The sequence below is a fragment of the Nuphar pumila genome, chromosome 12 (assembly GCF_984573655.1).
Source record: "Nuphar pumila chromosome 12, dmNupPumi1.hap1.1, whole genome shotgun sequence".
NCBI lineage: Eukaryota > Viridiplantae > Streptophyta > Magnoliopsida > Nymphaeales > Nymphaeaceae > Nuphar > Nuphar pumila.
In genome coordinates this window covers 7,535,146-7,590,191 of record NC_143260.1, presented here as the reverse complement: position 1 = coordinate 7,590,191, position 55,046 = coordinate 7,535,146, and the positions used below count along the sequence as shown (strand labels likewise).

Sequence of the window (55,046 nt, the reverse complement as noted above, 5' to 3'; positions counted from 1 at the left end):
TTATAACAAATGCAACATCAAGCATTGTATGTGTACTTGAAGACTCTCAAATGTGTTCTGACTTTATGTTTCTCCTGTTAATTGCCTTGTGAGTACGCACAGACATTCGACATCGTAGCAGACCGATACCACACGAGGGTCTATTATGCTTTTTCAATTAATACCCCATGTGACTAGCCGTACGAAGGCCCAAAGAAGATGGTTCATGACCGATATAGTACTTCCCAATTGCTAGAACTGAAAATAGGATGCACTCTGGTGACTTCTGCAAAAGACTTGGATCTACCACCTATGACACATTGGTAGTTCTAGCCCCCTAACTCCGAGGACTGAGGACCGGGTAAAACATCTCGCTCTCATGAAAATATAACTGTCCCACGAAGCTTATACCATTTGCCCTCTCTAAGGTAGACCATGGGTCTGATAACATACACCATCTTTCAGGTGTACTCAAAATCTTGGGAAACCGGTAACATATACCGTTTTTAAGTATACTCAGAATCTCAAAAAACTGATAACATATACCATCTTTCAGGTATACCCAGAATCCCACAAGTTAGGTTATATGTGCATATATTAAATCTTGTTTATTTCTTTTGTGCAAGTCATTGCACAAGGGATTTCTAAAATCTCAAACCCATATTCGGGGTGATCAAGTGTATGCACATTACCAACCTAGTGCACATTAGGCACCAACAACAATTCTCAGAATCATAGGCTCATATTTGAGCCGAGCACCTGTGCATGAAATATTCAATTTTATAAGTCTGGGTGTACGTATCGTACCCTATTGGCCTTTTTTGACCGCATGCCTAGTCATGGGTAAAACACATAGGTACAGGTATCACATCATTGCATCATAACACATGTATAGCTTGCCATACATAGAAATCTCATAAGTGCTCGGGTGACACTACAAAGGTTCTGTGGAACCACATGCTTAGTTTTGAGCTTTAGTATACTCATGACCCTGAAATTTTCACACCATGCAAATATCAAATACATGCATTTAACAATAGACAGTTTATGCCCTGAACATGGTCATGACATTCATACGCGAATCACATACCAAATTTACACGTAAAACAAATAGCATTATTGATATCTCATTCTTTTGCAAAGCTCAGTAATAGCATAACATTTTGTTCACGTGCATGCGATAAAAAAATTGTATTTGCGATAACATACACCGACACAACCATTCCAAAACTAAATGGACAAACAATAAAATAACGTTTTTGTGTCATTTTACCGGGTTTCCAAATGGAACAACCACCATGTTGAGCACGCAAGACCCTCTTTTAAGGATTCTAATCCTATAAGCCATTTTTATATTTAATGAACGTTTTATAATTAGAACCATGGTCATGCCCTTCACATGTGGAAGATACATAATCTCATGTGTTCGATGGATTAGAGTCCGTGAGACTCGATCATGCTTGATAAATATCTAAAGTAAATACAATGGAACTAACCTTATAGTTCTTATGTTACGGGTTCCGAAAAACAAACATTCAATAAAATAATGCATTCTCTTGAAAATAGTAAATTGAACTAACTTTGTGAACATATTCTCACATTTATTATTTTGCATGAAATGATACTCAATACTATCATAATTTTCACCTTTATCTATGTCATGGTCAAGATCATGCATTCTTGATATGTATTTAGTTGAATTTATGCATATTCAATCATATGCGACAAATTTACAATCATTATTTATGTTAATTTGGAACTCGCCGTTTGAGACCTATATAATTCATTTTGAATATATGTACCCTTTTATATTCTGTATTTTACTTTCATCTCTGAGCTAGGGTATACACTTTCGTACCCCACTTTTCATACACCCTCATGGCATATGACTCTTCATAAGTGCTTCCATGGCACTATAACAGTTATGTGAAGCTGTAGCGACAATTTTTTTATCTCTTAAAATATTTTACCATGAAAAATTTATCTTTCGATCATACTCAGGCTACAATGAGCCATTGACGGGCCAATATTTCGTGGTTGCCACCACTGGCAGGTGAACAGGGTAGCATACCCTACCAGTCATCGACACTTGGTGAGGAGCTGGGATAGTTTTACCCCAGTTTGTTGTGCCTACAAGGGTGCAACAACAATTGCCTTTCGACTCAATGCAGCAGACCCAGTTTGTCGTATTCACAGGGACTTAGCCACCTGAACAGAGGTGACCAACCAGGCATAGTCAGTCCCAACGGTCTTCCTTTTTTAAACTCACATTATATATATAATGCTTATATGGCTATCCATATTTCTCTTCACACCGAAAATGATAGGCGTGAAGGCTAAAAAAGGTCATAAAAATAACAATATTTGTGATTTTAGACAACAGGCAAATTTCTTAAATTTCAAGGTCTTTCAGGAACCGTGTCATTTTTTTCCTACAATACAATCAATTTTCGTATAAAAGAAACATTGTCTTAGAATTAGAAGTAATAAGATTTTATTATTTGAACCCATTGCTTTTTTATATTTACTTGGAAAAAGCACCCCCATGATCAATGACATAATTGTGTTGGCTCTGCTTGTCGTACTTTTGAGCATTGTCTTGGCAGCATAAAACTCGGTGGGCTTACCCCTTTCCCCCATGGAGTCACCATGCTTTGGCTTGCACAAGGGGCGATGCTCATGGGATTTGAACCTAGATTGCCTGCCTAGTGACCTAGACCATTCCACTATGCTAAACGGCTAAACCCTTTGGGGCTATTTAAACCTTTCATTACAAACCAAATACTTTGATCATATACTCCACATTATGTTATGTAAAGTAAATTATATCCAAAATATATTTATTATTGTTTAATGAGTATACTAGTCAAGCCAAACTGAACACTTATTGCTTATGTTCTAGTCGTTGAGCCTGTTTTACAAGCTTGAACGAGCTTTTTATGAGCCAAATGCATTACAAGTCTTGGTTTGTTTCCCAGCCCTACTCTTAAGGATGGCAGTAGACCAGGGGAAAATGGGGCCCCGCCCCGCCCCGCCCCGTTTGTGCCAGGGATGGAGGACATGAAATGGAGATGGGGCCGGGAATTAAGGTTAAAATCAAAACCCGTGCGGGGATGGCCTTACGCTTTCCCCCGCCCTGCCCCGTCCCCCTTATTAAAATAACTAAAATACATTTATAAGGGATGACAGTGAACCGGAGAGAAACAAGGCCCTGCCCTTTCTCGCCCGGTTTGGACAGGGGACGGACGGAGGACATGAAACGGGAATTGAGGTGAGGATGGAGGTTAAAATCAAAACACGTCCGAGGATGAAGGCGGAGATGGAGGGCAGAATTTTGAGATGGGGCGGGGGTAGAGTCCTTGTCTCCTGCCTCTTCCCCCGGTCCACTGTCATCCCTACCTACTCTGGAACAGGATTGTGATTAAGATCTCATCTTTGCACGGATTTCTTTTGTTTCATGTGTGCCTTTTCCTGGCAAAAGCATGAATGGCTCATCTCATCATCACCATCATCGTCATCTAGCCTTATCCCACCTACGTGAACGCCTTGTATCTAAACTTCAAATTAGCATTGTATGCATTCATGGCTCTTATTTGTCCTGTAAGGCGCTGCCTGCAAGGTTCCGTGGCCATAGAACTCCTGCATCAAAGTCGCAATGGTTCAAGTAAGAACTAAGAACAAGTGTTCTTGGAACAGGGTTTGTGTGCAATCAAATTCATATCTCCCTTGTGAGTGCTAGCATTTCCTTTACATGAGTAGGCAATCATGTTGTTTTTTATCAAAATCTTGCCAATCGGTGATGGAAAGATTAAGTCAGCGTCTTCAGTTGGCAGAGCAGGGTGGGTCTATCTCTCCTGTTTAGGTGAGAGGATTCACATGACATCATTCCTTCTTTGCCGATGATGCGTTATTCTTTCTTCAAGATAAAAAGCTCTCAATCAGAAATTTCTTCAATATTATTCAGGAATTCGAGCAAAAGTCAGGCCTTGTAGTGAGTCTTGGTAAGTTGTTAATATTCCCTACAGTTTGATCATTCCTGTGGATGGCAGAGAGCTTCCCTTCCAATTAAATACTTGGGGCTTCCTGTTTTTTAAGGACAACTCAAAAAGTCCCTTTGTGATCCATTGGTTGTCAAATTTGGGAGTTGCCTCGAGACATGGAGTAGCCGGGTCCTATCTTTACAGGCAGACTAGTCATGATCAAGTCTTTGTTGGCCTCTTTCCGCATCTACTGGATGTTGTACTTCCTACTTCCTGATTCTACTCTGCAAGAGATGGACAGAATCATGTGTCAGTTCCTCTAGTATGATTCTCCCACCAATCATCATTTCCACTTATTGAAATGGGACAAGGTATGTCGGTCTACGATGGAGGGAGACCTAGGCATTAAGCCCTTGAGATAACACAATTTAGCTTGCTTAGGTAAACAATCTTGGGCAATATTGCAGAGTAAACCAACCCCTTTGGCACGACTGGTTCACTGCAAATATCTATATAATACATCCATTTGGCTCACTTAATTCGTTTCAAGGGGCTCTCATGGGTGGAAAGTCTTTTAAAGAGCCTGCAATGAATTCAGGAGAGCGTTCAATGGCACCTGGGTAATGGCCATCACTTTCTCCTTCTGGTTAGACCCATGGACCTCTCCTAAGCCGCTCATCGAGCAACTGGGTATGCCCATCTCTAAGTCCTTGATTCAGCTCTTACAGCCTCTCAAAGTGGTTGATGTCCTTGCAGCATAACCGAGTTTGGAATGCCATATTCCTCCAATCGTTCTGCAATATATTGTTAATAATGTTTTCCCCTGTATGCATGGCGATATAGCTGGACAACGGCTACCCAGGGGAGGTGAAGAAACCCAGCAACTGCCCTCTCTATAAGAGGGCATTCACATCGAGAACTTAGGTATCTGAGTTTTCATTAGAATGTGAAAAAAAAAAAACCTCTCTGCTCTCTCTCCCTCAACTACTGCGCACCTCAGTGCAATCCTAGTGGAACTTACACAGGTGTTGAGGCAAGTTCAACAAATGCTGCCTTCCCACAAGGTCTGTACCGCATTCACTCAAACGTTGAAATAGCATTCGGTTTTCTTCCAAACCTCTTTTTCAGGCCTGGCTAGTTAGTTTTCAGATTGTAGTTTGGGTGATCCAGTCACTAGAAGCCCAGATTATGTTTGATAACCAACGTTTGGATCTCCCCAAACTCAGAAAATCTGTTGCAGAGCAGTCAGAACAGGTTGTCCAAATATGCAAGAACTCGAACCATCATATTGTCGATATGATAACCGATGGAGACCGCCTCCTATCCATTGGATCAAACTCAATGTCTCAAGTAGCTACAGATCTTGATGGCAAATAGGGTTTACAATTTGTAACCACGAAGGGTTTTTCTTATTAGCAGGATGTTTTATAGATCGTTCTTGCACCAGAGAAAGAGACTACTAAAGCTGGGTTAGATTGCTTAATGATATTCCTTTTGAATCAAATATCATCATTGAATCTACTTGGAAGGACCATGTCAGGGAAATCAATGAAGGTATTGAAGGGAGATTGGTTATTGAAATTTCACAGAGTCGAGTTTATATTTGTTACGAAAAACTCTAATACCATAGCTCGTTTGCTAGCTATCCTGGGTAGAGGTGTCAACGGGTCGGGTTTACCCGGACTGACCCGTACCAAATCCTATAGGGTCTGGGTATGGTGATAAATAAGAAGATTCTATTAAGACCCGGGTCTGAATCCGAAGGTCCGAGTAATACATAGATCCGGGTATAGTTTGTAAAATTTTATACCAGACTTGGGCCCGACCCGAGTTTCAATTAAGACCCCCAATTTTTCAATGTAAAAATGATAAAAAATATTATTTTAGCAGGTATGACTGGTTCATGTAGTTCTTATTGAGTACGGGTATGGTTTCTTTTATGATGGGTTCAATTAGACTCGGGTCCGGATTTTTACTGCTTTCAATAAAACAGGTAGGGTCCGCCTAACCAAGCTTTCTCAGAAAAAAAATGAGAGGTGGTTTTCATAGAGAGATAGCTGTCATAGATCTATTGGTCATAGTGACGTGCAAAAAAATGTCATTTTTATACACAAATAACATGTTCATTAAAACTTTACTCCCATATGAAAGGTTTTGCTAAATATTTAATTTGGGCTGAGTGGCTTCAACGACAGCCAAAATCTCATGATTTTCCCACTTTCTACCACGTTTGAAAGCAAGAAAAAAAATCTCATAATAAAAAAAATGAATTGTTTGATAAGATTTCACAGAAGAACTTTTATTTATGAAAAATTTTCTCTTGTTTGTGTTGGGTGTGTGGCTTTGACAAGCCTCATGGGACCCACTTGAAGTCCGTTTCCTTTATCTCCAAGAAAACCCCAATGTATTGGGGGTTTCCCTCTGTGATTTGGATTGCTTAAGGATGCAAACATCATGCAAACGGTTTGGATCCGGATCGGGTTGAAACAGCCAAAATTCATAAAAGTCTCATACAAGATCCGGTCTGTTTGCGTCCCTACATGCAGCTCTTAAGTGGGTGCATGGTGGGTATAGTTGTATTTATGTCAATCAGATTCAGTGTGGTCCATACCAAATATGGATCCAAATAAGGTATATACCCTTGTTTGACATCCATTCTAATGTAAGCGGGTCATATTTTTGACAAAATTTTAAATCGGACTCAGAATCAGATATGAAAATTACTAAACCGAACCCGACCACTTGACCCGATTTTTTCTACCGAATCCGAATAAATAAGATCGGATTCGGACCAATATCCGATCCAAACCCGGACCGCTGCACACCTCCCCGTTCAAGATAAAGCTAAGCCTCCTCTTTCACATTTTTTCGGTTCTGCTTCTCTCTCTCTCTCTCTCGAAAAAGGAGGGAAAAAAATGCTCGCCATTTTTCTGCCTCTGGCTTCCCTTCCCCTCTGCGAATCGCCTCTCCATAATCGCACTCCTCATCTTCCTTCACTCCCATCGCGCCCCTCGTTTTCTAAGGAATCGCGCTTCTCCCGCACCAATTTCCCGGGGAAACCCAGGAGCCGGAGGACAAGCGAAACCCTAGTCTCAGCAGCATCGTCGTCGTCGCCGGAGGTCGAAGAGTGGATCGAGAGGCTTCCGGAGAAGAAGAAGCCGATCTACTCACACAGCCTGCCGTGCATCGAGGCGTGGCTGACGCAGCTAGGGTTCCAGCAGGCGAAGGAGGACCTCGCTCTCTGGTTCGTCCGCAATCCCGACTGGCACGCCCAGCTCTCGCTCGACGTCACCGATCTCTGCATAAGGTTCGTTTTCCCCTCGCTCATTCTTCGCGAAACTTCTCCTCAGTCCTGGCGTTTGATTCTGCTTCTTAGGTTTCTTTTGGAGAGTTCTCGATCGGCGAGGTGTTCCTTGTTGAGGGATTCGTTTGATTTCCTGACGGTCGGTAGATTTTGCTAATTGACGCTTGAAGTGTCGTGAATTGAATCGGATTCTTTACGAATTCTGGAGATGTACTGCCAGATGATGTGTTATCGCGTGAAATTTCGTTGTCATTGTTAATAATGATAATGTTTTTCGTGTGAATTTTTTGATGAATTATCGCTGAGGTTTTCCTTGTGCGATTCATTTTTTTTTTCAAACCGATCAGTAGGATCTTGTTAGTTGTGATTAGTGTGGTGAAACGGAGTGGTTAGCCGTATCAAAAGAAAAAAGGGGAATGATGGAAATAAGCTGATAGATTTGATGGTTTTGGAATGACATGGAATCATAATGTTGACATTGGTAAACTTCTTCAAATTAGTGATAATGAAAGGCAACAAAGTTCATGGGGACTACAATGAGGATGAAACTAAAGGGTGTATGGATAGGCAAACTTAAGAAGTGATGGATAGCAATTAACACCACCGATCACATATCATGAGCGACACGATTTGTGGGAAGCTGTTATTGATGTTCTTATGACACTTATTGCTTTTGGCAAACATGTATCTATCTGTAGGAACCATCAGTGCTAAATATGTATGGAGTTTCTTGCTCCTCCCCCTCCTCTTCCCAATATAAGTGCAGTTATATTGTGGTGTTGTGACTCCATGTTTCTTCTCACCCTCCCCTTTTCCTTTTTATTGCTCTTATGCTTCCAAGAGTCTCCACAATAAATAATGAAGATCTTTTTGTTCACAGGTGCTGTTATTCTCCTTGTGGGTCTGACTAGATAAGCTTGGTATCTTGGTCTTTACTTATGTTGGAACTTTCAGTTAATTTGTTTCCATTATGGGTAAGACTGTTCTTAAGACTGCAGCTGGTGAGATTATTCCCTGTGCTACATGTTCCTCCAATGATTCCCTTCACCACAACCTGCTCATTGGCCCTTCTATCATGGTTCCCCTTTTTGAAAATCCTTTCATGCCATGTGCATTTTATAAAGTCTCCATACTGATCAACTTTATTAAGATCCCATTGGATTCTGGAAGCTTGTGGAATTGGTCCTGACAAACTCCAATTTATTGCTTCTATTGAAGACTACCCTTCAACTCATTCTAAACTTAAAATTGTCATGCTTGATGTTTTTCAGAGCTTATTCCTAGGAAAACATCACTTTTACGTGTTTTTTAGTTCTTATTAGTATTTGTTGATCCTGTTAATATCTCCCAAGATGTTAGTGCAGTTCCTTGCCTTTGTCCTTTTATGCAAAATTATGTTTATCACTCTGCATGCTTCATGAATATATCCTGCCAATGAAGGTAACTAAACGTATCCTTCAGACTGCAACTTGACTTGTTGCAGATGTTTACCACAATCCATCTTGAATGTGCGTTTTTCTATGACAAATTTGCTGATATTTACTACAAAACACCTTGAACATGCCTTTGCTATGTCTTATATCAACACTTTTCTTGCTGTGCTATTGTTGTGGGAGCGTAAGTTGTGATGGATGCTATTTTCTCTTTAAAGTTGATGGTGAAATAGTGTGACCTGATCTTGTGCGTCTTTCAACATAATGTGATATTAATGATGCAGATACCTTAAAAGTGGGCCTGGTGATCTTGAAAAGGATGTGGAGAGACGGTTCAGTTATGCATTAAGTAGAGAAGACATTGAGAATGCAATACTTGGAGGACCTTAAGCTCGTATCTATGTGATCAAGCCTGCCCATGTATGTAAACCAACATAATGCTGATAAGTTGAAGAACTGAAAATGAATATGTGCTTAATTTATATTTTTTATTGATTTTTTCTGCCTCAAATTAGAATTAACGGGTAAAACAATTGCAAACGTCTCTAGAGGGCTTCTGCTTTTGTTTGACAAAGCAGTTGGTTGGTGTGAGAATCCTTAGTGCGCATGTGGTCTAGTATATTTGGTATATTGGATTGCTTTCTCCCATGTGCACCTGATACAGACACATACACATACACGTAATATTGATATTCTGGCTTACTTTGGAAATCAATAAGTTCACCAACTGTTATATTATGATGCCAACAAATCCCCTGGTAGTAAATTGTCTTGTAATTTTTTATAGGAAGAAATAAGTTTACTTCAAAACTTTAAATGTTTTTTCTTTTAATAAATGTAAGTGCATGTAACGTAGCATGCGATGTGTGTAGGGATGACAGTGGACTGGGCGGGGGCGGGGGACAAGATCTCCACTCCCTCCCCGTCTCAAAATCTTGCCCTCCATCCCCGCCTTCATCCCCACACGGGTTTTGATTTTAATCTCCATCCCCATTTCATGTCCTCCATCCCCAGTACAAACGGGGCAATGCGGGGCGGGCCCCCATTTCCCCTCGGTCCATTGCCATTCCTAAAGAAAGATTGGGGACGGGTCGGGGAAAAGCGTAAGTCCACCCCTGCCTCCTTCCCTCCACGGGTTTTGATTTTAACCTCCATCCCCGTTTTATGTCCTCCATCCCCGGTCCAAATGGGCCGAGGTAGGGCGGGGCCCCGTTCCCCCCCCCCCCCCCCCCTCCCCCCCCACTGCCATCCTTAGATGTGTGTTTTCATATGGCTTATCTTTGGTACTCTTGGTAGTACCACACTGCCCCACTGATTTTCCTTTTAATACTTATGTTGAATATTTTGTGGATATGACCATATAAATGCGATCTCTCTGGTCTTTTAATGGAAGACATGCAATAAGTTAAGTGATTTTTTTGTGTAGTTACGGCCATTTTTATTAAGTTTTAGTGTAACTAGCATACAAGGGGATACGAAATGGGAGTCAAAATGGAGTCTGTGTGACATAGGCACCAAAGATTCACAATAAAACAAAAAAGTCAATTTTTAATTAAAACAATTAAATTCAAATCATGTTTTTTGCTAAACACATCCACTCGATCTAAGCAACCAGTGAATGCAACTTGGACTTTCTACTAGATGGTATGGTGCTGATGAGAGTACAAAGGATAAGGCACCCACACAGGCTCTCCAAGCTACTACAGTCCTGAACTGAACCTAGCCTAGGGCCAATTAGTGTGGTCCACCCAAATAGAAATGATACCTCTTCTTTACTTTTGTGGGAGGATTATGTTGATGAAGATTGGTGCACTTGGGTTATGGGTAAATGCAGCACACTTCTCTATTGATTGATGTTGTGCTTTTGTGATATGTCCTCAATTAGGATTTGGCTAATGCTGTAGCGTCTTTGCAAGTATCCAACCTAGTGTAATTTTTAAGTTAAAGCTAACAAGCAAAGGACCGAAACAACCATAATCAATGTTATGGACAGAAAACTTATCTAGTACATGTATAGGTCTTTATTGATAATGAAACTTTGATCAAGAAAATTTTCAATCCATGTTTATGGCTTTATTCGTTATACAGTTTCAAAAAATCTCATGAGTTGATAACCTCTCGTGACATTTATGACGAAGTCTGGTGCAGCTTGGCCTAGGTTTAAGTTGCTTTAAACATTTAGATATGGTCCGTTTTGAGCTTCATTATTGTTTAGACTTGTCCCTAAATAATTGATCTGTCCTACCCAATTTGAGCGTGTACTGTTATGGACCACTTCAAAAAGTCCTAGCTGCAGGTGGTGTTTGCTTAATCTGATTTCAAGTTCTGGACCCAGATGCAGAGCGCATTTAAAGACATTCAAATATATGTGGTAGCAGCTCCGGGGCTGTGTTTTATATTTGACAGCTTGACTAGGAGGGGCTCTACTTGGTTACATTGTGAGGCAAATTTTGCTACTTGCTCGTCCCAGGAGATTCCATCAGTTGGTAAAAGCAATGCCATTTTTTGCATGCATGTGAGATATCAAAGGCTTCCTAGATTGCCAAAATGTGAAGATGGATGTAAAGAGTCTAAGACACTGTCAGCCAAACAGGCCCTTTCATTTTTACTAAAGGTTGACTGGATCTTAAGAACATTTGGAACTGGCATAGAGTATTTCCTAGTTCTATTGATGATTTTCTAGGAAATACTAGATTTTTTAGGAACTAAGCATAATAGGTTGTTTGGTTGCACCTACTTACTAGGAAATCAGGGGTGTCTTTTATTGACATTGTGCTCCACAATATCTCACTTCATCCTGTTTATCTGGAAGCAAATCCATTCAGGCACAGCATAGATTCAAGTAGCTCTCTGTATGGATAAGTTCTATTTTCTTTTCTTCTGGCTAAAGGTAAGAGAATTGAGAGTTCTGGTGGGGATTGCTTCTTTGGGTGAAAACGTAGAAATATGTGGGATGGTGTTAGAATTCCATTAAATTCTGAAAATGAGGACATAATTACTCTTGTTCCTGTGTTTAGAGTTACCACCTATACATGTGATAATGTGATTTCTTGGTTTCTGTTCAGATGTGACCAGTACTAGATCCGATTTATCAGATAATAGCTAATTGGAGTTGGAGTTGGATTCAGATTCCAATGGAGAAAAGGTAGTATAAAATCTGATTAAATGCATATTTTTGGATTCAGATATCCATTGGATTGAGTTAAGAAATCCTAAACTGAATCTGGAGCGGATTATCAATTGCACTTTTTTTAATAGAATCCAACTGATTGGAGTCGGATTTGGGTGGGGAAAAGGTAAAATGGAATTCGAATCAATTCATGTAATTGCATTCAGATATCCATTGGATCTAGTATTGCAAATAAACAAAAGAAGACCCACTGCTTCATCATCACTCACTCATGATCATGCCCTTAACCTGATAACAGGGACAACAACGTCGGTGCATTTAAAAAACTGGGGTGGGAGTTTTTGCATGTCAAATTGACATAACTTATGTTTAACTTTCTGATGAGCTTATCCTGTAAACAACTGGTGAGTACCATTTCAAGAATGCAGTAAAGAAGGGACTCATTTCTGGGATAAAACTCCATGATGGTGGTCCTCTCATGCTGATCCAGTTTGCCGATGATATCTTACTGTTTGGCTCGGGTTCCCACGATCAGATTGCTAAGACTTGGTTTGTGCTTCAAGCGTTCACTGCAATGTTGGTTATGAAAATCAACTAGCACAAGTGCAATCTCATTATGCTAAATTCTGATGAATTCACATCTCAGCTGTTTAAATGTATCTTCGGTTGCTCGAGAGCATCTTTTCTCCTTCCCTATCTAAGCTCATATCTGTTTAATTGTGCTTGGAAATCAATTGAGGACATGATCTCTAGCAAGATCAGCGCTTGGGAACTTACCTCTCCAAAGTGGAATATGCCTTACATTAATTAAATCAACTCTTTCATCAATACACTTATATCGGATAACTGGAATATGTAAACCAGCAAAACATGTAAACTGAGATTTTTACAGGTCTTTTTTTTTCTCTAAAATTTCATCATATAGATATGATCTAGATGCTTAGTTTTATAGAAACAGACTCTTGGATCATCCGATTACTATGGATAAGGATCAATGTTATACATACTAAATATATCATTGCTCATGTTCATTCCAAACTTTTGTAAAAACAAATTAGCCAATTGGGTGTAGATCACATAGCTTTCCAAGGGGGAAAGATGGATAGAAATAAGAGCCATCAAGGATGGCATAAGCTATAGCCTTATTTGCTGCTTCTGAGAAGTGTATCCCGTCCCAACTCACATAGTTTTGGGGATCAGAGCAAGCTGATGCTGTCACCGTGCTACCATTGATGAGCTTTGTGTTTCCACAGAAAACTTTTGGATCGAAATTATATGGGTCGCCTCCATGCCCACAGCATGCCTTTGTTCCATACTTCAATCCTATAAAAACATGGTTAACATGCAAATTTTCTTTGAAATTGCATTTTGGTATAATCTGAATCATTTACTTTTATTCTCTTTTAAACAAATTTCAACCATGATAAACCCCTTCATACATCTATACAGTCCAACCTATGCATGAGTTTGGGTTCCTCTGAGATAGGGATGCAAATGGTATGGATTCTGTTCAGATATGACCAATACCAGATCTAACTAATCAGATTAAGGGTGTCAACGGGTCAGACCCCCTGACAAAAGTTGGTAGGTCCAGACCCGAATCCGACTAGAGGTGTTGATACTGGATCCGGACCCAGGCCTGACAGGACCTGCCATAGGAAAAACCCATACCTGGGTTTGATTCGGATTGGCTAAACCAGACCCAGCCCATACACAGTAAAATAATATTTTTTTAATATTTTTTTACATTGAATTTTTTTTTATCTTAATTGGAACTCGGGTCGGACCTGGATCTGGTACAAAATTTCATAAGCCATGCCCGATCTGTATATTAATCAGACCATATTCCATATAGGTCCGAACTGAATTCTTAATTGGACCTCATTCTTTTGTACCAAACCCAGATCCTATTGAACATAGTGCCGATGTGATTGGGTCATACCTGACCCATATATTGACCTCTAAATTAGATAGTGGCTATTTGGAATTGGACTCCAATTCAGATCTGGATTGGAAAAAGGCAATACAAATTTCAATTAAACACATGAATCAGATTCAGGTATCCATCGTATTCAGTTAAACCAAATCTGGATCTGATTATTAACGGGATTTGGCTTTCTTTGCCGAATCTGACTAATCAGAGTCAAATTTGGTTGGATATCAGATAACATCTGACCCGGTTCAAATCCCTACACACACACACACACACACACACACAGAGAGAGAGAGAGAGAGAGAGAGAGAGAGAGAGAGAGAGAGAGAGAGTCTCACCATGATGGGTTGGGTTCCTGAAGAGCTCAAGTTTGACAGTGTGTGTGTCCACATAGATCAATGTGGCTTGTGGGAGTGTTGGCCTGAGTTCGTCGAGCTTAGTCTTGAGCAAACTGTTGTAGTAGGAAACGGCATTGTTGTAGTAAGTTATGCACCCATAGGCATCAAGGTCAGACTGGTTGTGGGGCAGCTCCACCAAGAATGCTGGGTAGCACCCAATGGGTGCCAGGTTCTTCACAAAGAACGTCCTACCACCCTCATCATAAATTACCTGCACAAGCAACACTTCACTTGCAAACTAATCTTAAGTGGACTCCAGACTTTGACCTGGCAGAGTAGAGTTGACTTGGATGGGTTGCAAAAAAAAAAGCCTAGAAAGCCTATTAAAACTGCAACAGATTTGTGATTATTAGGGGTGAGCAACGGGCCAACAAAAGCCTATTAACTGGATTTTGTAAATCCATCATAAAGTAGGGAGTAATTTGTGAAAAAAAAAACTTTAATTTAAATTTATAAAAAATTCATTTTATGCATTTTTGTCTTTAACAGGTCAAGTCCATCACAGCCCGTCAGCCCAGCTACAAATGGACCAGGTTTTAGCTCGGGGCTTGTAAGTCTAGGGCTAAAAAAAAACCTTTACCCAAGCCCTGCACAAGATGGGTTATGTTTACTTGGCCTGCCAAGCAGCTCAACCTGATGTCCATCCCTAATTGCAGTATATCTATAATAAACATGATATTTTTGAAATTATCAGGAATTTCTTGTTTTACGTATTCCTCATGATAAGATCACAAGATATTTGTGACATAGATGAGCATGTGCTTGCAATGTTGTCAGTATTGGTATCGGCCCTGAATCGATGAGAACCGGGCAATTCTAATTCTGACCTGAATAGATCCGAATCAGCCAGTTTTCAACCAGGGGATGACATGTGTCAGTAAAAATACCAAAATGTTTAAAATAATTTTAATTATTTTTAAGCATTTTTGAAAAATAATCCGAATCAGCCCTGTTTCGTATCGATTTTGGGCCGATACATTACAAACCAGCCGATCCAAGCCAATTAGCAACGATGCTGACGATATTTGTGCCCAGTCAGAGAAAATTCACTAGGCTCATTGCATTGAGCCCACACGCACTGAGTTTGTTAGGTGAAATTCTCAACTCGGTCCATGTCAATTCTCTCATTCATGAATTGACTTGGGATGGAGTTGAGCCCACCTGACCATACATCAAGAATGGTACCACTAGTGAATTTACTACCTTTTGCTTTTTTAAAAAAAATATTTATACAAAGAAACCCTCATAGGATTAGTGACTTAGCCATGTTTGACTCTGCCTGGTACTTACGATCACTGTCCTGGCAGCGCCGTGAGCTTTCTCTTTGACGCCAGGGTTTTGCCACACTTTGGCTTGTGCAAGGTATGATGCTCATGGGATTTGAACCTAGACCACCTGCCCAGCGGCCTAGGCTCAATCCCACTATACCAAACCTTTTTGGGGCACCTTTTATTACACTTAAGCATGCCAAAGTTGTGATTGAAAGGGGTGTAGTTGGGGATTACATACTTTGATAGTCCATGCGATCTGACTAACAACCTGTGGAAGGTACTGCTTTACACCTTCTACTCCAATCACTGCCAAATTTGATGTGAAATCGTTCTGACCAATATCAAAGGTATATAATGATCTGCCAAAAGCATTCAGTGGTGGAAGTCCCTTGGTGTCATTGCCTGAAAAATGAAGATTAATTGGTTACATTGATTAGGGCCATCCTTTGAATTTCATAATACAGAAAAGTAAATGCAGATGATAATTCAAAGGATGAAATATAAAAATTATATGCAGATGATAGTAAGGATGCAAATGGGCCGTATCATGGTAGATCAAGTGAAATTTAAGCAGCAGGTCTGAATCCAAGTGCAGATCTGAAGTAGATACAATGTGGTGAAGTTGAACCGGGGTCTTTTTTCTTTTCTTTTCTTTTCTTTTCTTTTTTTGTCTTTTGATAACATTGGATCTAGTAGAAAAAGGTTGGAAACAAGGATTTTACATGTAAAAAATGCAATTGGATCAGATTGGATCCAAAAAAGGAAATATTGATCTGAATTTTAAAAAAATCATGGCAGAAGTCCTGAATCTGAACCGGATGCACGCCATTTTTTTTAAGATGGTGATACTTATTATGCTGTTTCACATTTCCATTATGCCATTTTTTGCTATATATATATATTTTAAGTAAAAATTCATATTCGGACTTCTTAAATTAACCGGGTCGGGTTGGGATCCTGCATTTTAAGTTCGGCATAACCCAAACCTGACTACATGTTTATTCGGCGGATTTGGATGCACCCAAACTTGGGTCAGATATCGGACCCATAGATAGTCTTGCTATAAGCGACGCCCAGCTATTTTTTTTCACATAAAAAGCAATATAAATGAGGACACAAACTAGCCTATATCTAATGGACCTGGCCGATAGTTGGACCGAGAAGTTTGGAACCAGGCATTCAATTGAAAAAAAAAAATCACACGAGCTGGATCAACTCTGGATCCATGTGCATCGAACCCTTGTATGTGCCACCTACAACTGGACCTGATACTGGGCCCATTAGGATCCAAATCAAATTCTGAAGTCATCCAAAAAGTTAATCTAGTTACCTTGGAAATGAAGCTGCATGACTCGAGCCTTGAATTCCATCATCTGTCTGAGTTGAATTGCAAGAGAGAAGGGGCTGATCCCACTCACAAACACAGAGGTGTTGGGCAAAAGCACTGTTGATGCCAATGTGGCATAGTTGGCTCCATGTGTGAAGTCTGAGCCCAGGGCTCGAAGGTATGGGCTCAAGAATGGGTACCCAAGAGCTTGTGCTGTTAACCAAGTCTCACAGTTAGTATTAGTTATAGTATAGCTTGAAAACTGAAACTCAAATTTTGGACCAGGTGTCGGGGCTAGTCGGGTTTTGGGGTTGACCTGGCCCAGTAATTAACGGGTCGGGTTTGGCCGCACTGGATAGACCTGCCCTGCATACTATCACCTGCCCCATACTCCAAGGTTACCCCCAGGGAGCCTCAAGCTTTGCCTTCCAAGAGGGGCGTACATGCCCTGCTTTAAGATTTGGAGGTTAGGTATGTTCTGCCCTATCACCTTGACTGCTAGGCGCGTGCGAGACCCGTTGGGGTCATTCAGTTCTTGAACCTTTTTTTATAACCCGGAGAAACTACACCCGGGTGTGGAGACATAATCACCATCCTGGCGACGTAAAACTCCGAGGCTAGGACCCTTGCCCCCAGGGCCTATGCTGGGCAACGGCTTAGGCAAGGAGGTGGTGCCCATGGAAAGTAAACCCCGACTGCCTGTATGACAGCCGAAGCCCACTCCAACTACGCTGACCCATTTGGGGTGTTCAGTCCTTGAACTTACTTGGATCTATTTTGACCTGAATCCAAACATTTTAAGAGTGTTTGGATGCACCCACTTATCCCAAAGAAATGGGATAAGTTTCAAACCTCTATTGTGGGACACAATTGAAATTTTCATTTATTCTACTTTTTAGTTTTAGGAAAGCATGCACATTCCAAGTTCATACATCCTAGCCCACAAGGGCTCCGCTCATCTGGTAGGGGCGACTTGTGAATGTCACCAAGTTGCACAAGTTTGAAACCCACGGATGGCGTCTCTTGCCGCAAGGTTGAAACTGGGTGTACTCTCCGGTGGGCAGAGGAGACCTTAAGGGCTTTACCAACCGGAGGCCAGCCAAGGTGCGGTCGGTGATGGGGGGAGGGGTGGTTCCCTTGGATTATCCAAGAAAAAGTTAATACATCCTCTATATGTGTAGATTTGCAATGTTTATCTTCTCCGTTGGGGCATCATGTGAAATGTGAACAAGTTCATGAAAGTCTACAATCTCTGTGCTCGAATTCATGAACTCGACCAAATTTCACATGATCACGTGCCAATCTCAATGCACAATAATGCAAGCCAGGCCAAGTTTTCAGGCTCATTTGGCTAAGCATGCTTACCTAACCGGACCAATTTAAAGAGTCTGTATAGTTGATCCTCCTCAAACAAAGTCTAGCATGCTTACCTAAAAAGTCAATTACCAACCTCCCATCCGAGCCCCGGCCGGTCGGCTTCCCGAAGTACGTCATTCCCCAAGGGCTCGACTGTGCCGGAAAAGCTGCATAAAACCCACCGGTGTCGGAATTCGAGTCACCAAAGTTGAAGATTGCCTCAAATTCGCATTTTGCATGAATGTGGTGTACTGCTGCATGCATGACCAGGACGAGGCCTACCACCATGAACATTTGCCTGAATCCGGCGAGGTTTTCCGGACCCAGATAACCCATTTCAAGTGCTATGGCAGCAAGTGGTTCCTACTGGTTTCCTTTAAAGGCCAGCATCCATGAATGGAGATAGAAGCTTGAAGTGGTACTTGTGCAAGGTGTGTTTGTCCCTTGTGAGGCCCCATCTTGCATTATTTAGTTGCTAGTGGACAAGTAAGTCTGGAAAGTGGGTTCAGTTTTGTTACTGTGTGTCATCTCGTGACCAGTGGTGGTGGCGACCTCTTCTGATCTTTTGTCTATCTTTCCTTTGGGTATGACCAAAGTAAAGTTAAGAAGCAGGACCTAACAGGGAATGTTGGCACATGAAATTTATGAGCTACATCTACAACATAATCATGGTCATTGGAATAGCTTACATAATAATAGTTAACTACTAGAATCATTTATTATCATCCGAATGTTGAAATTAATCTAAGCCTTGTACTAAGTATAATTCAACAGCCTGGGCCCATGAGGGTGCCACTCTTCTGGTATGGGTGAATTGTGAACAGCAGCAAGCTGAAGGGATGCCGCAAGTTCAAAAGCCACGAGGAGCATCTCTTGCAGCAAGGCCCAAGCTGGGTGTACTCTCTGGTGGTCAGGGGCGATCTTAAGGGTTTTACCCACTGAAAGCCTATCAATGTACTTTCAGTGATATGGGTTTGGTGAGGTACGAGGGATTTCTTTGGCCTAGCCTTATATATATATATATATATATATATATGGTTAATCAAACATTAAATTAGTTGTATTTAATATTATATTAAAATACCTTTAAAATAATGATATTTTTTAAAATACCAAGTTACTCATAAAGTTAATGTATGGCCAGTTGAAGCCTTACCAAAATAGAAGACAACGTTGTTTGAGCAGATATAGTGATAAATCCAATTATCCATTCAACCCCTCATGAGACTTCAGCCACTTGATTGGACCTCGGCAGGAGCCTCAGTTAACTCGAGTCTGGTTCGTGAACAGACCAAGTTAGTTCGCTCATAGCTGAGTCAGAGGCCACTAAATCCAGTAGCGTGTCCCCCTCCGTGTCCAAGTCAACTTCTACAAAACCTTGCTTCCAAGCAACTCTATGGTTCTCCAAAAGAAGCTCACCACCAAACTCCAAAATCCTAGTACAAACACATTTATGAGGCTCTCTTATGCTAGTTCAATTATGATACATCCCAGTCTGAGTAAGACCAGTAAACAAGAAATTTTGGTGCTTTGATCCTTTCTTTTTCTAGAGAAGCCCTCTTGTTAATGCACAGGTCATGGCAAGTAGAGCTTGTAATTGTACTTGGTTAATCTAATAAATGCTTTGGAACTAAAGCAACTACTCTGTCATCAAATGCCCCATTTCAAAATAATATTAACATGCATTTGATAAAATTAAAAAATTGACATTACAAACTCGGAAACCCTAAATTCCTCCCTTGCAAGTAGTAGGGATGTCAATGGATCAGATTTTATCATGCAGATATGGCCTTGATTTTTGTTACCAAAATCAATGACTATCTAGATTTGACATATATTCAAACCCCATTATAGGTAAAAAAAAAAAAGGATTTGGTGAGATTTTCAGCATCTAAGTCTGAATTTGAATCTGTTTAGCCAATATTTAATTAGTTGAATCTGGTAAAGATGAGAAGATTAAGGAGAGATAGAAAGATAGAAAGATTATTTTGATAAGCTATTTATAGAAGTCATGCTCAGGATCTTGAAGACTTCTCCATTCCTTTTCATGAGATGAATCGTGACTTAATACGCAAAATTCAAAAGAAAGAAATTGTAGAGGGTTTGAAGAAAATGAAATCAAGAAGGACAGTTGGTCTAGATGGTATACCTATCGAAGCTTGAAAATGCTTGGGTGAGAAAGGTTTAGAATGGTTGACAAATCTTTTTAACAAGATTTGACAGACAAATAAGATGTTTAATGAGTGGAGGAAGAGTACTTTAGTGCCTCTATATAAGAATAAGGGTGATATACAAGATTGCACAAACTATCGTGGTATAAAATTCATGAGTCATACTATGAAACTTTGGGAGAGGGTGATTGAGTATAAGTTGAGGAAGGTTGTCATGATATCGAAGAATCAATTTGGTTTTATGCTTGAAAGATCAATTATGAAACTTATACTTCTTAGACAACTTATTGAGAGATATAGAGAGAGGAACAAAGATTTGCATATGGTTTTTATTGATTCTTCGGTGGACAATGATGAAGAAAAATGTTTCTCTCAAGTACATTAGTATAATTAAAGATATGTACGAAAGAGTAGTAACCAATGTATGCATGATCACGTGTCAATCTCAATGCACAATAATGCAAGCCAGGCCAAGTTTTCAGGCTCATTTGGCTAAGCAACCATGTTTGGTATGGCTTTGGCACAAACCCAACCGGACCAATTTAAAGAGTATGTATAGTTGATCCTCCTCAAACAAAGTCTAACATGCTTAATTAAAAAGTCAATTACCAACCTCCCATCCGAGCCCCGGCCGGTCGGCTTCCCGAAGTACGTCATTTCCCAAAGGCTCGACTGTGCCGGAAAAGCTGCATAAAACCCACCGGTGTCGGAATTCGAGTCACCAAAGTTGAAGATTGCCTCAAATTCACATTTTGCATGAATGTGGTGTACTGCTGCATGCATGACCAGAACGAGGCCTACCACCATGAACATTTGCCTGAATCCGGCGAGGTTTTCCGGACCCAGATAACCCATTTCAAGTGCTATGGCAGCAAGTGGTTCCTACTGGTTTCCTTTAAAGGCCAGCATCCATGAATGGAGATAGAAGCTTGAAGTGGTACTTGTGCAAGGTGTGTTTGTCCCTTGTGAGGCCCCATCTTGCATTATTTAGTTGCTAGTGGACAAGTAAGTCTGGAAAGTGGGTTCAGTTTTGTTACTGTGTGTCATCTCGTGACCAGTGGTGGTGGCGACCTCTTCTGATCTTTTGTCTATCTTTCCTTTGGGTATGACCAAAGTAAAGTTAAGAAGCAGGACCTAACAGGGAATGTTGGCACATGAAATTTATGAGCTACATCTACAACATAATCATGGTCATTGGAATAGCTTACATAATAATAGTTAACTACTAGAATCATTTATTATCATCCGAATGTTGAAATTAATCTAAGCCTTGTACTAAGTATAATTCAACAGCCTGGGCCCATGAGGGTGCCACTCTTCTGGTATGGGTGAATTGTGAACAGCAGCAAGCTGAAGGGATGCCGCAAGTTCAAAAGCCACGAGGAGCATCTCTTGCAGCAAGGCCCAAGCTGGGTGTACTCTCTGGTGGTCAGGGGCGATCTTAAGGGTTTTACCCACTGAAAGCCTATCAATATACTTTCAGTGATGTGGGTTTGGTGAGGTATGAGGGGTTTCTTTGGCCTAGCCTTATATATATGGTTAATCAAACATTAAATTAGTTGTATTTAATATTAGATGAATTCAACCTTACTAAAATAATTAAAATACCTTTAAAATAATGATATTTTTTTAAATACCAAGTTACTCATAAGTTAATGTATGGCCAGTTGAAGCCTTACCAAAATAGAAGACAACGCTGTTTGAGCAGATATAGTGATCAATCCAATTATCCATTCAACCCCTCATGAGATTTCAGACACTTGATTGGACCTCGGCAGGAGCCTCAGTTAACTCGAGTCAAGTTAGTTCGCTCATAGCTGAGTCAGAGGCCACTAAATCCAGTAGCGTGTCCCCCTCCGTGTCCAAGTCAACTTCTACAAAACCTTGCTTCCAAGCAACTCTACGGTTCTCCAAAAGAAGCTCACCACCAAACTCCAAAATTCTAGTACAGACACATTTATGAGGCACTTTTATGCTAGTTCAATTATGATACATCCCAGTCTGAGTAAGAACAGTAAACAAGAAATTTCGGTGCTTTGATCCTTTCTTTTTCTAGAGAAGCCTTCTTGTTAATGCACAGGTCATGGCAAGTAGAGCTTTGTACATGGTTAATCTAATAAATGCTTTGGAACTAAAGCAACTACTTTGTCATCAAATGCCCCATTTCAAAATAATATTAACATGCATTTGATAAATTAAAAATCTGACATTACAAACTCGGAAACCCTAAATTCCTCCCTTGCAAGTAGGGATGTCAATGGATCAGATTTTATCAGAAATCTAACTGAATCTGACTCCATTTAGTTGAATTTGGTAAGCCAAAACCATATCCGACTATAATCGGCTGCGGATATGGCCTTGATTTCTGTTACCAAAATCAACGACTATCCAGATTTGACAGATATTCAAACCCCATTATAGGTAAACAAAAAAGGATTTGGTGAGCTTTTCAGCATCTAAGTCTGAATCTGAATCTGTTTAGCCAATATTCAATTAGTTGAATCTGGTATTGGCCACATCCTACACGAATCTGAACTGTTTACATCCCAATTTGCCAGACCAAGGGCATGCTTTGAATGAGGGAACATCCCGATTCGCAAGATCAAGGGCATGCTTTGAATGAGGGAAAATGGCTAAGAAAAGAAAGTTCCACATTTGTAGGGAAAATGTGATTTTCTCAGATGTTTCCAAACATGACATTTTTCACTTTTTCTCTGTAAATTTATGCCATTTGATACAGCTTTTCCCAGCCTGTACTGGGAAAATTTCTCTCCAGATGAAGAATTTTTCCTAGGAAAATTGCAACACCTGAGAACCAGCTCCAACCCAACGTGTCCCTCTGCTGCTACCACGCTCCTCATCCTCACCCAGAGTAGGGCACGTTTGTGTAACGCAGAAGGGCACTCTGTGCCAGAATCCACATGGAGTGTCCTGTGGTAAAGAAATAGGACCCCTCTCCCCCCCCCCCCCCCCCCCCCCCGCCCTTCTCTTTTCCTGACATGCAAACAGGCCCTAAACACCCTGAAATAATCCTCATGATTTTGCCACGTCTTCACCATGAATAAACATGGGACAAACCTTTTGGAGGAACATTCATAGGAAAAATGCACATAGGAACCATATTTCCAGACCAATGAAAGATTTTCATTCCAATCCAAACGTGTCAAAAAGTAATAATTTTCACCTGATAGACTTCCCGCTTGACACCAAGAATTGAACACTTATGGCTTTCCCAACCACAGTAAGGAGAAGCAAGAAGAAAACTTTCCCAGCTAGAGAACTGAAAACTGCAAGAGGTTCCGGCAACTGCCAATTCCTCCAATTCACTCGACACCGACAAGTGGAACCTGTTGGAAGCTGCCTAAGTTCTGCTAATTCCAGCAATTTCCACTTCCCAAACACAGAAAAGAACCATGCTTTACTCCAAATTATGATGGTTCAACGTAAGCAAGTAGCCTAAAAGGGTGGCGAATAGCTCAAAAGAATCAACGAAGTAAATCCAACAAATTTAGTAGATTCAGCAACTTGGTTGGTCTCAATCAACTTGAGTTAGTATGAAGAATACCAAGCAAAAAAACACCAATTACAGCCCTAGAGCCACATTTAACTTCCATTATTTTCTTATTAATTTGTCCATAAATAACTCCTCACATTGTAGAAGTTCGCCTTTAAAATGAACAATTTTGTTCCACTAAAAAAGAGATGCAAATGGAATACCATAAATAGCAGGAAACAAAGCTGAAGCAGTTTGGTGCCGCTTACGCTACCATATAATAGACCAGTACGAAGGCTTCATGCAGCTATTTTTGCAAAAAGGTGCTTGCGGATCTGCACAAACAGTGAAAAAACAATAGCTACCTGTCATATAAATGATAGTAATAACAACTAACTATCAGAAAGAATGAAACCAATACGTAATGGCATTGCACAGCAAACTTGTGGTTACACAACATCATATCATTTAAAGATATAAGCAGGACAGGTGAATATTGGACAGGTGAAGTTGTACGAATCATCAAAGAGGGTCAGCTCATTCAGTTGAACCATTTTCTGTAATCTCGTGACAAAGCAAAACTACAACTTAGTGTAGCATCTTTCGGTGCCCCTCCAATCTGAGAATTCTATTTATCCCTGTATGTTGCTCCTACAGTTGGTATGGTTCTTTATTATAGAATGATCCAACAAGAAACAAGTCACTGTTTTCGCAAAGTCCGAACCGTAGGCAATCAATCAATTATAAGAAAAACATTGCTTCAGAAGACTTGATGGAAAAACAGTCTCCGTGAGAATGACCAAAAATATCCCCTATTTCATATAAACGTGAAGACATAATACATGCGTATATACAAATATAGTTCCTTTACGTTGAACCAAGAAGTCCTTAAGTGTAGTTAATTAGAGTAAATCAAAACCATAAGGTATCACACCTCAATTTTTGAAATAAAATTCAGTTGTCTTAATCTGTAATCTGGCTGCAGCCCTGATGAACATGAAAAAAGGAACTTTCACTATAAACTGTGAATCACTAAATCAAGCCTTATGTCACCTACTGTTTCCACCTTTTTTCCCCTTTTCCCCTAAAACTGCTAACGTCAGAATCTGTGTTAATAAATTACCATCTCAAGATGAATATATCCAGCTAAATAAAATGACACTGCCTAGATAACATGAAAATGGGAAAATCTCCCAAACTACAGAACCAGCATATCATGACAAATACATCAGAGTGAAGCTCAGTTCACATTAACTACAGTCAAGATGAGCATAATCAACAAACAGTTAAAACATTTAAGACAACAATTCACAAGCAATGGGCTAAAGGAGAAAAACAAAGGTAGCCACATTGTGCATATATATGAAGCTCCATAAGAGCTTGAGGGGTATGGCCAATTGCAATCTAATTCAGTATTACAATTGCATACAAGAAATATTAGGTCAATTCTTCACTGAACAAATCAAATACTGGCACTCTAAATAAGCCAAAATCCTGGAAAATGGAACATGTAACTCCTTGAACACCAGATGATTCTCAATTCAACATAGTCATATGAACACCCAATGTTATTAAAATAGGGTGTTTCATGTCATTTCGCCCAAGACAAGGACATTTCCACACTCATTACAATTTCATATCAATCGCTGTGTAGGAATTAATTTCACAAAAGGTCCCAAGTTCCTACTACCAACATTCTTTTTTTTAAATTTAAAATCTTCTAAAATCTTATTCATGTTATGCATTAGAAAGCAAGAGCACTGATTTCAAACAATGTTACCAATATGACTAAAGAATCATCAAGTGAAAAGGGACAGGTACCTCTGGTAGCTTTTGTCGAAACACAACATCCAGCCTTGCATCAAGTGTGTTCTCGCACACAATCTTCCCATCACGAGAAGCCAATACCACCCCACCAGAACTGAACAATGACATCAATCATGATCAAGACCACAAAATAAAAGTAGCGGATAATGGGATGTGAGTCATGTACTCAAGCTTCTCATAACAACATTTAGAAATGCTAAACAGTAACTCTTAACAAGTCACTTTTCAACCATTTTTTCTACAACAATAACCTGATGCAAGCTACAATCACATTATTGTCTGAATCTTTTACTAAAATTCATGGTCTTTCGAAACCAAAAAAGAGCATAATGAGACATCTTGAGGGGCACATAGCTCCTATCACGGTAAGAGGGCTGACTGTAAGAATCTAGTAATTTTCTGATAAAAAACGAATGAAATTGTTAGCAACGAGGAAGGCACAAGAAGAAAACCAAAGGATTTCTAGATGACTACCTTTTTTGAAATAGTTTTATAGACACTGAGGGACACAATCATGAATACAAGTTTTCATGAAAATGTATGCTAACATCCATATTTCAAGATGGTTAGACTGGGGGTGCAGTATTGCATAGAAGAATGTTTGACAAGAGTTCAAAACCGGCTATAATTTGGGTAGAAGTGTGGAAAGGGTTCATAAATACCCCTCCAATTGGATGATGCATCAACGTATTTCTAATGTTCAGACAATGCTATTTTAATACAGAAGGTCCATTATTTGGCAAACAAAGTAAAAGCTTAAACATAAGCCAAAGCCCAAGTAAGTTGACTAAAGCAAGACTAAAAGTTCCCGTGGATCCAGGCTTGCCAGCTGGCAAGGTGTGTGTGTGTGTGTGTGTGTGTAATAAACTGAAATACCCCTAAAAGAGAACCACAATTCTGTTTGAAACTTGTAATCATGAGGTCATATATTTCTCCATCCTCCTGTCTTCTCTCTCAATGTGGGACTACCTACTTCAAAATTCATCTTTTTTGGGAGAAACATGGCCGATATGGATTTTTAACAACCATGGCTGCTATGAACATCTGATTAAATATCCTCAGAAACCAATATTCCAAAATTTAGAATGCATACTGCTTGTTCTTCAAGTTACGACCCTTTGCTGGAAGAATTCATACTTCGTAGCCCTTATTCGAATAACGAAATCAAGCAGAAAGCAAACCATAATGTGCATAAGCACAAAAACAAGTCCTACAAGGGACAATACAAATGTTAAAGGCAATACAAAAGCAGCCAAATGCATACCATGGCCGCAAAGAGCCTAAATGTGCATGAGTACGGGACAATACACAAGTCAATCAATGGTTAATACATGAGATCATAAGAGGAACCAAAGAGCATACACAAGAACACAAGAAACATAAAAAATAATAATGTTTATTGAGATAGAATGGTTAGGAAAAGCATTAACATACAAGAGGGGGAAACACCCCTTTATATCCACACTTAGAGGTAGTCGCAATAGAGCTCTTGGAATAGTCCAATAGCTATAAATAGAGCTGTTGGACTGTTCCAACAGCTCTATGTTGACTAGTAAAAAGAAAAAGAGGAAAAATAGTCAAATAGTTACAACATACTCAAGTATATATATATATATATATATATATATATATATATATATATAGTGAGTAGGTGCTTGAACACCTACTTGAACATGTTGACCGTCCATCGCACGCTTGATGGAATGACGGCACAAAAAAACGTGAAAACTCATCAAAATGACAAGTTTTTTTGCCCAAATGGCTTTAGCGGCACTCAAAAGCACTCTAAATGTCTGGGCGAAAAAACGAACATTAGCGACACTAAAAAGCACCGCTAAAGGTATAAGGGACACGTGTGGCATTACAATTTTGTAATACCGCATGCATCCCTTATACCTTTGGCGGTGCTTTTTGAGCACCGCTAAAGGCCTTTTTCTGCCCAGACCTTTAGCGGCACTCAAAAAAGCGCCGCTAAAGCCATTTGGATGAAAAAACTCATCATTTTGACACTTTTTTTTTGTGCTGGCCGTCCTTCAGGCATGTGATGAACAACCAGCATATTCAAGTAGGTGTTCAAGCACCTACTCAATACTCTATATATATTATATGTATATAATTTTAATAATATATATACAATGATCAACAAATATATATATATATATATAAAACTTATGATGTGATTACCAAAAGTTTGAAAATACAAAAACAAAGGGAAGGACCCAAGTCTTCACATTGATAATCTTCACCAAATGCCTTCATCGGCTATCTTCATCTTCATGATGGGATCCATCAAAAAAAAAAAATTCTCAACCCTTATCATCTTTAAGAACCTGAGAGAGCAAAAAAATAAGGTTCCAACTACACAAAGGAAGATATCATAACTAAATGGTTATTGAAAGAAAAAGTTTTAACCCAATAGTTAAAAAAATAGTTATAGGATACATGTATATAGTTACAAAAAATTTATATTTTGAACAATAATAACTTAGAATAATTCATATATATATATATATATGAAGAGAGGAGGGTTATGTTCCCCAACAAAACATAGAAGAACTATAAAGTATAAACCGAACAATTTTAGAAGCGAGGTACAATAGTCATTAATATAGACCAAAGGAATATACTTCAAAATCAATTTTCTTAAGAATTTCTTGGTTAGACAATCATAATCATAAAAACAACATATTTTTTAAGGAAACATAAATTTTGAACATAGTAGAATATTGATCCCTAAAGTCCAAAAGACAAGCACATATAAATTATCAAGAAGACAAACAATTATGCATAAATAAAGTTCCAAAGGTTTAGGTAAACATTTCAAATAAAGGTACGAATCATTAATTATGCATATTAAATGCATGAGCTTTAAGGAACTCACAACAAAAGAAGAACTAATTAAGTTCATAAAAATATGCAAGATAACCAAAAACAAATCTAAATATCCTTAGCATATATATCCAACATGCAATTAAAGCATATTCGATGCACATAATACTGTATGAAAAACTTTCAATGAATAAACATTTTTCATACAAAAGCAAATGAGCAGTCGAAAGGATTAGAAAATATATGGAGAGATTTAAAAAAAAAACATATACAACAAATCATAACAAAAAAAATGATACTTGCAAATCTCAACACTAGTTTGCTCACCACAAGCAATCACCTCTTATACCTCCAACTCAACATCCTCAAAATTCAAAGTGCATAAGACAAGAGATCAAACACAATGTCAGCAATAACCAAATTAGTGACCATGCACCAACAATAATGGCCATCTAAACTGACAATACCAGCTACAACCACAAGAGGTGCACATCCCTCACCTCACAAATGGTTGTAAAACTGCAATCAACATCATCAGCTTCAATGGGTGCACATAACTCACAACACTAACAAAACAAAATCTTTTATCCAAAAAATTAAAATCACTCAAATAAGATAAAAGAGAGGAGAAAACCATGGGGTAAAAAGTACTGTAATAAAAACAAATTGATGTCAATAAGCAAGAAAATTTTGAAAACAATATTCAGACAAACCAATAAATTTTGCAATAATATGAGATTTAATCCATAAGAACCAATATGGTCACAAGTAAAAAACGATTGAACCATCACCGATAAAGATCAATATGAGCATCAATAAACTACAAGGGTCAAATAAACAACTGAATGATTCAATTCACTCATAGAACCAAAGGTCAAACAACTGCCGGTTAGAGCCAAAAACAAGCGCCAATACTGCACTCGCAAACCAACAATCTATATTGACAAAAAATAGAGGTGAACACATAACTCACCCCAACAAACATCTCCGACTCCACAACGCTGAGGTGCAAATAACTCACCTCAAAAAGGCCAAAAAAATAATGGATGCATTGAAAAACATTGATGGACTAAACTATAATAAAAAAAAGGCAACAAGAAAAACCTAGAAAAACACTTTCCAAAAAGAGATTTTAAACAAGAGCCGATATGTCAATCATATGATAAGATGCAAATAAGTCACTAAAAACCTCATGAGGACACATATAAGACACACAATAATATGTATCAAAAATTCAAAAAACATAAAGCCTTATAAGGAATGCAATGAGATGGTAATTCAAGAAGGAAATAGCTAACAGTGAAATAATCCCAATGTCACTAAGGCAAGAACGTACAATACTTAAAATATTAATTTTATTAATTCTCACAAATCCGCATTCAAGGCCACTAAGGGCACAAACATATGCCTATAAGGAAATAAAATATAAGGCACTAAGGGTAGGAAAGCACACATTTAAAAAAATATTATTTTATTAAGCTCACAATAATGCACAAAGAATGCATAAAAAAAGACATTATAATATCCAATTCTCGTATTGGGGATTTGGTATTTGTTGTATAAAATCAGCTTCATTTCCATCCTTAGTTTCTTGTATGATAAATTCTGGAGGGGCTGGAATTGATCCATTTAGATGTCCAGAAAAACCTTGACTTTTAATGAATGGAAGAATTTGTCTTTTCCAGATCAAGAAATTTGAATCGGTAAGTTTTTCAGAAATAAGTTGGCCAACAAAATTAGATGAGAGAAATGATTAAGAAGAAGAATCCATGACTTAAAACAGAAAAATAATATTGGCGTGTGCAATCAGTATGTAAAATTTTCACAGATCACGATGCAGCAAAATAAGACTCCTCTCCTTTCTTTTTTTTAACTAGGAGAGAGCCGAGTATTCAGCGTGAATGTGAAATGTCAGATCTGATACACAGATCTAATTTGATTTCATCAAGGGAGTGAAAACTATGAATTTTTTATGTGAAATTGCACACAACAATAATAAATACAAATGAGTAACAAGTCTACAGAGCTGTATACATAGATGAAACCGAGAATTATGAAAAGAAAAACAGAACTGAAAATACCAGACTTCAGATCTGATTATATCAAGTAGCAGGTTGACAAGACTGATGACATATATTTGAAAAAGAATCTGATCTATTCATACACAGATCTGTTGTTACAAATGAAAAGAGAGAATATATCTAGACGTCAGATCTGATGCACAGATCTGGAAAGACTGTGAAATGTTAGATCTGATACACGAATCGGATGAACAAATCTGATATGCACAAATTTGTTGTTACAGAAAAGAGGAAATAAGAATGTCATGAAAACTGATTTGACGCAAACCCAAATCAATTTCAGAAATATTTGACGCAAAACCAAGGCAGAAAAGAATAGAGGAGGTCAGAAGTCAGATCTGATACATAGATCAGATCTGAATGAAAAGATTATATGGATAAGAATCTAGAGAAGAAATAAAAAACACAGGAGTGAAGAGGTCAGAAGAAAAGGTTCAGAGATGGAATAAGATGCAGAACAGTAGAAGATTAGAAAAGAGATAAGAAAGGGAATAAGATCTCTTAGAGACACACCTTCTGGAAAACTTTCAGCCCTCGGATCAGATCCGCTCTATACCATGTTAGATTTCTCCAAAATCGATAATCAAGAAGCTACAGAGAGGAAAGAGAAATGAGGTTGCAACTAATCACGTTTTTCCATACAGGAAAAATCGTGACCTCTTCCTTTTAATATTAAACACAAAACCTAATACACAACTTTTACAAGTAACCCTAACAAGTTACAAGTATTTACAAGTATGTCCAATACAAGTTGGACATGTTATACATATGTAGATTGAATCCGGTCCAGATCCAGATCCAAACTCAAATACAAATACAAACACATAGATATCTGCTTTGTCTAATAGCGTGTGGGTTAGGGCTAATTCCCCCAGGAATCACCTTAAGTGATTCCAACCGAGTATGGTGACTCGGGGCTAGGCGAGTGAATGCCTAGGCGCCAATGAATGAGTTTGGGTGGTGCTCTTCGCTATGGTGTTCAATCATCAACTGGTCTTTGGACTGTGGGTTGTCAGGTCTTGTTCCTTCAATGGTGAGGTTTTGCTATGTTGTGCACATGGAACTGCAATATGTTTCATGGCACGCAAGGCTAAGGCAAAGTTTGTGCTTCTTTCAGAAGTGATAACTGGTATGGGACGACTATGCATTAAGCGGAATGGACTACATGGAATGCGCATTTGAAAATGCGCTTGATCAGCTTCCGCTAGGCAGTTGCGCACGGAGTTGTGTGCAGGGCCAATGAAAATGATTCAGCACATGGAAAGGTGTTGGTACGCGGCCTTTGGCCGTTAGGCTAGCCAGCTTGGGCAGCTTGGCATGTCGCAGGTTTGCGAAGCATTCTATGCCCGTGACAGAGCAATAGAAAGGCTTGCAGCAGTAAGGAAGGACCATCGTGCCGCACTGGCTTATTGGAAAAAGTAAGCCCGTGACATGTACAATGATCAACAAATATATTATATATATATATATATATGTGAATACATATATATATATACATGTACAACTTAACAATTTGATGGGCAGATCAAGTAAACCATGTTCATATTAATAAGGATACAAGGGACCCCAAAGTCATAATTTGCCAGTTTCATCTAGATGGGCCATATGGGAAATTCAAGATAGAAGGTGTTGTAATCAACAGTATCATGAAAATGGCGCTTGATGATAGCTCCTTAATCTCTTACCAGGCAACATTGGTACTGGCCTACCTAGCCCACAAACACACGTATACATTAAAAATCCAAGACTCAGCTTTTTTAAATAAACTAGCTTTAGGAGTAGATACACAGCAGACAGTTGGCAGCCTCATAAATCTGTCAGTATTGAACCGTGATCTTTTCCTTGGTGGTAAGCTGTTCTGCCATAAATATTTAGGTTCTATAAAGAGGATCCATTGACCACCACAGAGTTTTCCTTCATAGGACATCCATGTTAGGCACGGTAGACAGGTCGTGTAGTGGATACACTATACATAAAGATCATATTTTCTTGGTCAATCATCATACATGTGGGAGTGCAAAAGGCAGGGACACTACATGATCCAGGGATGAAGCAAGGCATGGGAAATGCCTTATTTCTTTTTTGTTTTCTGTTGTTTGGAAAGGAAAGGAAGACTTTAATAGAGAGAAAAGGTTAAAGGTAACAGGAAGCCACCTTAAATTAGAAAAAATAAAGAGCAAACAGATAACAGTACAGACAACGCAATCTCTCAAATCTGCCCCACCCTAGCAGAACCTATCCAATTTAAATCAGTCCCAGACCATTTCTGCCACGTATAAAGGAAAAGATAAGTTTGAATTCTATAATGTACTAAATAGATTCACTAGCAAAATCCTTAAACAACCTTCAATTTTTCTCCAACTAGGTGGCCACCAAGCAAGAAAAAGTTATCATTTCCAAATCAATATCCACTTCTTCCCTTTCACCATCACCAAGATTCCAAAAGCATTTATCCAAAGGATCAGCATTTCCAGGCAGCATTCCAATCAGACCAACCTAGATCATAGAGCTTTCTAAATATGAACCAGTCCAAAAACATCCACAAGTAACTCCCCTGCCCCATAACATAAACAACAGCAACTCACCATTGAGAACCCCCTTTTCTTCAATTTAATTGTGATCCAAGTCAGTTATAACCATGAAAAAACTGTTGGTCTTTGACTGTCGTCTATACCGCCTTCTGGAGGAACAAAAATTCTGAGTTTCGAACAAATAATAATAATAATAATAATAATAATAATAATAATAATAATAATAATAATACTCTACAAAAAAACATATCTGAAGAAGAGCTTCATACAAGAGATTCATCCTCCCTATCGAAAAGCCTCCATCCCCCCCCCAAATTCTAGATTAGTTCACCCCACTCCATAATTCTCTTATGGTTGGACCACACTGAATAATGGCATCCCACACTTCAGTGCCCAGCCAAAATTGAGCTATGGTGTCTCCTTGAAACTCACCACACACAGATGGAAGCAAATCTTGGCAAAGGAGAACAGAGGTCAGTCTATGGATCAGCCTAGAATCTGGTTCTCTCTCCATCCTCAAATTCAATACCCATTCTTTCTATAAATTTACCTGATACTTTGACCCGCCATTTCCACATACCAGAGACCACCTTCCGTTTATTGCTCGGAACCCAGTTGCAAACATTTTGTGCTTAAGTGTCTTGAACTTAAGGAGGTTAGTTTGCATAAATTTATGCTTTATTATATTACATTAGTAGTCACAAGAAGATAGATCTTCATATTTCTCCTTTCTTTTCATCATTTCATTCACTTTGATAGTTGCAACCTTTGAGCCAAGAAAACCCCTCTAGAAGTTTCAGGGATCAGAATCGAGAAAAAATGAATATCAGGAATGTTTGTTCCTTATTTTCCACTTTGATTAACAGCATAATATTTCAACTCTCCTCGCACATGCATAAATCATGAAAAACATATTAATGCTCCAAGATGAGAGAAATGATGAATGAGAGATTACCAGGAAGGACCGTGTGCATGATGGTGACTTGGAGCAGGAGGCAGATATACTTGATTGTCAACTATAATATCAGGAGCATGAACCTTGGCTTTTTCAGCATATTCTTGCTTTGCTGAAGGCAAAACTGATTCAACCAGTTCAACATCAGCCTTCCGGCAGCGCAATAAGACAGCTGGTTCTTTTAGTCGCAGCAAGCTCTGGAAAGGATAACAGGTTTATGCGTAAATAACTTGGTTCACCTTGGAACAAAAGTATACAGGAATCAGTTTTGATCAATGTTACCTGAACAATCAGTTCTCTCAAAAGCTTCCCATAGGCAGCATGGTTGTGGCTTACATGCAAGAGCTCCTTTGCTGCTGCATCCTTCATAGAATTAACTAAATCATCCTGGGCCTGGAGAACTTTGATTCGAGATGCATTCAGCTGCATGGAATACTCACTGCATAGAAAACCCATCAAAAAAAATCAAACGTTCACATGCTAAATGATTGCAGATGAACCAATTATTCAGAACCCAATAGGCAACATGAAAAGTCAACCAATCAATTCAAAAGGTTCCAGTTCCCTACACCATTAACATAGTCTTGTTTGTGTGAAATTTTGTTACAGTTTGGATTTAGATAATGGTCAAGTGTCCATTATAAATACCAACCTCATAGCAGATTGTTCTTTCATAACTTTGTAAAGTAAATACATAGCACACTAATTAGAGTATATAAGTAGTGAATGCTCCATAAAATACTCTAGCTAATGCAAATACCATAGTTTTACCAAAGCCTCGCGCTTTGATGTTACATATAAAATGGAGCTTGAATAGCTATTGTCAAGCTTGGACAAAGCTCGAGACAAGCCTGAGCAGGACTCAGATCTCAAGCTTGTGAAGTAAAGCTGAAACATGCCAGGCTCAATTTCAGGTAGGCTTATGTGCAACCATAAACATCACACTTTAGATACAATCGTCTACACCATGAAACGTTTGCTCCATTCTCTTTCCTTCCAAAAGTTAAAATAGAAAAATACTATTCCAAAAGTAGCCATCAAGGTTGACATTTAAACAACATTAAAGCGATCAAACTCAAATCAATCAACATCGAAACAGATGTTTGGCACTAACATTTTTTTGCGAATTTCAACTTGCTTCTCCTTTCTTTCATATTCTTGCCTAATCTTCCGCTTCTCGGCTTCCACTAATTGCAATTTCTCAATATTAAATTCCTGAAACAATGTAAAATGATAAAAACCAAAGTTCCACATCTATCAGTATAAATGTCCAGAAATAAATTCAATAGTTAACATAAAATATCTATAAAATACAGAAGAATAAAATACATGTGTGCACAAGTGTTTTTTCAAGAACATGGTTTAGAACTTGTCGACTTTCCTAGTAATAGATTCAATAGTAGAGGAGCATATGTGCACAAATTGAAGATAAGGAAAGACCAATAATCTTACATCCTCCATTACATACATAATGCCAACTATGAAAGGACTTCTGAATCCCTTGTTGCATAAGAAGAAAACAAGTAAAATATTAACTTTTGGATGAAAATGAAGGATTATTCAAAAATGAACCTATGAAGAAATATGTTAACTCTTGCTTGGTTTCTGTGTATCAGGATTTTTAGGCTTTTGATATCTTATATGTGTGCAATATTATAATATAGCTAGCAATATTTAGGTGTACCCCTGCATGTCCATGTATGTGTATAGAGAGAGGAGCAAAAAGACGTTTTAACATGTAACATGCACAAACAATACGTTCTGTTTGATTTGAGAATTTCTGTCATTCAGTTATCGCAATTAGACAGACTTAGATTTACCACACACAACTGCATTTGTCCAAACACCATAACTCTCCTCGGACAGATCGATCCTAAAATACTATAGTGCTTATCTTCCTTGTCTTTCACTTGTTTAAAGTAATTCTGTAATTATATGCTCCTCGGATGCTTAAAGTTCAAGCATCATTAGAGACAATACTACCATGAAGTGTCACCCAAAGCTTTGTTCACTCGACAGTTTATGACATAGAATATGGTTAAGCAACGCACTTCTAGCACATCAAGGTGGGAGATGTACATTAAGGTTGGGCAACGCATTCCTTGGGCACGAAGGTGGAATAACTCTTATTTTGACCACAAAGCTTAAAATGTGACAACTCTCTTTCTCAATCACATTCATCCCCAACAAAGTAGCCAGTTCATAATCGTCCATAAATACTTCTTAAGCTCATCATGTCGGTTCCCCCATCGCCTCAACAAGAGCAGCAAGTGCGATTGGTTCCTAATTTCATCACATAGTTTCGTTCTATTCAAGCCCAATTGCGCAGATGGACATCCGTTCTCAGATCTCGCGTCCTATGCACTACTTACCGGCCATGTTATCTCACCCCATGCTTCATAACAAGTTCAGTGGATCAGACAGTTCATTCCGACACGTAGTTTAACACCAAGAACTACAGAATTTTGGATTAGCCGTCGATTTCTGTACTTTGATACATTCCATCGTCGACGATTTCGTAGTTGATCAAAATCAAATTCGTAAATTATTATAATCCTTGTCGGAAAAATCCTTCCATTGGTTCTCTACTCAATTTGACATGCGAGAATCAGAACGAATTCTTTATTCTTTCTAGAATTGATATAAATTCCCGTCTTTTTATAACCATTAATTTAGCCAAATTTCTGGATTAAACACAAAATATGAATCATTACAAACCAAAAAGATTAAGAAAGAAAGAAGATCCATCCGCATAAACCAATCGATGAATAGAAAAACAATTTTAGGGTTTCGATTTATCCAGTAAAGGAATGAAATGACTAAGGCGATCGAGAAAACCCTAGTTTACGAGAGGAAGGGGAAATCGGGATCGGAATTTCAAACCTCTTCCGCGGAGATCGAGATCTCGCTGGCCTTCTCTTCCGCCTCTTGGCGGATGAATCGGACCATCTGCTGGATCTGCTTGGACACATCCGCGTCATTCATCTTCGCCGACGAATGGAACCGACGGTGGCGATTGGTCTCAGATCACGGGCTTCCTCTCAGCTGGAGAGAGAGAGAGAGAAGAGAGAGAGAGAGAGAGAGAGAGGAGCCATGGGATGACCAGCCCGTCGATTTTGTGCTGGGTGTTTTCAGATATTACAGCGTAACCCTTGAAGAGTCGTATTTAGATTATCTGACCTTGGAAATTCTTGAATTCGAGTTTGCCCCTGAAAGTCTTTGAAATTAGAGTTTGCCTCTGAAAGTCTTATTGATTCAGTGATAAACTTTTGGGGGTTATTTACAAAAATAGACCCTATAAATTTTATAGTTTAGATTCATACCCAAAAAATTGGCATTCAAATGCGCGCCTCATTTGTTTTTTTCGTTAACGAAAAGCATCCCTGTGGATAAATTCTCGATTTTTATTCTTAGAGAAAAGTCGATTTTACTCTTTGATTAATGAGAGTACATAGGGCTAGACAATGGGCTTGGCCTGGTCAAGCCCAACCCATTGACCAACCGGGTCGGGGCATAGGCCCAATTCAGATCTGATCGAGCCTGGGTCTAATACAAAACCCACAGTCCAACCGCTAGGCCCATGAGCCTAATCCGGGTAGCAAGTTATCATATATTGCAATATTTTTATTTATGTTATTAAATTCATAGGTTCTTTTAACAAAAAAATTAAAAATGGATCATCACATATTCGACCTGATTTGAATATATATATATATAGAGAGAGAGAGAGAGAGAGTAATGCGGTGATTTTGTCCACTTTCTCGTTTTGCCCTTTCAAAATTGCATTTTTTTGGTATTTTTCCTCACATCTGACATCATAGATAGATGTGATCTATAGGTTTTGTTTAATGGGAACCGGCTTTTGGATCACTGGAATCTAACTCGTATATAGGTTTTTCGGGTGATCCGAAATCAATAGCTATGAGTGTGCCAATTTTTTCTGGCTCATAAAACATGTTTTTTCGTTGAAAAAACACAATCCAAGAGTCGATCCCACTAAATCGAGCATGCTAAACACATTTAATGGTTTAGATCTGTCATAAAACACTTAAAACTTATATAAAAGAACCAGAAATGAGGCCCAATGTGTTCACTTCTCATTTATATAAAATAAATGGGTAGGTGTAAAATCGATATGTGCTAAAGCTTTTTTGCCCAGGGCATGGTCAATTTATGAGGAATCCACATCTGGATCATGTGTTTCCGATGAAAAAAATGATACTCGGAGTCTCAAAAATTTATAAAAATCTACCCATATATATCGGAATCGAACACTTCAAGACCTGATCTGGACAGTCAGAATAATAAATAAATAAATAAACGCCTATCATTTAGCACTTACCCATTGCATATATATATATATATATATATATATATATATATATATATATATATATATATATATATATATATATATATATATATAAATAAATAAAGAGAGAGAGAGAGAAAAGGTGATAACTAGCCGCTACTGATCACTTTTCTAAGTAACAGGCTTTCTAACTTCTAAGGGCGAAAGTTTTTTTTTTATGTTTTTCATGTGAGTTTTAAATGCTTGATTTTTTACTTTATAGGAATAGACTCACCAATTAGGTAGGTTTTTATAAGGTTTAAAAAATCGATGGTCAAGGGTGACAATCGGGTCGGGTTGGCGGGTCAGCATACCTCAACACGAACCCGACCCGTTTATTAAATGGGTCGGCTTATTAAATGGGTCGGCTGTGGCAAACACGAACCCGTTTAATAACCCGACACGATACGGTTAACCCATTTAATAAACGGGTCGGGTCGGGTAAACAGGTTGGCGGGTTAGCGGGCGGGTTGGCGGGTCGGGTTCGGGTAAATGAGTTTGCGGGTCGGGTTTGAGTAAACGGGTAAATGGGTTGGCGGGCGGGTCGGGTCGGGTAAACGGGTTGGCGGGTCAGATTTGGGTAAATGGGTTGACCCACCCGCCTAACCCGTTTATTAAACGGGTCAGCCGGGTTGGTGGGTTGGCATACCCCTAACACGAACCCGGCCCGTTTAATAAACAGGTTAGGCGGGTCAACCCGTTTACGACACGAACCTGTTTAAGCCAAACCTGAACCCGACTAAGAAGCGGGTTGGCAGGTCGTGTCAGATTTTGCCACCCCTTCTACGAGCTGTTATCCGTAAAATAGACGTAAGTTGAGCGGTTCAATGTAAAATTCTTTAAATACTGCCATGAAAAGGGAGAGAAGAAGGCAACCGATTTGGTGAAGCGTCGTTGCTTCAGAGAGAGAGAGAGATCGTCTTCGCTCTTCTCTCTTTTCACTATAACTCTGGTGTGTCTCTTCGTCTTTCTCTTCTGCATTCTCATCATTTGAATGCACATTATCATCAACATTATCATTCAAAGAATCTTCACAAGCGGCCAACTCTTCTTGCGGCAAAAGGTCAAATAGAAAAGTATAATCTACTTCATTGTTTTCCTTGGTTCTCTCACAACCATTTTCATTTTTCAAAAAGGTTATATCTTTATAAGTATATAGTTTGTTACTCTTAGAGTCAAAACATCTATATCCTTTTTGGTTTTCTCTATAACCCATGAATACACATTGAATAACTTTTGAAGACAATTTATCTCTTTTATGTAAGCGTACAAAAACACTTACAACAAAAAATTCGCAACCGCTTGAAATCATGTATTTTTTTCAAGTATTTTTTCATAAGGAGATTCATTTTTTTAAAGATGATAAGGTCATTCTATTTATCAAATACGTTGATGTTAGAGCGGCTTCGACCAAAAAACATTTTGCAATATATTTAGAAATAAGTAGTGTCCTAGTGGTTTTTAAAATATGCTTATGTTTTCTTTCGGCTAATCCATTTTTTTAAGGAGTTCTAGGACATTACTTTTGGTGACAAATTACATTTTGTTCTAAATAATTTTGAAACTCATTTAATAAGTATTCACCACCCGAATCAGATCTAAGAATATAAATGTTGCTTTGAAATTTATTTTTTACAATCATGTGAATTTTTTTAAAAAAAGAGAACACATCAAATTTGAAGTTAAGGAAGTAGATTTACATATCTAGTAAAATCATCGATAAAAGTAACATAATATGAAGATCATCATTTTGATATGATGAGAAAACGTCCCCAATCATCTGAATGCACTAATTCAAAAGGTCGAAAATGAATGAATTTCATCTTTCCAAAGATGCAATCTTTGCAAATTAAATCTTTTTTCATTACAAATTTTTTTTCCAAAAGGAAGAAGATACATCTTTGAGTATTGGGTGTCCAAGTCTTTTATGCCAAATTTCAATATCCTTATCTTGGATATAATTACAAAAATAATTTGGAGGAAGATTTAGATAATTCATGAAATAGAGATCTCTCCTCCTATGGCTTTGCCCAATCTGCTTCTCGGACTGAAGATTCTGCACAGAGCAACCCTTAGATGAAAAGGAGATTTAACATCCATGATCAAAAATTTGAGAAACAGAAAAAATATTTAAATTTAGTTGTGAAACAACCCTAACTTTTGGTACATAATTTTTTTGAAACGAATCTAAGGTTTAAATACTTTTAATTTGCATTGATGTTTCATCGACAGTGGAAACATAGGTAGTTTTTGAATTAGTGCATAAATCAGATAGACTATTTTCATGAGGTGTCATATGTAAGAAGACTCCCGAATCAAGGATCCAAGAAGGCATACCTAGAGGAGAAGATGAGGCTATCGCGACACCCGATGTAGATGGAGATTTGAGTAATTGTTGAAGTATCTTCGATAGTTGAGCAAGTGAAAAATAGTCTTTTCCCTCACTTGGTTTATCCTTCTTTGGTGTGGATTCTTGAATGAAAGTCACATTGTTCTTTGGAGAGTTATTCAACTTAGAGCAATTAGGTCTTATGTGCCCCAGTTCATGACAATGATGACAAATAGCCTTTTTGTAGTTACCATTATATTTATTTTGCTTTTCAAAGTGTGGAGGCTTGTAAGTTTTCATATGATTGTCGAGTTTAGAAATGGTAACACTTTATCTCCTCCCTTAATCATACAAAGACGAGTTTCTTCTTAGCATATTTCTTCAACGACATCTTCCAACGGAAGCAGTTTAGATCAATGGAGGAGAGATCTTACTTGTTAAATTCGGGCCTAAGCCTATTTAAAAATTGAAAAAAGTATTTTTTTCTATTTATTCTCTTCTTAGCTCAACATCCTCACTAACAATCCATTTGGGTTCAAGAAGGGATAACTCGTCCTATAGAGGACCAAGAGTACTAAAGTAGTCACGGACATTCATGTCCCTTTGTTTGATGATACATATTTTTTCTTGAAGAAAAAAATGCATTGCAAGGTCTTTTTGGGTATATATACCCTTCATAAAGAACCATACCTCGTTAACTTTCCGAAACTTAGCAATATTGACACATATTTTGAGCTCAACATTGTTTATGAACCATGATTTTTTTTTTCATGTTTGCTTTCCCAATCTCTACCTTGATTTGATGAGAGGCACGTTCTTAAGATCGCTATCTTTAGAACTTCAATCGCCCCACTCCGAAAATTCTGAAGATGCAAAAAAGGGTTTTGTTACGACTGAGTTCCCAGGATACAATTAGGCTTGAACCTCAAGAGAGTCACTGCTTCGCAAAAACAGATGACCTCTCCCACACATGAACTCTGCAAGCCAAACCGAGAAGAAAGAAAGGAGAAAACTGGAGAGTCAGAAATTCTGATGATTTTCAAAAGACAAAAATAGAAGATATTTATAGACTTTTAGAGAGGCCAAAAAGTTTTGCGATAAATGAGATTAATGGCCATAAATCTAACAGTTTGAAAATAGGACGAAAAGGTACCTGAATGGTCACCCACCTTTGACTGTCAATCAAAAGCCTTCAAAACCGTCCAATAGTCACAAAGCGTCATAAACTCAATATAAATGCTATTAAAACCTTTCAAACGGCCAAATATCTCAAAACCGAAAAATCCAAAACAGACATTTGCGCCTCATATGCACCTCGCACCGCTGCGAGCGTGCGAAGTGCGCCATCAAAATGCCACATTGCGCCTCAAGCGCCCTTGGGCACACACGCGCGTGCGCGCGAACGGCGCATTCGTTGCTGCACAATGCACAGCAACGTCCGCAAGCCACCCAAAGACATAAGGCTTACCAAAGTAAAGAATAGAGAACAAAGTCTGTATTTAAACCACTAGAAAAACTGATTTCTCTTAGATATGGGACTAAACCTTTTAAAACACTTTTGATGGAAAGAAATCACCAATTTTAAAATTTTCCTAACAATCCCCCACTAGTTTTAAAATATATTTGGCTTGCATAGAAACTTATGCATCAGTGAGAGTGTCTGCATGACTTGAACCCCCACTATTTGAAAGAAAACCTAAATTAACCAAGGTGCTAAGTGGACTTACCTTGAACTTAGCTCCTTATATTGTTAACGGAATTTTCAATCATACATAGGTTTCCAAAAGTTCAATTGTATGGATTTCATGTTGGCACATTTAGAGCCTTGTACTTTTCTGGATTCATGAGTGCTTTAGAGAATTGTCAATTCTCATAAGAAACAACTCACAGTTCTACACTCATATAGGTGAGTTTGTCTAGGTGTACTGTAACACACACCCTAGCCTTAAGACCTACAAACTCATTAAGAGCTATTAGCTCAACCCTCATATTAGTTACAGCTCATGAGCACACATCAGTAATGGGCTTACATAAATATGCTCAATATATGTCATTCACCAATTTGTTTCCCATTGAACCTATGCATGTGGGATCTCCAACGCTCTAGGTTGGGTATCCTTAGGTGATGACTTAATTGGCTTAATTCCTATTCCCCTCGATGTTTTATTGATGACATCTCTCGAAAGGCCTTTCGTAAATGGGTCTGCCAAATTTTGACATGACTTCACATATTTCAATGAAATAATATTGTCATCAATCATTTGTCTTATAAAACTGTGTCTTAGACTAATATGTCTAGACTTTCCATTGTATTTCATATTACCTGCTTTCCATATAGCTGATTGGCTATCACAAAACATTGAAATAGCAGGTATAGGCTTCTCTCTCAGTGGAATATCCACTAGCATATTCTTAAGTCATTCAGCTTCTCTACAAGCGGATGCCAAAGCAATAAACTCAGATTCCATTGTAGAATGAGTTATACAAGTTTGTTTCTTAGACCCCCATGCAATTGTTCCTCCACCAAGGGTAAAAACCCAACCACTCGTAGACTTGGAATCTTCAAAGTCGGTATGGATTACTGAACATGGTCATAATTTTTACTTAATGTAGGTGCAACATTGAGAAAGATGGAAGAGGATAGGAGCATTATCGTACGGTTTATTATAGGGAAAAGGTCTCTTATCTTTATCATAGAAATATCAGTCAAGGAGACAACACTGATCTAGCTATTTATGAAGAGAATGAACTCAACAATGACTTCATTATTCTAGTAAGTTCTTTTCTATTATTTTCAGTGATATCAAGCACCTGGTCACTTGTTGATATATGGCATGATCTTATCTCATGTAGAAATATAGGAGGCTGCTAGTCATTAAGATGTCCAGAGGTGTAGGAAATATGTACTAAAAGTTGAGCATTGAGAATAATTTTAAAGGTTGGATGACCTTTTTGTTCTGCCAAATTAGTTTTACAAATTTTCTTGGCCATTTCCATATGGCCCTTACTGATTGAAGTTTTGCTTTTAGTTATATTTTCTTTTCTGCTGGTTTTGGATGTGAGAAAAATTAGAGGGTGTGTAATTTTATACATCATGCAATTTTTTATTGTTTTGCCAATATCCTCTGTAACTAAACTGTTCATTTGAATGTCTTTGTAAGATATAAAGGTATATGAGCCTGTGATTTTTTGGGTTTTCAAGAGATTGATTCAGAATTTTCCATTTATGCAATCATCCGTCTGGAGATTTTTAGATATTTTAAAGGCAATCTAGAGGCCGTCTTTGTTATTTATACTTGTAAAGTTGCATCAATGGTAGGATGCATGCGCTGTGTTCCTGTGTTTGCCAAGTCTCAAGACTTCAGCTCATTTGAAGGTCTGATTCTGTTTGTGAATTTTTAGAAAGAAAATTAAGAAATTTGTCAAATGATTTGATATATTTTACCTTCTTCATGAAATTTTGTTGAAACTGAGCAATCAAAGGCTATAAAACTATAGTGTCAGGGTCGACTTGAAATCTAGGACCCAAGTTCCATTGGATATGAAAATACAAAATCTTTTTGTCAAATATGGATATTGTTGAGTTAAACGGTTTTACATTATGTGCACTTTTGGCATCCCAGATGGGATGTTTGTCTATCAAGAACAGTAAAATTTTCCAACTCACTGGTTTCAAAGATCAGAGTGGTTCTTAGGCCTGGACATTATTGGAGTGATCCCATTTGATGAAGGTACTGCTGCACTGGACAAGCCTATAGATTCCAGCTATGAGAATTAAGAGTTTAGATTAACCCCACGTTACCGTGTCCAATAAAAATCATTTCTGACCAAGTGAACCATTCTTAATGATGATGAATCCTTTCTGCAGTACTGGTGGATTTACTTTGATGCTGTTCTTGTTGATTGATACCTTCTGAACTCATCACAGTTTATCAGTTAATGCTGCTGTGAACATATTCTGCTTAATACCGTCTCTCTTTAAAGGTGACACCTGACGTGTCTTTGAACTTGTTAATAGACAGGTTCATTCCTTTTTTGCTTTGTGCCCACATGCAGTAATCACCAGGGATTGATTTATTGACCAGTAAATAGTGGCAGTTATAGATACAACATTATAATTCATTAGCTACATTTGATTCTCAATGAATTAAGTGTGTGCCATCATTTGTTCACTGTATTTAGCTTTTAAAGTCTAAAGAAGCAACCATTTATATTACTTTACAGGATGATCATGTTGAAGATTAGCTTCCCAAGAAAACAAAGTCATTCTTGTTGGACATTATGGTTAAGGGTCCAATCCACAGTGTGACCCGGTTTGACAGCCATTAGTGGGTCACATTAGTGGCCAAATAATGGGGTTAGTGGGTGGGAGTTACGTGAATGTAGAGAGACCACATTCACGTAACTGCCTTATTCCCCCATTATATAAAGGGTTAGGAGGCTGCGAAGATGATGAGTGTTCATAGCTATTATCCTGCCAAAACAATTCCACATTCTGATATCGTGGAAGGGTCCTGCTCACCGTCGACCTAAGGCCTGGGCTCATTGTGGGCGTCGACCGGCTGAGGAGAACGCCGAATTACCTACACGAACTATGGCGAATTCAGGTACGCTTCCTGTCTATGTTGATTTTACAGGGTTTCGCCAACATTGGGTTATGGGCCCACAACGCTTCCGCTGCGCATGGCCATGTAGCCCCTTTCGGCATTTTTCGCCCTGTTGTCTGAATTCTGCGACAGGATGTCACCATGGGGTGACATCCTGGCAAATGCAAACAGTTTGCTACAGAAAATGAAAATTTTATTTCAGGCAGATTGTCGTCGTGGGGCGACAGTCTTCACCGGCAACTGTCGCCGAAAAGGGCGACATCTATTTCCCGATTCAGGTGAACCTCATTAAAAAAAAATGATCGTTTTATACCTGTGGCCGTTGGGCTGCAGGGAGGTTTTTGCCATCGCCGGGATCATCGCCGAAGCCGTCACCTGAAAGTCGGCATATGCCGGAGGTGTTGCCGGGGTTGAACGTCGGATGGCCGGCGTCTGGGGTTTGACAAAACCCCCTTTTTTCTTTGCCCGGCGTTCCATCAGGCTGCAGTGGAGTTGTTGTTGCCTGGGCGTCTGCAGGCGATTCAGCCGGTGGCCGGTGCCGGCAATAGCACACCGTCGTAGGGCGACGTCGTTCGCCGATGGGAGGGCGACGTGGGTCGCCGACGGATTTTAGGGCATCCGAAAATGGCAACCGTCGTCTGGAACTATCGGAGCCAAGGGGGCTGTCGTCGGATCGGCGTCACCATGGGGTGACGCAGGTCGCCGACAACCGGCGTCGGTTGCCGTTACGGCGACGTGGGTCGCCGTGGAACCGAAAAGGGCGGAACCCCTTTTCGGTTTTCCCTGAATATGCAAACAGAAACCCATCGGGTTTCTGTTTAATTTTTATCAGGGGACCGGATCGGGTCCTGTGTGAAAAACCCGATATCAGACCCGATCCAAACCCATTTTGGGTGGATCGGGCCTGCGATTAATTTTTGGATCTGACCCGGACCCATATAGCATCGGGTCTGGGTCTGATCCGAAAAGAATTGGGTCTTATTTTGGGTCGGGTCCGATCCGGATCCATTTTGAAACGGGTCCGATCCGGACCCATTAAGAGTCAGGTCGAACCCGGGGTCCATTTAGGACCGTGTCTAACCCGATTCTTTTATGGATCGGGTCGTACCCGGGGTCCGGTTTGGACCGGGTCTAACCCGGTTCTGTTATGGACCGGGTTGTACCCAGGGTCCATTTAGGACCGGGTCTAACCCGGTTCTATTATGGACCGGGTCGAACCCGGGGTCCGTTTTGGACCGGGTCTGCTTCGGACCGGGTCTAACCCGGGTCTGTTTTGGACCGAGTCCGACTCGGTTCTGTTTCGGACCGGGTCTAACCCGGGTTCTGTTCGGGCCGGGTCTGACCCGTATCAAGTAAGGGTCGGGTCAAACCCGGATCCCTTTTAAACCGGGTCGGATCCATGAATGGAGGATCCGAACACTATTAAGACTGAATCGGATCAGGAACCTGATCTGACCCCTTCCGAAATCGGTACGGAGCCCTTTTTGACCGGTTCTTTCCAGTTTTTCACCGGTTTCGAGATGCTGAAACCCTGTTTTCATAAATATAAAGAGATACAGGGATTTTGGCATACGGTTATAGGGTTTTATGAACTTTTGTTCATATTAAGTATCGGTTTATAAGGTTTAGAATCGGTTCAGACCCTTAAATGACCGGTTCGGGGCGGTTTCAGACCGGTTCAGAGTGTTTTTAGACCGGTTACTACTTGAGGACCTTGGGTTTTACCTATATGAGCATGTTTTTGTTATCTTTCATGCTTTATAAAGTATTTATTTTGAATAATGCATGACTTATGCATGTTAATTCATGTATTTTGTGTTGGTTAAGTTGTGCATGATGTTTTTAAGCATGAATTGTAACTAAATTCATGACAATTAGTTTATGCATATTTGTTGAAGTATGAACTTATATTATGTCATGAATATGCATGCATTAAAATGTGTGCATGGGCGTGCTCCATAATACGAATAGGATTTTCGGTAAAAGATCTTGATTGATCGATTCTTGTAATCACCAAAGTGATCTGAGTCGTGTTAATTAAGGATTCTTTGAACCGTATTAAAATTCGTAATTATGATTGTGTGTGAATTTATGAAACATTGATTCTACCCAAAGGTAGATTGTTGTGTTCCAAATTTACACAGGGTGTGATAGTAGATATGTATTCCAGCCCATGAAGCATGTTCGTACCCAAAGGTACAGTGCCAAATTGCCTCTGGTTACATGATCTGCTAGTTTCACCGACTGATGTCAATTCCTTGAGAATTGAAGAGACGGAGCAACTATGAGCATTGTTGTTTTCACCAAAGTGGAACGATAATGGCTCAACTATGCATGTCTCAGAAAAGGTAAAAATAAAGGGTCTCTCTTTTACCTTTTCAACACGAGTCTCGTCTGAGCAATAATAGTAATGCCTTTCCATTTTTCGTTCATTGATTTATCAGGTTCCTTCCATATCGGCGGTTCAAGTAGTATCCCTATCTTAGACGGATCTAATTTTTCTGATTGGAAAGAAATCGTGTTATTCACTTTGGGCTATATGGATTTAGATTTGGCCCTTAGAATTGACGAACCTCCCGCTCTTATAGAGCAGAGCACATCTGATCAAAAGGCTGCCTCTGAGAAGTGGGAGCGCTCGAACAAACTTAGCCTGTTGCTTTTGCAATCTCGGGTGGCTAAGAATATTAGAGGCGTCATTCCTCATTGTAAGACAGTTAAGGAATTTCTGGGAGCCATTGAGGCTCAGTTCGTCACTTCTAATAAGGCAAAGGCCAATACGCTCATGTCCAAATTAGTGTCTATGAAAAATATTTTGTCACCTTTATAGACGATTACTCACGGTGTATGTATCTTTACTTATTATCTGAAAAATCTGAAGTCTTTCAAGTTTTTAAGGACTTCAAGAAAGAAGTAGAGAAACAAACCGGTGAAGTTATTAAGGTTGTCAGGTCAGATAGAGGTGGCGAATATTATGGTCGTTTCACTGAGATGGGACAAAAGGAAGGTCCATTAGCACGGTTTCTAAAAGAGGAAGGCATTGTGCCTCAGTATACTATGCCTGGTAGTGCTTATCATAATGGTGTAACTGAAAAGAGAAACCGTACGCTTAAAGAAATGGTTCGAGCGATGTTGAATCACTCAAACCTCCCTTTGACCTTGTGGGGTGAAGCTCTTAGGACAGCAGTGCATATTCTGAATAAGGTTCCTACGAAGGTTGTTCAAAAGACTCCTTACGAGTTATGGACAGGTAAAAAACCTTCTTTATTATATATGCACATATGGGGATGTCCAGCAGAAGCTAAATTGTATAACCCACATATAAAAGCTTTTGATTCTAGGACAACTAGTGGTTTCTTCATTGGTTATCCAGAAAGATCGAAAGGCTTTAGGTTTTATTGTCCATCTCATACACCACAGATAGTGGAAACAGATAAAGCAAGATTTCTTGAAAATGGTTCTGTTGGGATAGATGCGTCTCAAAATATTGATTTTGAGGAAATGCAGGATTCAGGTTTCACACCTGCTAAGAATAAAGACTTGATTTTCTCTATCATTGTTCCTTCGAGTAATGTAAGAGAGTCCAGTCAATGAATATCAATCCCAACTAGATCCAGTTGTTGATGAGAATATACAACAACAATAGGATACAGAGGCTCATTTTGAACCACCTGTAGCACCTGTATGAAGGTCCACCAGAATTAGGAAATCTGCTATCCATCCAGACTATGTGGTGTATTTACAAGAGTCAAATGATTTCATAGACATTGATGAAGATCCCTTCACATTTGCAGAAGTCATTGAAAGTGAAAGATCAACACATTGGATTGATGCCATGAAAGAAGACCTTGACTCTATGGCAAAGAACCAAGTGTCGGATCTTGTACCTCGACCTGATGGAGTTACACCTGTTGGTTGTAAACGGGTTTATAAAACCAAAACAGACTCTAAAGGTCATGTGAAGAGGTACAAGGCTAGGCTTGTTGCAAAAGGTTTCACACAGATAGAGGGCATTGATTATAATGAGACTTTTTCTCCTGTCTCAACTAAGGAATCATTGAGGATAATCATGGCCCTCGTAGCTCATTTAGATTTAGAGTTGTATTAGATGGATGTGAAAATTGCCTTCCTGAATGGGGATCTGGATGAGGAGGTATACATGCAATAACCTCCTGGTTTCAGTATAGATGACTAAAATAACTTAGTTTGCAAATTGAATAAGTCAATTTATGGACTTAAACAGGCCTCCCGCCAGTGGTATAAGAAGTTCAATCAGGTAATAATGAACTTTGGATTCACTGAAAACATTGTTGATCAGTGTATTTACATTAAGACTAGTGGGAGTAAGTTCATAATTTTGGTTTTATATATTGACGATATTCTTCTTGCAACTAATGATTTGAGTCTTTTACATGAAACAAAAGATTTTCTTTTCTCTTATTTCGATATGAAAGACATGGGTGAGGCCACTTATGTCCTTGGAATCGAGATCCGTCGTAACAGAACTAAGGGTGTCCTTGGCCTATCTCAGAAATCCTATATCCTTAAGGTTCTTAAAAGATATGGGATGGAGAATTGTTCTCCTAGTTCGGCACCTATAGTGAAAGAGGATAAATTTAGCTTAAAGGATTGTCCTCATGATGATATTGCGAAGGCTCAAATGGATGATATCCCATATGCTTCAGCAGTTGGGAGTTTACAGTACGCGCAGACTTGCACTCGACCTGATATAGCATTTGCTGTGAGAATGCTTGGTAGATATCAGTCAAATCCAGGCATTGTGCACTGGAAGGCAGCGAAGAAGGTTATGCGCTATTTACAAGGAACGAAAGACTATATGTTGATCTACAGGAAAGCTGACCACCTAGAGGTCGTTGGATACTCTGATGCAGACTTAGGAGGGTGTATTGACAGTAGAAAATCCACTACTTGATACATTTTTCTTCTAGCGGGTGGTGTTGTCTCATGGAGAAGTGGAAAGCAGTCTACCACTGTTGCTCATACCATGGAGGCAGAATTCATTGCTCTATACGAGACTTCGTCATAGGCCATTTGGATAAGAAACTTCATTATGGGTCTTGGTATAGTGGACTCTATTAAGAGACCACTAAAGATCTTTTGTGACAATGAAGCAGCCGTGTCCTTTTCAAATAACAACAAGAGCTCAACATCGTGTCGACACATAGAGTTAAAATATTTTGTTGTTAAAGAAAGGACTGAGAATCATCTGGTATGTATTGATACAATTGGGACGAAGGAAATGACTGCGGATCCCCTTACTAAAGGGCTAGCACCGGGATTGTATTCCCAACATGTAAAGGGGATGGGTCTTTTTTATTCCTTCTGATGTATGACAATACATTATGTGATCACATTTGTGTTTATGTTTTGATTCTCTAAGGTTTTGTGTTATTGTTGATTTTGCATAAAGAATCTCTCATATCAGTTAGAGAGAATAGTAGACTAACAATATTAAAGGACTAATAGAATAGGTGAGAGACCAACCTATTCATAAAGGTAATTTCTTTACATGCCTAAACACTGAAGGTGAATTGTAGCGTAGTACAAGGAAATATGACATTTCATAAAGAGTGTTCATATCCATGACTCATATGATTCATCCTTGTGATAAAGGGTGGCATGTGAACCCACATGAAGAATTAAATCGAGATAACAGTATACACATCAATTTAGTGCACTTTTGGTGTCAATGGGTCAAGTGGGAGAATGTTGGACATTATGGGTTAAGGGTCCAACCCACAGTGTGACCCGGTTTGACAACCATTAGTGGGTCACATTAGTGGCCAAATAATGAGGTTAGTGGGTGGGAGTTACGTGAATGTGGAGAGACCACATTCACGTAACTGCCTTATTCCCCCATTATATAAAGGGTTAGGAGGTTGTGAAGATGATGAGTGTTCATAGTTATTATCCTGCCAAAACAATTCCACATTCTGATATCGTGGAAGGGTCCTGCTCACCGTCGACCTAAGGCCTGGGCTCATTGTGGCCGTCGACCGACTGAGGAGAACGCCGAATTACCTACACGAACTATGGCGAATTCAGGTACGCTTCCTGTCCATGTTGATTTTACAGGGTTTCGCCAACAATTCTTTGTTCAAGCTGTAGATCGTTGGGATGCAGAGTTTTATGCCAAAGTCAATGATGATGTCTTTGTTAATCTAGGTTAGTGATGGGCACCTATCATCTGATAAAATTTCTTTTTGTATTTAAAACAGAATTTATTGTTTTCTTATTTATTTTGCATGCAGATGGTTTAGCCTCTATGCTTAGAACACATTGGCATGATCCTCGTGTTTATATTGAGTGCATCAAGTCGGGTGAAGTTTTCAGTGAACGGTCAGTTCAGTCATTATTTTAATATTTCATATGCAATCTCCTATGGATGACAACTTGAAAGTATTAACCTTGATATTTTCTTTCTAATTTTTGTATGTTTTCATTGTTTAACTTATATAGGCGCCATAAATGGTATGAACCAGACTGGTGGAAGTTTGGTGATGGGAAATCGTAAGTGTGTTTCCTTTTCTGCACTCCATTACATTGTTGCATTGAGGATTGTCTTGGTTCTAATTTATCAGAAGCATTCTTCTGGAGATATGGCAATGTTTTTTCTTTTTTTAATGTAAAACCTTCTTTTGCTTTTATGGTATTGGAGATGGTTTCTCTTCGGTGTCTGACCATTTGATGGCCTCTAAATGGAATATGGTGATTACTTATCCATATTCTGTTGCCTCAGCCCAATTGGACATTTCTTTGCAGGGGTTATGATGTTAATTGTTTGGTTTACATTTTGTTTTGTATATAAACACTTGGTTTCTTTTTCTATGTTTAAAACTCTTGTTTTCATCAGAATTCTGTACCTGCACATTGAAGTAGTAGTCAACCTGTTGAAATCTTTTTCACTGATGTTCAATCAATAAACCTAGAGCTAGCTACGTTAATATCTTTGCTTGATTGAATTGAAAAATAAATTGAGTACTGGTGAGTGCGAGTCATCTATATCAACAATCTCCCAGTCTTTGAGGAAGTCTATAGTCTTGCTTTGCATTGGATATCTAACTGATCCAAACCTGTTTAAGTTAGGTTTCGTGTGGTTTTCCATATCTGATTAGTTAAAAAGGTTGGATTTTGTTTCAGGCTTGTGCATTGAAAACCATAAATTCCCAAATCCTGCTGACATCTAGATTCTAGACCTGTTTATATAGAAAAGTGTATCCAATTAGGTCCAGATATGGTCAAGTCTTTTCTGATCTGTATCCAATTTTGACTCCAAATCCGATTAGGTCACATCCTTTTACAAGGATTGCATAATGTTTGCATCCAACCCAAACCATCTAGATACTTTGGAGGAAATCCCTATGAACATTGGACATAAAAATCTATCACATTGAAAGAAAAGAGTTAGCGGTTGATTTTTGGTCGGGGGTTGGGGGAGAAGGTAGCTTGTAATCCCACATGGCATGAACTATTAAAATGTACTGGCATTCTTTTTTTTTCATATGTTAGCTTGTTCCATTTATAAAATGTTTTTTTTATTGAAATAAGGCATTTATGTGCTGTTACATGACATGGCATATTTGTCATTGAATTGTAGGTTTATTAGGAAATATAAGACATGAAATCATGAATCATGAATCATGAATCATGGTACTTTAAATTGTAGATATTTATTATTTTAAATGCTTCCATCAATTGGATTACAATTATATGCCCATCACCTATGCCACTGCCTGTATCACAACGGCCATAATCATTTGTTTCATTTTTGTGATGATAATGATGCACATATATATATATATATATATATATATATATATATATATATATATACATAGTGTATAGCATTATGATAGTCATGATGATTATGTTGATGAAAAATTGAAAACTGATTATGTCCAACCTGTGCATGTGAAAGGATTGGACTACTGATCCTAGTGATTTTGCATATATTCAGTTATTGATTTTCCATGTGTATGAGCAATGAGTATATTATTTATGAATATCTTTATCCATTCTTGAGTAGTTCGAAAGACTGCCTATTTTTTGCTCTTCTACTACTAATATTAAAGTGCTCTATATCTCAGGATGTGAAAATTGATGTTTAATTGTGAACAGTTGATATGATGTATTGCGCTTCCATGTATTCAGTGTTATGTTTTTGTTTGAATGTGCAAGCTATAAAACTTTTGGCGTAAACTGTTTCTGCTGGTATATACTGTTTTTCTTTCTCAGCTTGCCCAAAAATCGTGTTTTACAGGTACTTCCGTCATGCCTCTGGACAAATGTTTGTCGTATCTCGAGCATTAGCACAGTTCGTTTCCATAAACAAGTTAGTTCTTGTCATTCCTTCTGTCTTGATCTTTTCTGCTACTTTTGTTAGATCCCATTTGATGATATAAGATCTATTTGGTTCAAATTTTAGTGGTTTCTAATATCACTTTGTAATGGCAGAGCCATTCTCCAAACATATGCCCATGATGATGTTAGTGTTGGGTCGTGGATGATTGGTCTGAATGTCAAACATGTTGATGAGAGCAAGTTTTATTGTTATTCATGGTCACCAGGTTTTGCTCTCTCTCTCATGTGTGTGTGTACATTATGGGCTGTAGTTTTGACTCTTGTGAATCACCAGGTGCTATATGTGCAGCAGTGTGATCTTTATAGAAAGCTAGAGTGAACCAATTTCTGACCATTTTTTACTTGGGAACATGAGCATTCCTCAAAATATGATGGGTGTGCGGCTGCTGCCAGACTGTAACAACTTTCAGCTTCTTTCAACCAGATCATCAGAGCCCATTTCTTCTAGCTGCAAGCTGTGAACGCAATCTTTGGAATAGTTATTATTAGTTCTCCAATGCATAATTTCAGGGATCAGACCGTGGCATTTTCAGCTAATGAGACAACATCCGTTCAATATCTGGTTTGCCCATATAATTTTGTTTATCATTCTTTTCCATAAGTTATTATGATCACTATTCTTTGCTTATGGGTTTCACCTATAAGCACAATCTCGAGAACACTTATTTTCTCCTGTTTTGTAATTCGGCGATTTACTGATCCTCTGTACATGTTATGCTAGTATAGTCGATTGCCGTTTCATCTTTCCAGCAAGAACTTTTGGTTTCCAGCAAGTAACATGCATCCTAAATATATTGGAAGTAGACGCAACAAAATTGTGACTGGATTTTAAGAGCTAGCACTGTGAGGTCTTTTCAAATGCAATTATAACATTGCTTCCTTATAAGAAAACCACAGAGATGATTCTTATTGAATTTACTTTTTGAAAACACAAAATATGTTGCAGCTAAGCCTGCAAGACTCTCTTGTTCTCTCAAATTCCTTTCGCTTGGATCAAACTGTAATATATCTATCTCTATTTGGTCCAACTTTGAAATTCCAGGGTCTTGATCAGGGCTGTTTCTATTACGATAATTAATTAGGTTTTTGTATCATCCAAATATAATCCAAATATGCAAACGCATGAAGAGCATTGGTTCTGGGTGTTGCTCATCCTGAAAATGCACAGCATCCAGACTGATCCACTCTCCTTGTACAGTCTCGTGATGTATATCAAACGGGAAACTGGTGGAGCTGGAGGTGACTCTAGGCATTGATCTCATTAGATGCTTGATCTTTGTAACATGACCTGTCTTGAATTTTGAAGTGCTGACATACGTCGGTGGCATCCTTTCGTGTCCATCACGGGGCATTACACTGTGGTAAATGCTGTAAAAATTTTG

The 55,046-nt window shown here is 38.8% G+C and overlaps 3 protein-coding genes and 1 pseudogene across 3 annotated transcripts; 2 read left to right on the top strand and 2 right to left on the bottom strand.

Annotated features, from left to right (window-relative positions):
- The first annotated feature begins 6,833 nt into the window (after positions 1-6,833).
- LOC149819847 (tRNA dimethylallyltransferase) lies at positions 6,834-9,341 on the top strand. Its single transcript, XM_089983653.1, has 2 exons — positions 6,834-7,266; positions 8,981-9,341. The coding sequence occupies exons 1-2, from the start codon at positions 6,875-6,877 to the stop codon at positions 9,084-9,086; spliced, it is 498 nt and encodes a 165-aa protein (XP_089839779.1). The 5' UTR covers positions 6,834-6,874; the 3' UTR covers positions 9,087-9,341.
- A 3,487-nt stretch (positions 9,342-12,828) lies between these two features.
- LOC149819846 (GDSL esterase/lipase At4g01130-like) lies at positions 12,829-18,447 on the bottom strand. Its single transcript, XM_089983512.1, has 5 exons — positions 18,186-18,447; positions 16,759-16,968; positions 15,667-15,830; positions 14,098-14,368; positions 12,829-13,149 (listed from the first exon to the last, which is right to left on the bottom strand). Exons 1-5 carry the CDS (start codon positions 18,445-18,447, stop codon positions 12,881-12,883), a joined length of 1,176 nt encoding a protein of 391 aa, XP_089839638.1. The 3' UTR covers positions 12,829-12,880.
- A 5,442-nt stretch (positions 18,448-23,889) lies between these two features.
- LOC149819845 (V-type proton ATPase subunit E-like) lies at positions 23,890-37,102 on the bottom strand. Its single transcript, XM_089982151.1, has 6 exons — positions 36,882-37,102; positions 35,113-35,213; positions 34,281-34,437; positions 33,999-34,195; positions 25,597-25,696; positions 23,890-24,110 (listed from the first exon to the last, which is right to left on the bottom strand). The coding sequence occupies exons 1-6, from the start codon at positions 36,981-36,983 to the stop codon at positions 24,075-24,077; spliced, it is 693 nt and encodes a 230-aa protein (XP_089838277.1). The 5' UTR covers positions 36,984-37,102; the 3' UTR covers positions 23,890-24,074.
- Positions 37,103-43,284: 6,182 nt separating this feature from the next.
- On the top strand, positions 43,285-53,961 carry LOC149819844 (hydroxyproline O-galactosyltransferase HPGT1-like; annotated as a pseudogene).
- Positions 53,962-55,046: the final 1,085 nt, after the last annotated feature.

Coding starts and splice junctions, on each gene's coding strand:
- LOC149819847 (XM_089983653.1), top strand. CDS start 6,875: ATGCTCGCCATTTTTCTGCCTCTGGCTTCCCTTCCCCTCTGCGAATCG. Junction 7,267..8,980: donor GTCACCGATCTCTGCATAAG/GTTCGTTTTCCC, acceptor TTAATGATGCAG/ATACCTTAAAAGTGGGCCTG.
- LOC149819846 (XM_089983512.1), bottom strand. CDS start 18,447: ATGGGTTATCTGGGTCCGGAAAACCTCGCCGGATTCAGGCAAATGTTC. Junction 15,831..16,758: donor CATGCAGCTTCATTTCCAAG/GTAACTAGATTA, acceptor TTCATTTTTCAG/GCAATGACACCAAGGGACTT. Junction 13,150..14,097: donor CAGGAACCCAACCCATCATG/GTGAGACTCTCT, acceptor ATGTTTTTATAG/GATTGAAGTATGGAACAAAG.
- LOC149819845 (XM_089982151.1), bottom strand. CDS start 36,983: ATGAATGACGCGGATGTGTCCAAGCAGATCCAGCAGATGGTCCGATTC. Junction 35,214..36,881: donor TCTCGATCTCCGCGGAAGAG/GTTTGAAATTCC, acceptor ACATTGTTTCAG/GAATTTAATATTGAGAAATT. Junction 34,196..34,280: donor TGAGAGAACTGATTGTTCAG/GTAACATTGATC, acceptor TATCCTTTCCAG/AGCTTGCTGCGACTAAAAGA.